This window comes from Orbicella faveolata, unplaced genomic scaffold (genome assembly GCF_042242905.1).
Source record: "Orbicella faveolata isolate gen_17 unplaced genomic scaffold, um_ofav_v1 contig_12, whole genome shotgun sequence".
Taxonomy (NCBI): Eukaryota; Metazoa; Cnidaria; class Anthozoa; order Scleractinia; family Merulinidae; genus Orbicella; species Orbicella faveolata.
Window position 1 is genome coordinate 2,407,757 of NW_028301539.1, and position 60,948 is coordinate 2,468,704.

Consider the following 60,948-nt stretch of genomic DNA (forward strand, 5'->3'; position numbering starts at 1 on the left):
TTTGAACATTTTTTGATCTACCACACCGTATTTTCATTTTTACATTGTTAAAAGTCACGTCGGCTGAACTTCGTCGAAGTTATTCTGCGATCAAAAGGGGAAATGTGACAATCTTTGTTATGACGGAGAACGATTTGGAATACAAATCCCACGACCCAGTAAAGTCTTTCGTGTAAAAACAATTCAGAACAGTTGTTTGAATATTTAAATGCACTTTATAGCTTGCTATATCTTTTCACATTGTTTAATTTTGGATATGTTATATTTGCAAGTTGGAAGTATTGAAATCTTCTGCTCCTTTTTAACTTTATATGTATTTTTTGCTCAGGAATGCTTAGCATTCAAATTTAAATACTTGTGCAATTAATTAGAGCTACAGAAATCTCTTAATATCAAACTCTGTGGCCTTGTCGACCTGTATGAGAGACATTTATCTTATCAAAGTTACAAAGTGGCCATCAACATTTTGGAAACGATTAAAACATAACGTGGGACAGAGAGATAATCACCTTTACTTGTCATTCATAACTTTTGTGATATTTCTTTTTAAGGCTCTACTGCTGCTCTACTGCTGGCTTCAAAAACGATCACTATGGCAACCAACTTATTGCACACTTCGATAGTTTTAATGATCCAGTAACCGTCCATATAAATGCGTTTTCAACGATGTGCTTTCCCGGAAAACGTTACCCCGTCCACGGTACCGTTTTTGCAACGTTTTCTCGTCCACACTAAATTGCTCGAGAATACTGCGAGAAAACAACACTACTGTCCTTTGCACATGCGCACAGAATGTGGATGACGTTAGCCTTTTTCGAATGCCCTGTCAATCTCGAGCCCAAAGTTGCTCCTAACCTCGTCCCCAGGGCCTTCTTCTCGACGAATATCAAAATGGTGGCTAGTCGAAAGAAGACCTGGCAAAGGCACGTGGTACAAAATCTCCAAAAATCTCGGAGTTTTTTATCACGTGACCTGATGAGACGATCAAAATAAAATGGTGGCAGAAGTTTAGTTCGAAATTTACCTTAAAACGCGTATAAACGTTAGGTACGAGGCAAAGATGGCGACGTAGAAAGATAACACGTTATTTTCGCTGGGTGTTGGAAAGCAGATCGCGTAGTTAAAGAATCCGGAACGTTACAGTACATGACATCATAACCATAAATGTAAGCCTGTTTATATTATACCTATTTGAGAGAAGATCATTGTTTCACCCTTCAGACGTTTTGAAAACAATTGTAAAGTTAACCCGAAATCAAACTTGATCTGGTAAATATTTTTGCCAGATCTATGTGTTGTAAGGTTTTCCTTTTTAAATGAAGTATATCAGCACGTAATCGAGAATGACATCATTTGTTTTTGTTAAATTATTGTTACTGGCATAGAATTAAAAGAAATACTTTATGACGGACGAAAGTACATGACTGATCCAACTTAGTATTGACCAGCTGTCATAATACATCATTTTGCTCTCATTTCTGATAAGTTAGTATCACTTTTATCGCCACAACAGTGATCAGCTCTTAATTATAAGAACTGTTTTGGATTGGGTGTACATGTTCAGAGTAATGCTGTTAGCACCAACTGCCAGAAGAAACATTCTCTAATAAAAAAAAGTTCTTACCCCATGCAGTAGTTCTTTTGTGTGTGTTTCTCCAAACAGGGAAAGAGCAACTTTTCCCTTGTTATGGATGAAAATATAGGAATTATGGAATTCATACTACCTTCACCTTAGAAAAAGGTCCCAAAGATCCATCGGTATTGAGTTAACAATATGGTTCACTTTGTATTAAAACTAATAGATCCATACTACAGGAATCTGTGCTGGACCTTGACTGAGCATGTGTTGTCTTACTTCCCAATTATGAGAAGATGCAGACTGATTATATGTATGAGGAAAAATAATTGTGTTTTGTTTGTTTTGAGAAATAGAATCAATTCCTCTTCACTGATTAGTTATATGTAAGACTCTTACAAACGCTTATTTTGAGACTACCTGTTCAACTTCAATGATTGTCTCATAATACAAAAGGATGCTTGCTTCTCGCAAATTTGCTCCTAAATAAAGAGGTTTTAAAGTGGTTTATCTCACTTAGCTGCCTTGGAATATCTATGACTCCTTTTCAAACCCAATAATTCATGAATTGTTGTAAAAGAAAGGAAATCATAGCTAGAAAATTTGTCCAGATATATTGGTGTTTTTAAAATACATAGTACAGAAAGTAATGGTAAATGTGAAAGTCCCCCCTTCCCTCACCTCCTCCTTTTCATTCACATCAAAACCAAAAAAGGCAGACACTATTATTGGAACATTTTTAGTGAACAAATCTGAGTGTAAACTTGCATAACATATTTAAGAAAGTTGGTGAAATATTGCTAGTACTTGTGCTCAAACAGAATCGAATGGGGTGCACTACAACAAAAGAGTGACAAATTAACCTGCCCCCTTCTAGTGAGCCGCCATCAACTGAGTTTTGTATATACCAATCAGGGGGATTAATAATGGATTTATGGTAACTGATAATCGTCTTGATAAAACGATGAACGATTTTGAATTGATCATCTATTTCTATTGTCGCTATTTGGTAAGTAATATTCTCTTGTAATGCAATCACCCATAAACCGTATTGCTAATGTAGCCCTTGAGACATACACAAAAGATATACTAACAACTTTTCGTAGCAGTTTTTATTGGCCCTTTCCAGGGCCAAAATGGTAATCAAAAGCAATTTATCCACAGCACTTTAATTGACATACATATTATATCCTCAGATCTCACTTCTCCAATGGAGAGGAGATGAGACATGAAAAAAAGGAATAAATTCAAATTTCTTACTCTACGTTTATTTGTACCTTTTCTGTAGAAACAAAAATCTTCACTGAACATTAATAAATACAAACGACCTCAGCACCAGCTGATAGTTTTGGTACATAGAGAATGAACGATAATCCCAGAATGTTCACAGTGTCGAAATTCAGACAACAATTGGCAAAACTAGAAGTTATATTTCGGCAAGAGCTATACCATCATCAGACGAGAATCTGCATAACAGGTAGCTCTTAAATACGGTGTTAATAACAATGAAGAGACGAAACAAAAAGTAATACACATGAGAAAGCAAAGTTCTCTGCTGGGTTTGAGTCCTTTGTTGAGGGAAGGCATCAGGCGTTTGATGTAATATTTGATGTAAGATTCCAATTGCTGTGGCAATCTAATACTGTGGTGTTGTTTCTGACCAAGAGATTATTAAAGTAAGAAAGCGAAACCCTCATTAAAGGCCTTATACCCGAGGTAATCCTCTGAAGTTATTTTTAGACATGGTAGCCAGTTCTTCCGCGTACCTTACTCGCGCGTTGTGTGGATGTTTTCGTGGAGGATTTGTCCATGTGTCGTTTCGTTTCAAAGCGAAGGAAAACCTCCAACGTGTGGAGATGCCTTCTTTTATATAAATATTAAGGAGCTTCTACCTTAGCTATGTTTTAATACATTTCGAAACTTTAATAGGAGTTTAAATAAGAAACTGATGCCTCCTACACAAACAATATTAAACTGATTGAACGATAGAGAAATCAGCATCCAAACGAGTGCAGAGCAAACGAACGCCCGAACACAACGCAGCTGAACAAATAGATCGTCGAAAGTGCAGACACTCGCCGCGCAAACAACAAAAGGAATTTTAAGCAACAAGGACAACAACGCCAAGAACAACGTCGATTAAAAAACGACTTTATTTTCAACCCACGAATGTCGCAAGAATTTACATTTATTAAATTTGTCTATCACTGTCAGAGACATTTTATACAGAATATGTTTGACAGCGTCAAAATTTGAAAAAGAAATTTTAAAAATTGGCAGTCGTATTTCCCGGTCTCTGCAATACGTAGAATGTGGCCTTTTCATGCGTTGTTTTGTAAAGAACGGCAAAGAAATTAACAAAGAATTATAACGCATGCGCACATAGCCATTGTACTCTTTGCCGTTGCCGTTGTACATGAGGGTTTGTTTATTTTTAAACTCCGTAAAACCGAAGAACGGCGAAAGAGTGAGAGTGCAACAAATATCTGTGTTATGAAACCTCTTTTGAAAACCAAAACACTACATTTCCCGCCATCTCGTCGCAATTAATTGGGAGAAAGCCGTTTGGGCAGTCCACGCATCGTGCGGGTAACATCCTCGGCAGAGCTGGCTACCATGTCTGAAAATAACTTATACCTTGGGTATAGAGGCCTATATGGAGGATTCACTCTCTTACCTTGGTAGTCTTTTGTTGTGACTAATAGCTCTTATTGCAGTTGAGCCTGCGGTCAAATGTTCCTTTGTTTAAAACGGCATACAAACGAGGCGAACAGGTCAACACAAAGCAAAATTGACCCTCTCGCCTCGTTTGTATGTCAAACCGCTGACAACTTCAATAACAGCTATTGTGTAAAGTATTCTTCGTTACAAGAATCAGGTGAAAGCTTCTAGTTTTGCCAATTGTCGTCTAAATTTCGACGCAATGAACATTCTCAGATTGTCAGTCATTCTCTATAAACGGTTTCCTTCACTTGTTCTCTTGTGCACTACTCAAAAAAAAATTTGAAATAAGCCCCCCTACTTGTAGAAAAACTAATACAGACGGTAAGATGTGTACGTGTTCGGACACAATAAAAGAAAGCACCATACTTCGCTACAGTACTGACGAGCATAAGTTTTTTTTAGATTTGCGTGATATCAAACATAGCTACATCCCTGCGCCGACTAGACGAAGCTGCAAATGACGGGAACCGTCACTATCATCCTACCTCAACTCACTTCATTTAACTTCATCCACCTTAATTTCCCTTTATCTGACTCCATCCACAATAATCAAACTTCATCTACCTTTATTTTTCTTCATTTGACTTCATCCACCTTCATTTCCTTTCATGTAGTTTCATTTACCTTCATCTTTTTTTATCTGACCTCACCCACAATATTCAAACTTCATTCACCTTCATTCACCTTCATCTAACTTCATTCACCTTCATCCACCTTCATCTAACTTCATCCATCTTCATTCACCTTCATCTAACTTCATCCATCTTCATTCACCTTCATCTAACTTCATCCACCTTCATTCACCTTCATCTAACTTCGACCACCTTCATTTCCCTTCATATAGCTTAATTCACCTTCATTTCCCCTTATCTGACTTCATCCACAATGATCAAACTTCATCCACCTTCATTCACCTTCATCTAACTTCATCCACCTTAATTCCCCTTCATCTAACTTCATTCACCTGCATCTAACTTCATCCACCTTCACTCACCTTCATTTAACTTCATCCACCTTCATGCTCCTTCATATAGCTTCATTAACCTTCATTCACCTTCATTTAGCTCCATCCACCTTCGTTCACCTTCATCTAACTTCGTCTACCTTCATTTCCCTTCATGAGGCTTCATTCCCCTTCATTCACCTTTATCTAACTTCACAAAACTTCATTTCCCTTCGTGTTGCTACATTCCTCTTCATTTGCCTAAAACTAACTTCATCCAACTTCAATTCCCTTCATGTTGCTTCATCCATCTTCATTTGCCTTCATTTAACTTCATCTACCTTCATTTCCCTTCATCTAACTTCATCCACCTTCATTTCCCGCCATTTTTATTGGCGAACTTTATAATCTCGAACCCTGAGATAGGAACTTCGTGTAACTTCATCCGATCCAGCTTCATCCACCCTCGTGTAACTTTATTTAACCTCATCCACATGTATCTCCAGTCACCCTCATCTAACTAAATCCTAATTCATGAAACTCCATCTCACATTATTTACCTTCGTCCAGCTTCATCTGACTTCGTTCATCATCATCCACCTGTATTGCCTTTCATCTAAGCACAGTAATACACAACAAAGCACAACTAGGCCCAACATAAACACAACTAAGCCCATGCGTTCGCATACATTCTTCTCAGAAAAAAAATACTGTTCGCTGTGGCTACATGCCCGGCAGCCGGACAGGTTTCTTAAAATACTCCGTGTCCGGCAGTGAAACTTGGAAATTTTTTTTTAAAGTAAAGCAACGTAAAATGAACGAAGTGACGTCAAAGCCAACTCGTCCCATTCTCCGCTATTCCTCGGTCGTGAACATGGAAAAGGGCCAATTTACAAACTTTAAAAATTCATAGAAAATTAACAAAAATAGCTACAGCGAGTGGTGATCAGGAGAAAAAGGCCGTTTATATTAGCGAAAAAAAAATTGGGGGTTAGTGGCACTTTAAGCTGGACGATAAGTGACGACGAAGGTACAGTATTTGATTTCTCGAGAAAAACTGGCCAACTACTGAACCTTTCTCGTCTCACTTTGCTTGGCACAAGCAACGGTCTATTGAACGCTTTCCTAATGACATCAACGTAGCTCTTGCGTCACTCATCGCAACGAGTCTATTGTCCCAGCCTACGTCACTGTACCATAAAAGAAACTAGTCGCGCCCTTTGTTCAATGATCCTGTCAAACCCAGAGATTCGGAGAAACGGTTGTTGTGTTCTTCTCCACTGAAAACATTATAGTCGACCATGGGTTTGTCTTCGTCCAAACAAACCCCGAAAGAAATTGTCAAAGTCGTAGAAAGTGATGAAAGCAAAAGAATAAGACTTCTCGGTCAGCTCGAAAAACAACTTGAGGAGCTCAAACAAGAGGTGATCACAGTCGAACCCGCCTTTAGCAGCAATGTCCATCACACTGTCTGCCAGGAGCAAGACGCGCTGTTGATGCGATACAGCCAGTTGACAGATAAAGAACAAATCACACGTGATATCCAAGGAATCTTCGGTGGTTTCCCCATTATGGGATTTCTCGTCGAGACGGCGACCAAGTTGGTGAGTACCATGGCTTCCTCTGATGACCTGAAGGAGATCCTTCGCTGGCAAGAGCGCATAATGGTGAAACGAGTCGGAGACAAAGTTTACGGGATAGAAGCCCACTACAAAGTCAAGGTATTGGAGGAGTCCAAGGGAACTGTGTTCAAAACCAAAGATACTGTGGTGTCGATTGCCTACAAGTGCATTGCACACGTAATGGATCTTAATCCAGCAGAGTTTCCGGATGACGAAGAACACAAACAGCTTACTTTCTAAGTTTTGCGAAGGTTCCTTGCGGGGATCTACAGGAAATTCTTACGGCATGTAAGATGTAACTGGTCGATTCAATAAGTAGAACTTTTCCGCCTTGATTAATGTATGTTTCTAGTTTTGTGGCTCGGATTCATGTCTTTAAAAGTTTAGCCCTTATCAATTCTGTATGCGACGCAGAGTATGCTAGATGGCCTGTACGTGGCTTTCAATCATTGCTAGCTTTGGTGTGCTCGTTCTTTATAGACAGCTTCTAATATACATGAAGAATTCTCGGCCGAAGTTTAGTTCTTACTTTAAATTTATTTCACCGAATACTATCAGGTAGATTGGGTTTGTAGATTTAGTTTCTATCTTCAAGCGTATGAAAAAAATTAGCAATCGTCTCACACTGATGTTCAGTAATGTTTGCGGAATTTGTTCTGCCATTTGTAGAATAGTATAGTGAGCTCACAAATAAACTCTCTGAGTTATTGATGGTTATTTCAATATTTACGCCCCCCAAAAAACTACGAAGGTCAATCAGATAACCATCCTCAGTCTGTTCATTTCTTAGAACTAACTGTTACGTCCTTGTAGATAACATGGCGGTTTCGCTTCCTCTCCTAGCGATAACTCGTTACAACAGCGCTGTGCACAAACACAGCACCGATAAGCCTTGTTAAAGCAATGTTTTGTTACCGCTTTTACTAAACGTCATCCTGTAACTGCATTGTCAGATGCAATGTCTCATTGCTTGAGTTCGTATGTCAATCGGTGATTAAGCTTTCTAAGAAAGTTCTCGCTCGAACTATAGCAGAGCCTGAGGGATAAAAGTCGTCTAGTATTCCTTTGTGATTACTCTTTGTGAACGAGTGGCAAATTTTATCTTGCTTTGAACTTAATTCATATTCTTTGCCAAAGAAAAGTAATCCATTTTGACACGGAAAATGGAGTTGTAGGCTTGAGGCTAATTTCACAACTTCGTCCGATACTACGCTCCTTCACTTCCTGTCAATTAATAGAAAGCGACACTTTTTGTAAATTCAGTGACCAATGCATAACGCTTAGGCATATATTGTAAATCGAGGGCGAGAAGCCGACTCAGTACTGTTTCGCTGATGTGTGGCTTTTAAAGATATAATCCTCAAGAAATATCGGGAGTCAAAATTGGACATGGAGGTCTTAAATGCGACGAAAGACCATTACGGTAGAAAATAGATTTGCAGCTAGAGTGACATGAAAGCTACATTAATACTTAAGGGTGTGTCCATGGGTGCACCAGGCAAGTCTGCTACATGCCATCTCACCGATTTCAATGAAACTTAGCCAGTATAAAGGGTCTACGCCAAAACTCAGAAAGACACATTGGTTTCGGTTTTGGATCTTTCAAGGGGGAAGTAGATCACCCCCCCCCCCCCTGGTTTTACTAGATTTTTGTCAAGAAAATTGCCTCAATATAGGCAAAATGTATGAAGCTCTCAGAACAACTGTATTCAACAGATTGCTACCAGGTTTTGTACACATATTGGTATATCTATAGTAAATGCAAGAGCCAAGTGACAGTCTATTTGATCAGCCGCTTGTCAATCAATGGACATAAATACGCGACTGTGTTTTTAGACCTGCAAATATTTGACGATTTTGAGGTCAAATATCTCCCCTTGCCAAAAAGGTATGACACTAATTTCAACGTTCCTTTGTCCATCGATCACTTATCTTTAAAAAACAGTTAAAACATCTTTGGGCACTGCCGTATTTTCGCTTCGGATGCCACTTGAAAACTGCACCTAAAACAAGCTTACTTTAACCTTATCCGTCATACAATGCTGGCAAAAGCGGCCACTAAAGAAAATAAATCGACATTTACAAGCTCGTTTAACAAGAAAACTGCACCAGAAGGGAAAGTAAGGCCAAAAGGTTTCGAGATTTTGAGAAGAAATTGAAGATTACGCGTTTTTAGAGATACGTGTCACCAAAATATCGATAGTAAAATCGCAGTGTTTGTGATTTGACGTTTGTTATTTCGAGATTTGCTCGCAAAATCAGCTGTTGGCTTTCGTACGGCATAAAACACTTTTCAGTCTTTCGTTCAGCTGTTTATTATCAAGAGGTCGTGCTGTTTATAATGCCCTGAGGAGATTTCAGGGTCACATGCCGAGTTGTTGTTGACAAGTACATCCCAGCTAGTGTGCAGCAACATAAACTTGCACAAGCTAAAAATGACATTACGAGGAAATCTTCCTTTACTGACTAAAAAGGAAATACAGTTCTAACAAATTCGTTGGTTCAACCATGCATAATTCTAGAGGAAAAGACTGCAATTGTATTATTATTGTCACTTACCACGGGTTACCACCATCGAAAATTGCCTCCGGGAAGTACTTGTAGCGTGACCTGACAACCTTTCAGAATTCCAACAAATTGTTCATCCCTTCAGTAAAGAAACGCTTTCAGAATGTTCTACAAATCTCTATAAGTACATTTATCTACTTTCTGGCCGGCATATATCCGCATTTTTTTTTAAATACATGTTGTTCTGACTAAATCTGTATCTCTCTGGATCGGCAGCGTTGAATTGCGTTACATAAAGGTTGAGCCAGCAATGTGTTGACCAGCAGATCTCCACGTGTTTCCCGCCATTTGCATCTTCAGTCGACTCTTCAGTCATATTCAGTTGTTCGCATAGGGAAAGATAGTGAATTTGAAAAAAGTTAGATTAGCAGTAAACATTTACATTTTTTCTAGCTCACTTCTATCAGTACCTTCCCACTTGTAGTCTTCCCTAGCTACGGAGGGTAGGTAGGGCTAACTTTTTTGCTTTCTTTCAACAATCCATATCAGACTGGGGGTTTGGGCGGGATTAAGTGACAACTGACAAATTGCTAAAATTTTCACTAACAACTGAAAAATCGCCTTTAAAATGTAACGGGCTACTGACATTTGTAGTCCGTTTTACTGACAACAAGAGCGGTTTTAATTGAGTATCGTAAAGTTAAAACCAAAGTAATCACTCTCGCCAATCACAAAGGACACAAACAATACAGTGAACCAATCAAAATCGAAGTAATAACATGTAACTGACGCAGAGGTAAAACAGGAGAAAGCGCGTTAGAGCGGGGCAGCATTGGTTTTGCTTTTACTTGGGACTGAATAAGAAAGTGGCGCGAGATTTTTGAGTCAATCGTGTAGCAAAGTGATGCAAAACCAATTACTTTTCGACGCTCAAATTAAAAACCACTCTAATAAAACACTTGATTGCTCTTTTAATCTAATCCTATTTGGCTAATAATTCTGCATTTTTAATTAATATTAATTATTTAAGAAGTTATTATTTTTACAAACTAGTATTGTGTTCTTATCTCTTGTGACTTTTCACCTAAATCAGTTCCGACAAAACAAAATTAAGCTAAATTAAAATCAACTGATAGATGGCACCGACCAATGATGAATAGGTCATTTTACAATTGTGTGCTTAGTTACCTGGCCTATGAATGCAAGCGAGGCTGGAGGTGACCTTGCTTTGATATAGACCTCTCTGCGGTCCTCATTGCCAACTAGTGAGCATGCGAACAACTTGATTTACACAACAAAAGCAGTGAGGTCTTTATCAAGAAAAGGTCATCTGCAGCCTCGCTGCCATTCAAAATCCGTGCAGGCCACTGAGCAGACAGCTGTAAAATGGTCTATTGTCAAAAGTTACATTTACAACTGGCATTTTTAACGTCCTATCCAGACCCTCCCTCCTACTTCTTTACAAGGTGATAATTGCACCCCTATCAAAACTAATGATCTAAAGTTCAAGTTCTCTCCTTATCTGCTGCCTTCTTCGGACAGTTTCAGCCTCAGCAGCAAGATCATCGGCATCAGCTTCCTCGTCCTCATTCATACTTACAGAGCTGGTCCTTTGTAGTTGGCCGCTCTTATTCAGGGCAGAAAGTCGGTTAAAGTATCGAGCGATCTGTTGCTCTGTCAACCAGTCGATCTTGGTGAACATTTTCTGACCAGTCTCGTCTCTTAAAGACTTCATTCTAAAAGCCACATCGGAAGCGGTTGCCTTCTTACCAGTTTCTTCTCTCATCCAGAACATATCTAACAGATAGCTCTTCGGTTTTTCCGAAAAGGCCACTGATTTCCGTGTTCTCCGAAGAACCCATCCGTGTTCCACTTGGCTAGCCAGGGCGGGGGAATTGGTCGTCAGAACTGCTGGCTGATGTCTGACCACGAACGTAGCCACCACCTACGGAATGACACACCTCCGTCCATTTCCGTTTGATCTCGTCGTACGCGGACTCCTTTGCTAGCTTCACCATGTGTTTCCCGACGTCCAGGTGTTTTTGGAGGGCGGCGAATGACTTGAACGTCTTGATGCATCCTTCTTCTTGACAGGAGAACATCTCACTTAGAACATCTCAATTGTTCGCAATGGCTGTTGTTCCCTGCCCAGTATATATATCACTAGAGTCTAATCCATAGACTCCCCCTCTTGCCTAGCTGAAATTTCGAAGGGACTACAGGATCCCCGTGTCTCGGTGGGGATCTCAGAGGGTGGCTCACCCTCTTCCATATTATCTGTATGGGCGCCTCAACAGTACCTGCATATACCTAGTAAGTGATAGGATTTATCTTTTTAAGTAAACTTCATTTGCATACCCGACTTCTTGGGAAAATTGATTTTAGATAACCGCCTAATAAGTAGATTGCTCCTCCAAACTTTTTTATTTCAAGAATAGTTTACAATCAGACTACTTTAATCAGTACAAAAAATACAGTCTAAAATTACCTGCACAAAATGGAACAACAGTGTTAAACTTTTCTTTGATTTCTTTTGCCATTTTCAGATTTATTCCCCTCTCAACCTTGCGTCTCCGATTGCCGTGAAGAGGATGCCGGCATTTTATTGAAGGTCTGAATCTCACCCCAAGTTCTGCACGATGTTTGGGGCATATTGTGAAATCGCGGCCGTCAGAATGACCAAACAAACCAGTACGAGCTAAAATGAGCACTTTCTCAGACGCAACAAATGTTTGATTTCTCTCAAATTTCCCACGCGTGATTGTTTTAGATCTGATGAGATCTAAGCTAATGATCACGACTTACGGCTGTTAAAAATCTTACCCAATTGGTTTGGATTGAACAGGCCTAATATCAACTCAGTTGAAATGAAGAAAAGCTATTTTTGAGAATTATTTACCGTAAACTTCTTTATGATGCGCTCGAGCGCTTTTGATTACACAAATGTAGACATAACGCGTGTTTATGTACTTTGACGTACTGTCACGCTCCAGGTGTGAAAAAAGGTTTTATAAAAGGTGAAGCACTTAGGCTTCTGAGAACAAACTCTTCAAAAACAAGTTTTGAAGAAAAGATCAAAAATTTCAGATCAAATTTGCGTGTTCGAGGCTATCCAGAGAAACTGGTCAACAAAGTCCTCGCAGAAATCGAATTTAAAAACAGGAAGTCGGCACTACAACAGAAACCAAAATTGCAAAAGAGATTATTGCCTTTTGTCACACAATATAATCCATCAGTGCCCAATCTTAAAAGCATCATGATTTTAATGAGCAAATAGCATTTAATCCAAGATCAACCTCTGCTTAGAGAAATATACAGAGACCCTCCTTTCATCTCCTACAGGAGAGGAAAATCTCTGAAAGACATACTTGTTAGAGCTAAACTCTAAAGGTCAAAGACCGTTTATCACGAAACAGTGGGAGTCGTGTTAGGCCTGTCAATCATTTTTTAAATCATTGCGATAATTTTTACAGCATATCGTCTGAAAGAAAGATGGGCCTACAATCTGCCACACAATAGCCCACACATTGCCGCTGAGATCACAATATTTTTATATTATTTTAGACTAGACTCCCTTAAATTTGACCGACTCTCCCCTGATAAATTAGTTTTTTCCTCATTTGTGCTTGTACAACATTGAATGTAGGAAAGGGTTGGAGTATTGTATTTCGAGGTGTGTTTGGTTTTAAAGTTCATTTTTGAGTTCGGCCTAAAAAGGTGCTTACTGAATTTTGTCGCAGATTGTACGTAGTGTCTAGGGAGTAATTCAAAAATGTTTTATTGTTGTAATGTTTTAGTAAGCAAAATATCTTGCAATTGGTGGAACAAAGCGTTTTAAATCGCCTTTATCGCTTTTAGCCTATAATGATGTGGTTCTCAGGGGCGTTACCCATCTGTTTATAAAAACCTATGACAATTTCCTATCAAGAGGAACAGCAAGATTTAATTTCACAGGCACAAGGAACCGGGCAAGCGTGTGAGAGCTTACGCGTGTGGCTTCAAGGTTAAGATTATTTAAAGTTACAGTTTCTGGTTAGCATTTATATAGTTTGTAAGATTGCGAATAAAAACTTTTGCATAATATTTAAATTTTACAATTAACATTGAAATTAAAATCAAACTCAGTCTATTGATCGGGTTGTCAATTTACCTAAAAGAACTTAATAATTAACTAGCCTCCTTTCACGAACAAAAATGGTTTCACGAACAAGTCTCGATTTTTGAATAAGTCTCGTTTCCCGAAAGAGTCTCGTTTCCCGAAAGAGTCTCTTTTTCCAAACGAGTCTCGTTTTCCAAACGAGTCTCGTTTTAACGAGTCTCGTTTTTCCGAACGAGTCTCGTTATTTCAAAAGAGTCTCGTTTTAACAAGTCTCGTTTTCCGAACACTCCGAACGAGTCTTCTTCTTTGAATAGTTTTCCGTCAAAACAAGTCTCGTTTTCCGAAAATTTCAAGAACGAGCCTGGCTTTTTAAACGAGTCACGTCTTCGTTGCATATCGAGCGCACATTATATCGAGACGATTTTTGTCGAGTCCTATTAGCCTGGTTTACCGGAAACCGTGAGTGATCCGATATTTTGATGACACGTATCTCTAAAAACGCGTAATCTCATCAATTTCTTCTCAAAATCTCGAAACCTTTTAGCCTTACTTTTCCTTCTGATGCAGCTTTCTTGTTAAACAAGTTTGTAAATGTCGATTTATTTTCTTTAGTGACCGCTTTTGCCAGCATTGTATGATGGATAGGGTTAAAGTAAGCTTGTTTTAGTGCAGTTTTCAAGTGGCATTCGAAGCGAAAATACGGCAGTGCTCAAAGATGTTTTAACTGTTTTTTAAAGATAAATGATCGATGGACAAAGGAACGTTGAAATTAGTGTCATACCTTTTTGGCAAGGGGAGATATTTGACCTTAAAAGCGTCAAATATTTGAAGGTCTAAAAACACAGTCACGTATTTATGTCCATTGATTGACAAGCGGCTGATCAAATAGAGTGTTACTTGGTTCTTGCATTCACTATAGATATACCAATATGTGTACAAAACCTGGTAGCAATCTGTTGAATACAGTTGTTCTGAGAGCTTCATACATTTTGCCTATATTGAGGCAATTTTCTTCCAGGGGGAGGGGGTGACCTACTTCCCCCCTGAAAGATCCAAAACCGAAACCAATGTGTCTTTCTGAGTTTTGGCGTAGGCCCTTTATACTGGCTAAGTTTCATTGAAATCGGTGAGATGGCATGTAGCAGACTTGCCTGGTGCACCCATGGACACGCTCTTAAACTGAACGATAAGTGATGACGAAAGTGCAGTATTTGATTTCTCGAGAAAAACTAGCCAACTACTAAATCTTTCTCGTCTGACTTTGCTCGGCACAAGCGACGGTCTATCGAACGTTTTCCTAATGACAACAACGTAGCTCTTGCGTCACTCATAGCAACGAGTCTATTGTCCCAGCCTACGTCACTGTACCATAAAAGGAACTAGTCGCGCCCTCTGTTCAATGATCCTGTCAAACCCAGAGATTCGGAGAAACAGTTGTTGTGTTCTTGTCCATTGAAAACATTTTAGTCAACCATGGGTTCGTCTTCGTCCAAACAAACCCCGAAGGAAATTGTCAAAGTCGTAGAAAGTGACGAAAGCAAAAGAATAAGACTTATCGGTCGGCTCGAAAATCAACTTGAGGAGCTCAAACAAGAGGTGATCACAGTCGAATCCGCCTTTAGCAGCAATGTCCATCACACTGTCTGCCAGGAGCAAGACGCGCTGTTGATGCGATACAGCCAGTTGACAGATAAAGAACAAATCACACGTGACATCCAAGGGATCTTCGGTGGTTTCCCCATTATGGGATTTCTCGTCGAGACGGCGACCAAGTTGGTGAGTACCATGACTTCCTCTGATGATCTTAAAGAGATCCTTCGCTGGCAAGAGCGCATAATGGTGAAACGAGTCGGAGACAAAGTTTACGGGATAGAAGCCCACTACAAAGTCAAGGTATTGGAGGAGTCCAAGGGAACTGTGTTCAAAACCAAAGATACTGTGGTGTTGATTGCCTACAAGTGTATTGCACACGTAATGGATCTTGATCCAGCAGAGTTTCCGGATGACGACGAACACAAACAACTTACTTTCTAAGTTTTGCAACGATTCCTGCCCGGGATCTACGGGAAATTCTAACGGCATGTAAGATGTATTTCAGAATAACTGGTTGATTCAATGACTAGATCTTTTCCGCGTTGATTAATGTATGTTTTTAGTTTTATGGCTCGGATTCATTTTTTTCAAAAGTTGTTAAATTAGTTCATATCAGCCCTTATCAATTCTGTATGCGACGCAGAGTATACCAGATGACCTGTACGTAGGTTTCAATCATTACTAGCTTTGGTGTGTTCGTTCTTTGTAGACAGTTGCTAATGTACATTTTTGGTTGAAAATATAGATAAATTTCGTGTTTAGTTGATATCGAAGCTTACTTACTTGCCCAGACATGTTCCGCATAAATTAAGAAGTTTCTCGCTCGCGCCACGTTATCATGCTTTGTAACGTCGTCGTATTATGTCTGCCCACTTTATGTAAATGGCTGCCCTTCAGAAAGGCTTCTATCATGCGCCCTTCACTACTGACGCTCTTAAGGCTCGTCACGCGTTCCTTCCTTTTGTGGGAGGCTAGAAATAACGAGGAATTCGAAATAACCCAGTTCGAAATAGCGGGATCCAACTGTACAGTCTTTGCTCAGGGCTATCTTGTCAGCAGTGAATCTCTAAAGTCAGTTTAACAGAGTGTGCATAGCTTTTCAATTTGTCGCAAATTCTTTCTTTCTCGTGACAGTCATGACAATAACTTTAATAATTAATCCGTAGCACATTAGATGTTATTGCCCCGACAGGGTTTTGGGCCAGAGGCCAAAACCCGAGGAGGCACCCTAGGATTTCCTGCGTGTATACATACAAGAAATTTCAAAAAAGTAAGAAATGTGTTGGTAGTTCCGAAGCGTTCCCGATTTGATGAAACTAGGCGCACGGTGGTCACGGGTAATATTTTAGCAAGCGCGCATGGTGGTGTCGGGTACATGTAATTCTTGCAACCACGAGGTCGGATTTCGCCATCTCCTAGTAGCATTGCAAGGTTCTTACAACCACGAGTTCGCGTTTTGCCATCTTCGAGCAGCATTTCTAGGTCAAAAATACACTCCAATTACAATATGGCCTGCATGACGATTTTAGTGCGATCAAATAATCCGTTTCGAAATGGCCGAGATTCTGATCTAGAACAAATAGCCCTTTTCACGGTTAGCTTTTCTCATTTGCATTGCAATATAATCTAACGTGGATGCGAGGCAATTTCGGGCTATTCTGTCGTTTTAACCCGAAATTGCCTCGCATCCACGTTAGATTACACTGTAATGCAAATGAGAAAAACTAACCGTGAAAAGGGCTATTGAAAACGATTTCAAAGATCCTGAAGACGGATTTTGGGAGAAAAACAACTCAGAAGGTATCGTAAGAAATTCTGAAGTATAATAGAAACTCGTGGCCAGTGTGGTTCAATTGCAACTAATTAGCTAAATACCCTTCCGATCGCCAGTTTTACCCTTGGTATTTCATTTATCCCCGGGGGTGGAAGCGGAATAATGAATAATGAATAACGGCTTAAAAAAATAAAATGAATGAGGAATATATAGGGTTTGGACATTCAGAATAAAGAATAATACGGTTTTCCGTAGAGAATAATGAATAATAAACCGTGTCCGACAAAGGGAACAAACGTTTAATATCAAACGTGTTGTCATCGATACCATATATGACCATATTTTCCTCATAACTGAGTTCAGTCTGCGACACCACTGTCTCCACGGTAAACATTATTTGATCTATCTTTGGCGAGCACTGTGTGGGACTGGCTAATCTTGAATACATAGTTGATGGAATTGCAACGTCGATGCGACTAAAGTTGCTCGACAAACTCGAAACGGAATCATGAATATCGAGCAAAATTGAATAAGGAATAATGAATAACTCAGAAAAAAAATGAATGGAATAATGAATTAGAGAGATCCAACTATTCCGCTTCCACCTCCGAGTTTATTCGGATCGCTTATTTGTATTGAGTAATCTTACGTGGCGTAGAGCTCATGTGACGGCTGGGTGACTTTGCGGGCATCCAAATGTAAGTGTTATGTTTTGCAGCGTTTTTGCTGCGTTTTCGCTGAGGACCGAAAGCTTAACTCTAATTTGCATATATGGTGACTGAAACGCGATGCTTCTGTTTACGCCTCGGAAAAAAATCTTGACTTCTGTTCTGCTTTCGAGATACGTTTGCTCGTATATTAAGACAAATGGTTTGTTTCAGCATCAATGTGGAATAACAGAGTAGTTTGACATAATTTTTTGTTTCGCTATAATTTTTTAAACTTTTTTCCCCATTAAGTTCTACTGAGTGAAATTTTTGTAAAAGAAACATTAGTTTGAATGAAGGCAACCTTTTTTTCAGAAAGTACTTTTTGTGTCCTTTCTAACGAGATATGGTAAACTGCTCTGCTGTAAATGCTTCGTGAGAGTATTATGTAAAGAATATCATGTGATAGAATGAATTAAGCGGAATGTGTTGGTTTAGTTAACTTGGTTGATTGTTTGGATCATATTCATGGTAAGATGCCTAAGTTACTGAAACAGTATGAGTGATATAGGTTACAAAAAAAAAAAAAATTTAATCAGCAGAAATAAAAAAAAGCGGGCGCAGCTTAAGTGATAACTATTACTAGCTGTTATTTTAGATATAGATTCGTTTCCTGTAAATAACGATAAGTTTGCATTTCATTACAGGCACTGTTCTTTATCAAGCCATTGCTTTAGAAGTAGACCGTTTGGTCACTTCTTTGCGGTTTCTTGGTTTTGCGACCTTTCGCGCTTAGACCTCCGCGACCTTTCCAAAAATCACTTGCGACTCCATGGTGCCCTTTGTTGTTTTGGTTGTCATCGCTGTCCACGTCTTCCTCAGCAGCCGTTTCACGCTTTGCAAAACTCTCTCCAGGAACAGTTTCTATGAGATACTGCCCGTAGCAGCCTCCTTGACATCGGCAGTTACAGCACCAATGCCCAGAATCTTTCCTAAACGAATGGTATTTCCTAAAAAGTGAATAATTAACAATTATTCCATAAACTTACATGTCCGTTGCACGGACGGGATAAAAAATAAACGAGGTGCATAACACTGGACATGAGAAATTTTGATAATCACCCCGTATCCAACAAGGATCCAACGAGGCGGGTGGATATTTCAATTAGATCTAACCGAAGTGATGGCACGAAAAGGCGGGAAAATTTGTTGCGCGTTGTTCACTTTTTGAATTGAATGAAACATGTCAGAAAGAAAAAATAACTTGTCAGGAAAGCAAGTGACATAGAAATTGTTTTCTTACGAAATATTTTTCATCTAATCAAACCTCCGAAGTTGTCCGCATTCTGCAGGAAAATCGGTGACAAACGACAAAAGGTTTACGAGGGGAAGATCCGAAGAAGTGGAATTGCTAAAAAAGCAATCAACTAAGAGTTTTCTTGTTTGCGCGAAGAAATCAAGAAATCCCCCCTGTTTTATACTTCATTGAACTCGATCGATTCCGAGCAACAAATGTAAAGTATCAAATTTTAATGGAGTGCTCAGCTTAATTTTATGCCGAAAACTTGTTTAACTAACTAACCGATTTTATGTCCATTTTGGAATCTTCTCATATCATTTTCTTCTTGATTCCGTCGCTTTTGCAGTTGCACATTAACAAGTCCTTTCGTCTAAATGAAGCTATCAAACTCTAAGTGGGTAGGGGTAAACGTGATGTTTTTGGCTTTTTATAGTTTCAGGGTTGACATTACCGATTATTCCCTGTATGTTTCAGCGATAAAAAGCTTACCAATGAATCGAGCTGCTTTCAGTCATTTTTTCCTTACAGAACTTTCCATATTGTCTGCGAAAAAGTTGACGTCAATTCAAGCGACACCTCAGTGCCGCGCTCATTTTCGAAATACCGTCGAACACAGGTATATTGACTGGTAACCGAGACTCAGTGAACCAACCAGAAAGCTAGAAATATATTTACCGAGGCTTAAACTGATTGTGTAAGATGCTCTTCTGCATGTTACAACTTCAAGCCATTCCTGGTTAGCCGTGGTTGAAAAATGTACTTATTTAATAGGTCTAAAACTAAGGCCAGGTTTTGGTTCGAGTGGGACGCAGAGTATAAAAACTCAAATTTTAGATTTTATCGAACCCTCAACGATTTTAACCGATCACGAATAGGACACACTAGTAAACTATTAAACATGATTGTTATGTTTTTCAGGATTATAGACTGTTTTCACGTGATGTCACGGCAGCCATTTTGGTGTCTTAAAACCCGTGCATATCCTTATCCCAAACCAATCCTTTGGGAGTTAAAGTTTTTTTCTTATGTAAACACTATCTTTTGTTCCAATGAATTTGTATGGCTGCTGGTCACGTGAGTGAGCACTCTGCAAGTGTTCTCTTTATTTTCCTCGATTTACTTGTGATAATTACCTTAACTAACCGAATCTCGATATAGCAGGTCAATTTATCTCAGTTTTCGTAATATAAATGTTTCTTAGAATCTGCAAGATTGTTTCCAAAGTTCTCTGTATCCTTTCATGGCAAACTCTTCCTTTTCGATGCAGACGTCCTAAAAATTGTAGTGTTTCCACATCTTTTTGGTGTTCTTCCAAACTTCCACATTTCGAAATTTTCTGTTGAATGGTTTTTATTTCGTTTTGCATTTTCGACAATTCTTTTGGGATATTCCGGAAACGTTCCTTGAACATTTGTGTACCTTTTGCTCCTGTTTCGAAAGTTCCAAAAGTTTATGTTGAATGGAAAGCGTCCAAGGTGTTCAGAAAGTCGTAATTTGATTCCTGTAATTGGAAACCCAGGTGATCGGGTCAATCACCAGAGAGCCAATCACAATGAATTCGTTTTTTATAGTTATGATTTCTACTTCCTTGTAATAGAGTTTGATTTCGGCCCTCGGATATTCTTTCGGGCAGGGAAAGGACCTATAATCTACTGTAACACGAACCGACACAGCACGCCATAAAGTTCCATGTGCTCAACTCTTTTTATTTTCTAACCCATAATTTTACAAATCCAATCCCCGCACGGCGGACGCCTGGGGCTTTTCTACTTAACAAAAGGTTCAGTTCAATCGCCTGTCCAGCGCTCTCAGATTATTCTAGCAATTCAAGTTCTCCTATAAACTGAGAACAAAAGAATTAGTTCCATTCTTCAAAACAGAAAAAGAAAAAAAATATTGAGGGATGATCTTGTCATTAAACTCAGTTTTAAAAAAATGTGCATGGTTTAATAATTTTACATCAATTATTTCTCTCTCGTAAGAGCCGTAACGACAACTTTATTTTCGGTGGTACGTACGTTTAGAGTTATTACAGTGTTCTGGTTCATTTCAGTATTATGGTGAGTACATTTAGTTAGATTAAGATTCGTCCCTGCAAAGGACCGATCAGTATGCATGTCTTAATAATCAAGTCATCCTTTTAGAAGTACACGGCTCATCGGCTAAGCCTCAGCCTGTTTTCGGTGGAGGATTTCGCGGTCTCTTTTTTTGGCGACCTTTCACACTAAGCTGCCAGTTGATTGTTTTGATTTTATCTCTGCTCACGTCTTCTTCAGCGGCCGTTTCGCGCTTTTTAAAGCCCTCTTCTGAAAGAGATCCCATGAAATGTCCCGTAGCATCTTCCTTGGTGCCCACAATTACATCTCCGGTGCTCAGAAACTCTTGTCCTCTGAACGGGACGGCCTAAAAAATATGATAATTACATCAGAAGCGTCCTCTTAATTTGGAACGCTTTTTTGTTATAACTGGAAGCTATTTCTGGTTAGCTGAAGTTGAAAAACGTACCAATTTCACATGTCTAAAAAGAATACCAGTTTGGGTCAAGTATGAGGCTCGTCCACACTACCCCTGAGGAATTTGAAAACGCAGGTTTATTTCTACTGTTAGGCCTACCGTCCACACTAATTCGTCACGAAAACGTTCTTCAAACCGGAGGAATTTGAAAACGCAGCTTTATTTTTACGGTTAGGCCTTTCGTTCACTTTAATCCGTCAGGAAAACGGTACTTTTCGAAAGCGCTCTTCACAAGGGAGGTATTTGAAAACGCCCATTTTGCGTTTTAGTATGCACAGAAAACATTTTGAAAACGAAGCTTTTCGAAAACGATGAGGCTACGCTTATCATGCATGATATTTTCCCGCCAGGGTTTAACTCAAACACAAATCCAAAGTGACTGGTGATTGTTGTGTTTTCAAAATTTATCCGATATTGTGTGGACGGAAAACATTTGAAGTGTTTTCAGAGTGAAACCTCCGTTTCCAAATTACTCCGGCGAAGTACGGACTCAGCCTGAAATAGAAATCACATATTTTGAACAACTGAAATGTGGTAAGGGTGTCACCCCATCAAATACGCATGACACAACGTAAGTGACAAACCTCAATACACGCTGCGAAAAGAGCAAGACAAATAGTCCACTTGTGCAGCATTTTCTGAATATGCTTTGAAGTAAAGATCGCTAGGATAAGATAATAAGGCGTTAATATTAGACATGGCATATGGCAGGGTTGCCACAAGTCAGGAAATGGTCAGGGAAAAATTATTCAAGGGCATGGAAAAGTCAGGGAATTTTCTTATGAGCTAGGGAAAATTGACATTTTGAAGAAAAGTTAGGCGAAATTGAAGTAATTTACTGCGACTTATTTAATACCATTGAAGGCTGGAAAAATCAATTGGGATCACTGTAATCTACCCGATGTTTTCATCAGTGAAGAAGGAAAATTGGTTGAGACATTATCAGTCTCAATGAACGAATGGAAAGGACGGCTGCGAGGGGAGGTTAGTAGCCGCTACTACATCTGACATTTCATATTTATTTGGTCTGGGATATTTTAATTTCATCAGGTAAAAGTCAGAGAATTTTGAAAAGGGATGTCTGTGGGAACCATGTATGTATGCAGTCAGTTCGCTGTTCTGCATTCCGATTCAAAATCATTCTTTTAGAGCGAATTGCATAATCAGTAGAATCGTTCCATATCATGTCATGTGAAAAATTGACATCCGTCTACCATATATAATGCCTTTTATTTCCTTAATTTTCTGAAGAAGGACAGTTATCAAGACAAAACGTCAATTTAAAATCATTTTTGGCCTCGGAAGAATCCCGTGAAAGCCAAAACAAGTTTTAATTGTTTAACCAGCCTGTTTATTAAATTTCCAAATGCAGTCAATATTGATACCTATTTTAAGGAGATGAAGCTTAAAATAGTTTACCTACCTTATAATTGTGATTTTCCCCTTTAGTTGCGTTGTCGCCGAGGATCAACAGAGTGAGTGAATCAAAAGTCACTCAGATTCTAAAAGCACCTAACTTGTAAATTATTTACGAATGAATATTCTTGCACCATAAACCATTGCCAGGCTTGTTGAACCGTCATTTTATAACGTGAAATTTAGCTGACTATTTGTCTGCGACTTCAAGTTATGTTGGGAAGGGCTAATTTAAACAAAATTAAAGCACTAAAATAAAATGATGCCAGCTTTGTGTTTCTCGAGTAAACATCAACTGAAAATGTCAAACCAACCCTGCTTGTTAAGGGAAGCCTTAATTCCATTAAGCCGGTCCTCTTCCATCAAGCCTTCCTTTAGCCGGGGGATATTCTTTCGGCTATCGCGCGAAATTAAAACCAACAGTCTTTAAGAACTCACATAACTGATAAAAAGAAAACTTAGATGGAGGTTAACGTTGGTTTGACGATTTCTACAACTTATTTGAGTCCAGTTTGATCTTTTTATTGAAGGAACAAAGTGGGAATGTCTATGCCTCTAATATGGAGTTATTGTGGTTAAGGTAATTAAGGTCGACCGTTCCAATTGTAGGTCAGAAACCCTGAAGGTTTGAGAACGTCTTGTTTGATTTATATAAAGCGACCAGGGATATTTTAACTGAATGACAGGATGTGATAAAAGGCACCGCTGCAGGTTGACCCCCAGCACGTCGTTAGGTTGCCCTTAGGCCTTCCTGGCACCCATTAACACGCCTGTGTTGAGCGAGACACTGTGAGAGTTTTAAGTGTCTTGCGTAACGCTTCAACAATTATCGCCCCCTCAACGACTCTACCGGAACACGAATAGGACACACTATTCGTAAGACACTTCGTCTCCTACCTTGTCTTATAAATTTCGGTTAGGACCCTGAATAGGTAAACAATCCTACCCTCAACAGGGTAGCAAATTTCAAATCCATGTAGCCCTCCTCTAGTGACAGATTCTGATACAATTCACCACAACAGGCTATAATTCAGTAACCTAGCTCAGGCACTTTTTCAGGTTGCCCTCACAGAAAAGTGATTTAACTTATATGGACATCCTAAGAGGCTTTACGCCATGACATTCATTCTATGCAACCTCGTTTCCTTCCTGCCGCTCCCGTGTGCCGTGATTTGACGCGTGTTGGTCGTGTGAAGGCAACAACTTTTTGAAGTTTGCCAAAAAATAGTTCGCCAATTTTAATTTGCCGCATGAAGGCCGATTAAGGGGACTCGCGCCCCTTGATCACCCTACTGGCTAGGAGAATGGCCAGTCACTCATCTATTTAACATCGGTCTCCAACAGGGTCCTCTCTCAACGCAGAACCCTCTAGCAATTTTTAACAGTCACAATCACCCTTTTTTAGCATTCAAAACTTTGTGTCCTACTTAGTGAATTAGTGTCTAACTTAGCAAAGGTGTCACAAAAAGACACGCTCTCCCTCTGTGAGCTTTTGACAACTGCCCGCCGGCAAACCACCATCAGATAGGCCAGTACTCCTTCAATTTAAAGTGGCAAACTGGGTTTAGACTCGGGCTTCGTTCAAATCCAAGGGAAAACATGACGGGCATCTGATGATTTGCGAAAGTGCTCAGATTTGTTTCCCTGTAAATGCACCTAAATTGTTTGCTGGATATCAAAATGATATGTATTAACTCTCTTGATTATGTGTGCGATTCCTAGATGAATTTGAATTTGAGTGCAGAACAGTCAACTGATTTAGTATGTCACGTCAAGTATTAACGTAATGTGTTATTCTATTCTCTCAGCGTTTGAACTGAAGCGTTTCCATAAAATAGTGCACAAACCGATCATTTGGCTTTCTCTTTTCGCAGTGTGTTTTCAGGTTTGCCACTTACATTGTATTCTACGAAATTCATGGGTTTATAAACCTATTTCACTCCAAGATATATGATTTTTAATACCCTTTTTTCCCTCTCAACCGAGAAATTGATACTCCCTTTAGACCCACTAAATTAGTCATTTAAAATCTCCAGGCAATAATATCTGAAGAAGAAAAGTCCCTCAGCAATGAAGCCATAACTGCAGATGGCAAGGGTGGTTTGACCAAGGTCTTCACTGGAACAAACACTGGAGACAGTTTCACGAAGCGCGAAACAGCTGCAGACCAAGATGCAAGTCCTAATCAAAAGAAAAAAGCAAAAGGGCGCAAAAAGGCAACAAAGCTTCCTTCAGCGGGGCTGTTTGGTTGATTAAAATAACAGTTGTAGTAGTCCTGTTCTGTTTTAATTGCTTGGCAAAGACAACTCAGTTAACATACCAACATATTTAGTCCGATGTTATTCTGAGGAGTAAATATCTAATGTGTTACAGGTTGTTATCAGTCGATGCATTTTTTCTTCCTTTTCACTGGGCGAGACCCCACCACGTGACTTGCAAATAAATGCCTACAAATAAAGATCTGCTCATGCGTAGTACCGTCTAAATGTGTTTTTCTGCAAATAATATTCTGCTCGTGCGTAATTGTAACCGCGCTCTTGTGTGAAAAATGGCAGATCGCTTCCTTGAGCTATCAGAAAGTGATTTAAATATGAAAGCAAACTTGGTGATCGATTGATAAAACAATTATTGATCTCAGTTGTGGCAAAATATCGTGTTTTGTCAGTGTTTCGCAGATGAATTATTTTCCTCGTCTTTCGTTCGGTTTTGGCAAATAACTGATCTACTCGCCATTGACAAACCACAGTATTTTACTCAAACTCATCCAGTAGTTATTAATTATTCTTCTGCCTAGGTGAATAAAGCGAACACAATGTAAGTCACACTCGATAGCTGAACGTTTTTGTCAAGGGAGGCGGGGCAGATGGCACAACAAGACACCCGTTGAAATGTAACTCAATTCATTTTAATGCCTGCTTCATGTAAGACACATATAACTAGAAAGCACATGCTCAGTCCAAAATATGGCAAGGCAAGCCATATAAGTAACAGGGGGCATCGAATCGAATGCGAAATCGTTATGTTTTGGTTTGTTTCTAATGTAAGAACTCTCAATTCGCGACGCCGCGTGTTGCCAAGATCCACACTCGAACGCATTGTCAAACATTGAAAATTAAGGAAACTAAAACAAAACCCAACCAATCTAAACGCATTCAATAAACTCACCTCCATATTAAAAACAAAAATAAAACAGCTGCTAGGTGCAGACGTTTTTCCTGATAAATCGCTCGTATTTTTGCTGGTGACTAAAATTCAATCAATATCTACTAGCTACTAGACAAACAAGTTTAGGATAAAGATCTATCCATCAAGTAACTGGAATCTGAAAATAAGGCTTAATTGGTAAGTTCTATTTCAGTCGTGTCAAATGTTTACTTGTTCGACTCTCAGAAAAGTAATTGAAATTGCTTTCAAGCAGCGCAGTGCCATCAGAACCGGCAAAATAGAACATGTTGTTTCTATAGTCGCTCAATAAAGTAATACCACTGAGATCTGTGGGGCTAGCGCTAAAATTACAGTCAGCGACATTCACAAATTGGTCCTAAGATTTAATATTCGAAAACTTGAAAGGAAAACATCATCACCCAATGTGGAGCCTTCAACAATTTTTGAACCTTTGCACTGAATTTTTGAGTGTAGAGGTAAAAGAGAGGATTAAAGACAATTTAAGAGCCATCACATTCAATCAGTTTTAAAACCTGCAGTTTGCCAAAAGAAAACTAGTCACTTCATTAATTTTTAATTTTCTGATCAGCCTGGCAAGACCGTTGTCGCCTTCTGTATGCTCTGTCAATTTTGTGTAAATTATCGATAGAAATTCACACGTCATTCTTATGACATGGAAACGTCGTCCAAAGTAACACTTAAAAACAAGTAGTTTTATCAATGGCAAACATACTTTTATTCTTTTTTTTTCTCTCATACGAAAATTTAAATAAAAAGAAACACAATGTTACTAATGAACAGGCAGTTTTCAATGTATGATAGTAAGTCCGTCGAAGAAAAGTTAGGAAGCAGATAAAATTTTCATCATATAAAATATTATTCACATATTATTCATCATTCTGGTACTTTCTGACTTTCGATTCCCACAACTTTCTTTAAATGAACGCGAAAATAAGGGTAACTACGCATAGTGATGAATGCCGATTTTGCCTCTGGTCATGTACACTTTCGAAAACGCTCTTCAATTCAAACCGGTGGAATTCGAAAACGTCGGCTTTGCGTTTTAGCCCTGGACGTAGAACATTTTAGAAAACTTAACAGAGCCGTTTTGGAAAAAGATGACATCACGATAATCACGTGATTTCTCTGCCCGAGTTTTCCTCAAACACAGATCCAAAATGACCCGGTGATCGTCGCGTTTCAAAATTCCTCCGGCGTAGTGTGAACAGAAAACATTTGATTCGTTTTCAGATTGAAACCTCCGCTTTCAAATTTCTCCGGCGACATTTAAAGAGCTTGTAAAACTTAGTAACTGGCGAAATTTTTGGCTCTTTGGGTGTAATATTCGAGGAGAAATTGGCTTTGCAAAATTTCTGGGTGGCAAAATCGCCAATGACCTCACATATTCTTTGTAAAAATTGAGTTTTTAGACCTGCATCGCACAAGACGTGTTCAATACATCGGCCTGAAAATCCTTAATTGGGACAATGAATCAAGCTGTGCTCTGTCAATATTCAGAACTAATGTTTCTGTAGCTCTATCAGAAACTGTATCGCTTATGCTAATGAGGCAAATATTGAAAATACGTTTAACGAGGGGAATGTTTTTAAAAATAGCGTGCAATTAATCTTCTTTCGGAAGGTTGGCGCTAAAAGTTAAGGCATTCCGGTTAGCTTAAATGGCACAGTGTCGTAAACGGATAGCTCTCGATAATTGTGAAGTGTAAGTAGCCCTTTCAATTGCGCTCACAATGTAGGTTCGTCCAAATGCTATTTACATTCATGTAGGCTAGCCAGGGTGCTGTTCAAGCTTACCAAGCCAAAACGATCTTCTAACGCCGATTACGGTGTTGGTAACATATTAAGTTTTGGCGTTTTACTAAGTCGAACGAATATTCAGGGGTCTCATTTAAGCATTAGTCGCCGAAAGCGAAGTGAACATTGAAAGTCGCTAAAAGTGCAGAAAAGTTTGACTGGGAGTCCGTACATCAAAGGCGTTTTTAAAAAGACATGTTTAAATTACTCCCGTTTACATGGCACATGAAACCGTATCGTTTTGAAAACGCTCCACTTTTGACAGCGTTTTCAAAAAGACGCGGTTTTATTATTTCTTCCATCGTCGCCATGTAAACGGAAGGCGTAACCGCATCGAAAAATATGCGGTTACAACTGAAAACGCGTCCGTGTAAACGGACGCGTTTTCCACCCACACTAATGGCGTGTGGGTGGAAATCACCTTGAATACGGAACTTTTCGAAAACAATGAAGTCACGATAATGATGTGATTTAACTGCCCGTGTTTCCCCAAAACACAAATCCAAAATGACCGGTGATTGTTACGTTTTCAAAATTCTCCGGCGTAGTGTGGACGGAAAACATTTGATGCGTTTTCAAAGCAAAAGCCTCGTTTTCAAATTTCTCCGCTGTAGTGTGGTGAGAGCCTCAATTTGAAGAAAAATAAATTTCGGGAACTCGTTCCGACCTGCTGGCGATCAATCTGCGATCAATGAAACTACTGTGTTTACGATTCTAAAATGCCTGGAATACGAGTTCTTGAAATCATCAAGTGACCCAAGGACGACAGTAGTCACTTTAAAAATTCCCCATACTTTCAAATATCCTGGACTTGAAGCGATGTCTTTCGAATAAATGAAAATTTCATTTATCAACTGTCTACCATGTTTATTTGCCAAAACTGCAAAGGTGGCAAGCTTAGTAACCAAGGTTAGAAATATTATTTTCAACGTGAATATAATGTCATAAGCCGAACTTTTCTACCAATCAGAATGTTCAATTCAAATATTCACCTCTAGATATTGCGCTAATACCATAAACCCTAGTATCAGCCACAGCAGCTTTTATGAGCTAATATGTTTGTGGTGTTTATATTTCAAAAATCAATGCCATTTTTTTAAAGGAATAATGCGTCGTTTCTCACAAGATGTGTTAGAGTAATTACATATTTTTAAGAAAGGCGAAAAATTGCAACTCGCTGGTTCGATCCAACAAAAAGTCGCATAGAACTCAGATTAAAAGTGAAGCTAGGGTAATATATGCTTCATTACAATCTTTGGCAAAGCCATCATCCCAAATAAAGTCTCTCCGTAACCAGAAGGGCCTTGGAGCGCGGTTTTGCGGAATTACAGAAGCAAGCTCAAGAAATACTGCAAAGTGTTCAGCAATGAATTGGCCTCCGTTTTACGAGTGAGAAGCTAATCAATTCATGCCATGAAAAAGGGAATTAACCGGAGGCTCCGAAGAATTGAGCATCCGGGTTGTTTAATGTGTATTACTGAATAGCTATTTCCAGTTCGTTTGCTTTCAATAACGTCTGAACGAACAATGAACTGAACAAACCTTGCTGATTTGGTCCTTGCTTCTAAAAGTGTAAATCTCTCCTAAAACGAAACTCCTTAACTAAACTTATTAATTCAATTTAAAAGACCAAAATGTTCGGCCCTGACTAAACAATTTCTTTATATATAAATTAACTTTATGAGACGAATATCGATGTTCCATTTAAAGAAGGGTAGCCACTTTTCTCTCGTGAGAATGCACAGCGCTAAATGGCACCAGAATAAAAAGTTATTGATGTCATAAATTATTGGGGATGTCAAAAGATTAGTTCATTGAGGTAGAAAATTCTCATGAGAAAAAAAATTTCGCGTATAAAAATTAGTACAAAGAATTGTTTCATTTAAATTCATGAGCTAACGTACAAAGACAACATTAACGCAACGTAACGTAACGCATCAGACGAAACATTTCACACGTTTTTTTCGCACTGGTACTGTGGGGATAAGTTTAGTCTGAATTTGACAAGTTCATTTTTTAAGCTTCTTCTGGGTCAAATATAAAATTGAACGCTTTAGTCAAAATGTTCCATTATGTTTTGTCAATTCTTACAACATGCATCTGCTCCATGTGATCATGTTTCTCACGATACTGAAGAATACGAATTTTTTTTTACATTTTCGTGCGAGTAATTACATGCAGGTGAAACTCCATGGTTCTTGTAGGTGTTAATTGTTAAAGAGAAGATGAGCGGGATTAAAGAAATTTCTTTTAGTGTTCATTGACTTGTCTACTCATGAATGTCTTGCGCCATTTCTTTACATTAGAAAACGTATCTGGAGGGGTCATTTTCAAGATTTATTTAAGTCCTGGAGAAGTGCCGTCATTTTATTGCCTAATCCAAGAAAGAACAGGCCTAATTACTTTCTTTTTAAACTTTTCGTGAAAGAGGAAATTCTAAGAGAGCTTTTATTTACCAAGTAGTGCTATTTTAGCGGTTAAAGTCACGGCTTCTTTTTTTACGCGCGTGATTTATATATTTCGACAAGCAAGGAAGACATCGTGAATGAACTTTATTTGAGGAAATACTTCTGAATAACGCTGTATTCTTGTTCTAGCAGAAAAGTCTGAATTTTATTATATATACGCAGCTCTTGAGTGAAAATAACAATTTGAAGTCCTTTCCCATAGCATGAGCGATCATTTATCATCACAGACGTGGATTTCACAACAAAAGTATGAGATATCTTTCTTGCATGAATATTTTATGTTTTGTAAATTTAGGATCGGAAAGGACCGGAAAGGCTCAGACTGCACTCGAGAAAACATCCCGTTCTCCATCTTTTTTCCCTTCTCAAAACACACACATTGCAGAATTGTTAGACTTATAGTGCCTCTTTTTGTGTCGTCAAAACTTATTTTACAGTTCTTCTTGTTCAATGTAAGTGACATCCGTTTGGATCGCCAAGAGAGGTTTTGAGTTGCTCAAGTAGGATTTTTTAAGAACGTCTTGTTAAATTTCATGAAATCAAAGTAATATGTTTCTATCTATAGTCAATTACAAATGGAAGCAATTTACATTGTTTGATAATATAATCCACGAGGTTTTGCTTTTCTGGTCATGGAAAATTCAGTCGGTGTCCAAGATAATTCAACACAACACCAGACAAAACCGACAGAAGTCCACCATCTACCATCTGGTCCAGTCCAGTTGGATCGGATCCTAATTTTACGAAGACGTCATTAAATTTTGATAATTTATCTTAAGATCAGTTAAAATGTTCAGCGAATTGCTTTCTGATATCAGTTTTCAACAAAGCTGTCGGAGAAGTTGCTTCCATCGCCAGGGTGAGCTAGCTAGAGTTACAATTAAGATCAAGAGCCAAGGGAGAATATTTAATTTTGTCACACGGAAACGTACGCAAAACATTTCAGGAAGGTAAGTTAAACTTTTTGTGCGTCGCTTTATTGATTGGCTTCGTGGCGGAAGAGGTCTTCTTGAAGAAACGTGTGTGTTTTTTTTTTTGTTTTTTTGTTTGCTTTCATTTTTTAGTCTAAGCACAAGATAAACGTCGATTTTAGACGCTTAATAAATATGTGTGTTTGTCGCGAAAAACGGCTTGCTTTTACTTGTCAAGCAAAACAAACCAGGAAGCTAAACATGAAGACTTTAAAAATTTGAAAGAATTTTGCAACTGGTGAAAGCCTAAATTCGACCGGACACCGCAGTGAGTAAAGTGTTTAATAATTTACTTTTCACTAAATTAGAGGAAAAGAAAAGAAAATATCTTTTTTTGGAGGCCATAGTATTGCGGGGCTCTCCAAAATGATGACAGACAGACACAAGAGATACGCACTGCCGACCAATGAATTCATAAAGATAACTTACAAAGGTGCTCAATTTACATTATTCCTTAATATTCAGCGATTCCATTGACAACCAAAAGCGACATAGCTTAAAATTGAAAACCAGAATAAACATATGTACGTACTTGCTCAATATTTACTTTCATTTTCATTTTCAATGGAACGCGGTTATCTGGAAGTCGCTCTTGCACGATAGTTAACCTCAAATATTCCTTCATTTTCATTCCTAGTTGCCGTACAGTCACGTTATTATACCATCGGCAACTTCAAAATTTGATGAGCTTTTTAGCCACGAGTTCTTCTAAAATACAGCTAGTCCAAAGTGTCCATGAAATGTTTGATTTGAAGTAAAATATATCCATACTAAAGTCCTTCCAAAACGGTGCACACGGTAATTTAGCAACCTGTTTTTTTTCATCTTTTGTTCAATTACATTGACAGTAAAACTACAACGGTGTCTTCCTTCAAAGATAGAAAGATACAAAACAACACGATATGTCTGAAAGAAAATCGTGAAAACTGCTAGCATGAAAACCCTCAATGTTTCCGCTATTATCGGTTTAAATGAACTTTGCGGGAGGTTTTCAAAACCAAATATTATCGGTTCCCCGCCGATCCATTCCAGACTTATTCGAAGATAAATTATCTAGTGTTTTCCGAAGGCTAGTGTCTGCCGAATATTCCATTTGACGCGGTTTTTGTATGGATTCGTCGTTTATTCTCATTGCATTTAATTAGTTATTAAAAAATGAAATTAAAAAAAAATAAAAAAAAAACAGGCAAACTGCTGTGCTTTCTTCCGCTATATTCCAGCAGAGTTTTCAAAGACAAGTGTCTGCCGAATCCGTTAACGCGGTAATTACAGGGAATTGGTCATTCAATTTTGTTGAATATACATTTAAGTCCTGTTTTTCGAAAAGATTTGCGTAAACTGTTTTACTTTCATCCGCTATACTACAGTAACCGAAAATAGTTTACCCAAATATAGATAGAAACATTTTTTTTGTGCTCTATTAGAATATGTACATAAATTGTAACACTCCCTTAATATCCTGGCGATACTTACTGCTACAAAACAAATTTAAAATTACTCTTTCGCTTTTGGGAGTCATGTTACTTGATTTTACGGCTAGCAATATTTGCTCGCCTGTAAATAAGACTTGTGGGCTTCTTGTGCACTGCAATCAAATTGTTTTTAAATGTATTGTTTTTCTTGGCGTTGTCGGATGTCGAAACATATATAAATGTTGAGAAAATCATCAAGATTGTTATTCCGCGCATCTTTCTTGTTGAGAAATTATCGGAAAAAGGTCTGGCAGCCGGACCACAAGCTCGGAGCAGATTTTCACGTAAAATCTTAGTTGATCTTTTTGATCACATCTAAGATAAAAGCAAAATTTGCGGCGTTGATGGAAAAGAATAAATCATTTAGTCGAGATCTTTATTTACCTGTACATAAGCAGATACACATAAATACGGTTCACTTGTCAAATGTATTTCAATTTTGCCCAATGGAGGACTGTTGAAGCACTCGATAATAAAGTGTGGGGGGACCTTTATAATTTCATTAACGCACATTTCTTTTGTGGTACAACATTTAGTGAAAACTTCGACCATATGCGGTTTTTAATAACGTAAAGCTATTATTGCAGATGTCCAGTGAAGTGAAATATAGATCAAATCTTTTTATGGAGCAAACATGTGACGCAAGTCTTTGCTGTAATCCCTCCAAAATGTCTACCTAATTGCAGGCTAATTGCGAAATCTTGTCTTTCCACTGAAGCTCTGTTAAGTCGACTACGGGACTCAGACTACCCAATATATCAGAATATATCCCTGAGAGGGATTTCCTTCTGTTTCTGCTCGGTGGGAAACGAGATCATCAGAACTTCTGCTCGCAACCGCTCGATTTCCTACCGTGCATGCGCGAACCACGTCAGCATGTCGCTTGTGTCGTGCTTTGTCATGAGTACCGTTTACACGCAATTAATTTTTTAGTTATTTTGGATTCAATTGTGGCGAGTTACTTGAATTCCGATTTTTTTCACCGTTTATTTATTAGAGAAACTACAGAAATTTCGTTAAGGTCTACGAAGCATCGGCGAAAACGAAAGAAGGCGCCGAGTTAAACCAAAATTGGTTTCATTCAACCAGGCTGCAGCCCAGCGCGTGCTTCGAAAGCTGCAAGCTAAAAAAAACCCTAAGTTTCATAACCAGCCCATTAACCTTCACATCATGCTCCTTTGATAGCGAATAGCTTGTTAAGATGAAGCTATAGTTCCCATTATGCTTATGCTTGTGCTTATGTCCAAATGAAAAGCAGGCTTTACAGCCAAGTAGTTTTGAACAGCTACAATTAAAATATACGAATCAAAATATAAACAAATAAACAAGCAAACAAGCAAAAACAATAACAAAACAACAACTTACAAAAAGCAAACAAACAAAAGAATCGAAACCAAGTTTAGCGGAACCCGCTATTCGCTCGTTCCTTTAGTAGAAAATGACGACAGCAACACACCGATCAAAACTGTGCATAAAACCCTGGCCAAACGGACTTGCAAGTAGACGGGAGTGGAAAACTTGGGTCTACTTGCGACTCCGTTTGGCCAGGCCTTGCGTGCACTTGCGTTAACTTTGAACGATGAATTGCGCTGACTTTGGTGAAGATCAAATTCCAGCTGAAATTTGCTCGCAAGTCGACGCAAGTTTTTCACCGTTCGGCCACCCAACCCAAGTCAACGCAGGTTGAGTGACGTCCATTCGTTGTTAACGTCCAATAAAATACAGGACATGTATATAGCCCGTTGCTTTGAGAATTGAGAATGGTTTTTTCTGCGACTAGTGTGTGCTTGCGAGGAAACCTTGCGAGTCCGTTTGACCACCCAACGCAAGTCTCTACGCAAGTTCAACTTGCGTCTACTTGCGACTACATGAGAGCCCGTTTGGCCAGGACTTAAGGCTTTTTTGAGAGGTGCAGTTTTTGGCAGCCTGTGATATATATTTTTTTATTATTTATTTATATATTTTATTTTATCCTTTTTTTGGGAGTAGTGCAGTGTTCTGGAAATATTCTCTTTCTTCTCTTTTTGTCTCTCGAAATGAACAGATGCCCGGGATTGCGTAACGTTTAAAACTCTGAATGTGACTACGACTAGTTTTACTATAACCTTACTGTGATCACGTCGTTCAGATAAGTCTTTCCTGTGAAAGGTAAAAGATAACGGATAATTAAATGAAGTATTTTGAAAATGATTCACCTGCATTTTTATTTATCCTTCTGTTAATCAAAACAAAATCTTCATTTTGTGTGTGACGAAAAAAGTCAAAAATTTACCAAGTGAGCAAAGCGGACTTGAAAGACCAGGGATGCATTAATTACTTTGGCAACCCTTAAGACAATGAAAGCTTTTAACATGTCAAAGTGAACTGTTTAAATTTGAGTTTGACTCCCGCTCTCTGTGTGTTTTTTACAGCGATTAACAATGTCATTTTTGTTCAAGACAAAGCATATAAATCCCCCGACAAAGGCTACTTTGGAATTAAAAGCTCCTCAACGGTTATGCCATATTGTTCCCTCAACATTTGGACTTGACTTCTACCGCTGCTCTCGACCCTAGAATAAAAAAAGGTAGACTCCAGCTTTTGGAGGCTGATTAGTTGGCTAGAAACATAAATTTTGGCCTGAAGAAAATCTCGCGCCTATCTACCTAAGATGCATGCTGTTTTGGCAGGCCGTAGGGTTTGAGGTCGGCGCGGTGACTTTGCCGGCGTGAAAAATCACTTTTGCTGCGCTGCCTCTCAAATGTACATAAAAGAAGGATTAGACGAGATTTAGAAGAACAAACAAACAACAAGCTTAAAAAAATCGGCTAAATCATGTAGATCGATCATCCGTTGATGTTCAATTTGTTCTTTACAAAGAGGCACTACAGTAATGTAACAAAATTGCACACTTTTGGACTCGTTTTCAACTGAGAATGTTTTTAAAACCTTCTCAGTAACTTTACTAAATTAAAATTCAGCACAGGTGTACTTTTTATTGTGATTTAAACGGCTGCAAATTATGTTAGACCAGCCTCAAGGAAAAATGTGACAAGAGCAATCACGTTCTTCCTTACATCTTGTAGGAAGTAATTAAGGACTACAATCATATTAAAAAATAATAGCAAATATAAGTGAAGAGATTTTTAAAGATATGACACTTACAACATGATATTAGTTCTTGGCAACTTTTAACTCATAATGTTATTTTACGGCCCGCTTTGGTTGAAAGGGATTTATTGTTTCGTATGGTAAAGGAGTAATTAATTCGAGCAAATACGATGTAATTCAAGACTGCTTGTCAAGAGTTTTGCTATTGTGTTTACACTCTGAAAGGAAATAAAAGCTGAAAAGTCTTAGCTCCCGATTTTATATCTCTCTGACTTAAGATGCAATTAAAGTAAAATGTCAACATCAGCTTTATATTCAACTAAATAGATCCGTCAGGTCACGTTTATAACTTTGTCAACCATGATCGTGATGTGCCGGAGATAAAAAGGATTAAGCTTTCCAATATTACACAATTATAAATTCAAAACAACGCGAGAACACTAATTTACATTTGACACACGTCGCCTCTTTAATGCTACAACTGGCTTCGTTAGCACTAAACCGTGAAATGACTGTGTTTGCATCTCATTGATGATTTTTTTCGTTTTCTTGTTGTATCGCAGAATAAGTATGAACAATTCCTCACTTCCCCAAAGACGACTACCGACTACCCTCTCCAGCGTCCAAGCTGCGTTCTGGGGTACGTCTTACGGTATTGTGGCCATCTTGATAATTTTCGCCAACACGGTGTCCATTGCTGCGTTTATGAAGACAAAACCACGTCGAAAACATACCCACTACTTCCTGATCAACCTGTCCATTGCTGACTTCATGGTCGGAGCCGTGTCCGTGCCTCTGTTTATCTCCTACCTGGTGCATCCACAGATGTGGAGCCAGAGTCTTGTGTTGCCGATGATTCATTCAACAGTGGATATCCTGTCTGGACTTGCGTCCGTGTTCACGCTGGCGATTGTGTCCCTAGAGAGGCTCCTGGCTGTCTCGATTCCATTCAAATACAGGATGATACCCAGAAAGGTTTACTTCTGTTGTGTTGCGGCGACGTGGTGTCTCGCTGGATGCGTTGCAGCCATTAGCATTGCTTTTTATTTGCGGATTGTGAGAGAAGCCTTCTACACAGCCGTGATTTTCTCTCTGTCCTTGCCGTTGACTGTTGCCTGTTTTGCTTACATAGCCATCATTTTTAAAATCAACCAGAAAAATAACAGTGCAAAAGATCAGAAAGATTTAACGGTTGAACGTCGGTTGAGCATAACCTTGCTGTGTGTCACGGCTATTTTTGTCCTTTCATGGCTTCCGTTTCAACTCATCTTCATTTTAGTCCACTTTTGTAAGACATGCGTCTTTTCTATGAACACTGTTTTCTTTATAAAGCTGTTACACTACAGTAACTCTTTCATGAACGCCGCGGTGTACACGTTTAGGATTCCAGAGTTTAAGGAAGCAATATTGGTGTCAATTCGTCGTCCAAAACCCCGCAGTGAGGGTCGAGATGTGCTGCTGCAAGATATTACCTACGACAGTAGCACGTCAATGACTCGCGTCCCTTCACACAGTCCATTGGTTAGTCCTTATAACACTGCACGGGCAGCTTCGCTTAAACCCGCCGGAATTCCCTTGATAGACGCCCGGGAAGCAAAAACATGCAGCCAGATTTAAGAGACTGTCGTTTTAAATTTTAATGTACACTGATGTATGTGCTCATAAGAGCTTGTGACACTGTTCTTGCAGAATAAAGTTACCTCAACAGGTTGTTATCGAATATGTCTCTCATTGACAGTTGTGGTACATGTGTTTTTACTCCAGTAACCCGTGCGCTGTACCATTTTAAGACTTAAAAAAGGTTCTTCATTATCCCAAAAATATTTAGGCTACTCGATAATAATGAAAATGTACATGGATAGAGGAGGCAGCGTGGCCGAGTGGTCAGCGTGTCGGACTCGCAATCCAGCGGTCCCGGGTTCGAGTCCCGCTCTGACCACTACCGGGATTTGTTTTTCGGTAGCCCCAAGTTCAAATCCTCTGCCATGTTTGTAAATAGCCAACCGGTTTGCCTCCGGCCAGTTGGGATTCTTAACAATGTTATGTTCAATTTGAATTATTTGCTTCAGTTGTTTGCTCGGCCCCACTAGCACTTGTGCTATAACACTGCCGAGGGTAAATAAAGGTTATATATAGCAATGTTGTCCAGCTTTTAATGAACTGTCTCGATTTCATATTGTAATAACTACTGTTATTTCCACGCTTCTTCCATTTTATTTACAAGTTTTGTTCATATAAATATATTGAAAAATCAAGCCGAGAACGTATCAGGGGCAACACTTTGCTTCCTAATTAAATAAGCCTGTTAAAATTCATTAAGGTTACCGTATACCTTCAGGGGTGTCGATGTAGCTCATCCTGTTTAAACTGTATATACCTCAATAAACCCCACTTAAAATCGGACTTTTCTACAGCAAATTCAATAGCAGAAGGCGAGGAAATCCGTGAAGTTTATTCTCTCAAATATAGCAACGACCAGACACTCGACTGACATTGACTTATTTTTTACTTAAAATTGTACGGCGAGAGAAACAGAGAGTTGTAGGCCCCATTACAGCGACGAGCTACCGCTGACCAATTGCTCGTTTTCGATTGGATCGCGGGCTCATGTCGACTTAACTTGTTACTTGGGCGTATCCCAAAGGGAGCCCAAGTTTAAAATTGCCCTTCATTTTTGTTTGCGTTCAGTCACAAATCGCCGTCTGGGCCTTACAACGCATGCGTCCCTTTGCGTCCCTGCTTGTTATCTCTGCGCATGCGCACGTATGCACATCAGCACATGGTAAAAAATGGTGGATTTATCTCAAGCGTCGTCCTTAGAAGGAAGCACGAACACTATGATTTCTTCTACGCTCAAACCACATACAAATGCACACACCGTTTGCGGTAGACCCATACTAAACGTTTTTGAGCGTTTTTTGAAAGGGTCGCTCCGCGGACTTTACGAGAGATCAATTTACGAGCGAAGATTTCTGAGTGAACCTATCGAGAACCATGCTAGATGTATATCAAATGAGCTATCCAATGTTAATCATGCAAAGAACAAGCTTCACAAGCATTATCGTGTATTTAGACGTGATCGTGAACCCAGCAGAATACCAATACGAACTCTGGAACGATTGAGGAACAAGAACAGAAAGGTTAGAGAATTTCTTTATAAAGGTATTCGTTCATGCACACCGAAGTCCTCCAAAGTGCATTGTTATGTAACAGTTATAAAACAACGAAATAAAACGAAGTTTTTGTTCAAAGGATCTGGGACAATCCATGAAAGTCTATTAGAGTTGAGAAAGAGAGCTAGTCGGTATTTGTCATTGTTTTCTCCAAATAGACTGTGTCTTTACAAGAGTCAGGCCCATGCAGCGAATTATTGTAAATTTAAATTGATTTCAGACATAGAAAAGAACCCTGGTCCTACCCCAATGCTTGTCGACTCCAGCAAAACAATTGCAGCACCATATAGCCAAGGTAATGGTTTAGTATTTGGGCAAATGCCGGGCAACAATGTGTAGCAATGAGTTTATGTTCTTTGATTTACAATACCAGACAAAGCATTAGTTCTGCTCAAGATCTCATCAACATAATGAATTTTGGAAGTCAATTGTTTCAAGTTTGTCTCAATTAGCAAGACAGTCCTGTTTAATGCAGACAGAATTGCCAACTATGTTAAATGTGTTTCAGGATGACTATCAATTAGAATACAGTGAAAGCTATTCTGGCACTGTGCATCGAGAGACAATAATAGAAGGATATCAGTACTGTACCTCTTTACAAAGAGCCTTTGAATCACTCATATCTGATGGTCACACTAATTTTATATTAACAGTAGGGGTTATTAGTGTTGCTATCTACTGTAATGGTAATATGGGGTTTAAAATATTTGATTCTCATGCAAGGGATTTGTATGGCAGAGGGCATCCTCAAGGTACATGTGTACTGCTTGAAATACCATCACTGATTAGCTTGGTACATTATTTTCAGAGTATACATGAAAATGAAATACTTGAAATAAAAGGGGTACACATTAATCAAGCTCAAAATAGCACACTTTCTCAAACAATTCTTTTGGAATGCAAAACTTCAATCTTAGTTGTGCAGTAGCTATCTACTCTCTCTACTACTCTTTAATAAAATCATGTAGTTATTGGAATTCAAACACTTTAGCAGAAATTGTGGACAATGGAAAAAGATTATGTGACAATCTAAGTTTAAATGGGAATTTTTCACCAGCTCATTTGCCAAAGACTGTTGAAATTTTTAGATCTGAAGTAAATCTATCGACAAAAGACAACTAAGACTTCACCATGTCGATTTCCTGGCGTTTACAGCTCGATATGCCAGGAAAGACGCCCAAGTTTACGCAGATATGTGTCTTGTTGTAATCAGGGCCGGGTTGCTCGGAAGGCGGTTAACACTAACCCAAGATTAAAAGTTAACCGAAGAAATAAATTTTTCTTATATAACAGTGTTTTTCACTGCTTTCACGGTTTAGTCTGAGATTATTCAAACTCAAAACAGAAAGCCAAACAAGATAAAGAAAACCTCACCGCAAAGTTACAAAACTCCAATCAAAATTATCCCTTACCCTGGGTTAGCTTTATTGGGCTTTGAACAACCCGACCTAGGAGCTCCGCTTTTAGGCTTGGCTAAATCTATATATCATTTTAGCGGGGCATCATGCATATTCTTATCAAGACGAGAAAAGCAGTGGGCATCGCAGATGAAAATCCGTACGTGTTTGCAATAATCTATGTAACTTAATGTCTGCCCATTCTTTTTAGCCCTTATGGTTATTTTGGGCAGGCAGTACTCTATACTAATTTAATGTTTATTGTAATTATTTTATAAATTGTGAGTACAAATAAATGGTTGTTGTTGTTGTCATATGGAAGTGGTAACCTATGGATGGCAAAAGCTTTGCCTATGACGTCACCGTACGTACTTATATAACTCATATCATTATCATTTCAGTGTCTTTACGAGGTGCACAGACAAGTAGACAAGAAAAGAATAAGGTTTTATGACAAGAGACAAGCTTGTTACTATTGTGGCACTTTGTTTTCTAAAATTGCAAGGCATTATAAGCTAAAGCACCAAGTCTGGAAGAGAAGTTGCCATTGCCCCCTCGCAACTATGAAAACTGATGAAATTTCAGTAATCGCCAGAAATGACGAGCTCATCAGAGATGTTGGAGTGATGCTTCTCGAGAAGAGAAAAGCAAAACAACCTGGTTTCTCAAAAAATGAGGGAGCTCGCTCTGCTCGCGCTGTATATAGCTTCGTAAAACCGATTTCCGACCTGATGCTCAGCCCTCTGATTTCATGAAACCTGACAAGTTTGATGTCGTTAGTGCTGTAAAAAAGGTTTTAAAGTTTCATTTTCAAGGAGGCGTCCAGATTGTGGCTACTCCCTCTCTGTCTTTAAAGCTGAGTCATTCCCTTAAAAAGTGTGTTCACATTCTTCGGGGTCAAGCGTTGTGCAGGAAAGATAAGGACTTGCAAGAGGATGCAGACAATTTTGAAAAACTTTTGGAATCTGAGTGGAGTCATTGTGTATCTCACCGTTCTCTTAACTCTCTCAGTGCAAGCAAATTCAACAAAGTGAAGCTGTTGCCTCTCGCAGATGAGCTTGATAAACTACGGAAGTTTGTCCTCGTCAAGGTGTCCTCTAGTGTAAAACTTCTGGAAGAACAGCCTGAGCTACAAGCGTGAAGTGATTTAGCCCAAGCAACTCTAGCAAGGCTGGTCATATTTAACAAACGAAGAGAGGGATGAAGATACTTCTGAACAGTTACCAGAACAGACCAGACTGGACAAAATTGAACAATCTTGAAAGAATGTCAGCATTTAGCAGCTTTGAAAGAGAATTATCCAGAAGGCAAGTGAAGATACGGAACTATTACTCAGAGTGTCCGTGAAGTTAAATGTCTTAGGCTTTTGCAACTGCATTGGTCAAAGATATATTATAAGTATGGGTAATCAAATAGCGACGAGTACAGTAAGAAAATAAACGCGCGTTTTGTCAAATTTCTAATACTTTTCCAAGCCTTTAGGCCAGAGAAAGAACGTTTCGACATCTTCAAGCTTTCACTGTCAAGTTTTAAACTCATTATAGGTCAGTGAAATAATTATTTAAATATGTGCATAAATGTACGTTAACATGCTGAAAATAAGCTAGACTGCCTGATATAATGCTGCTGTATATCATTCAGGAAACTTTAATTAACTCTTGATTTTCAGTTAGACTAGCTAAAGGCGAAAATGGTTATCTAAGTATGTCACTTTATAAATGTATTTTTCGCTTCGCTCTTTGTTTAGATGGTTGGTTGACCAACCCCTATTTTGCGCTTTCATTAAGAAGAACTCCATTTTTTCGAAAGAGTGGACTTTGCACAAATGAAGACAGTTATCTTCTATTATTTTATTTAGACTAGACATGGTGGAGATTCGTAGCCTGTTCCAGGCTCTCGGTAGTTGGGGACGAGCGAAAAAAAGGGCGAGCGAGAGAAACAATGAGGAAGGACTCGCCTTAGTCCTCCCTCGTTTTTTCTCTCGCTCGTTTTCGCTCGTCCCCAACTACCGAGAGCCCAGCTACCGAGAGCTTGGAACAGGCTAGAAGATTCGCGGCAAGAGAGGCAGAAAGGTTCCAGTCATTTTGACTCCTGAGATGATCAACGGCATTGATATTCTTATCAAAAGGAGAAAAACAGTGGGCATCGCAGATGAAAATCCGTACGTGTTTGCAAGACCAAATTGAGAGTCGTTAGAGCCCATGCATGCCGGAATTATCTCAAGATATTAAGCACAAATTGTGAACCACCTTTGTCAAACCTTACAAATATCACCAGTACCAGGCTGAGGAAGTACAGTGAAACTGTTTTGCTAGTATTGTCTCTGAAAGAAACAGAAGTCGACTGGCTTGCAAGACACCTTGGCAATGATATTCGAGTACTCTTGGTAAGTACAAGAGATCTTTTCATGCTAATTTAAGGAAGAATTTTCTGATACGAAAATCATTTAAGATTTTGCTCACGAATTCTTTAACGCTGCAAAGGTTATCAATGTCTTCGTCATGTTTAACAGTGCCATTACTGTCCTTTTTTCATAGAATCTACTCTCATAAACTCGATAAACTTGCTTTCCCTCCCTTCCTTTTAGTATCTTTTTGTTTTTGAAAATGGAATAAGAGTAATTCGTCTTCTTGCGGATGAAATAGAATACGCCGAAATAGCTAACAATAACTACTTATTAACCGCGAGTGAGGTCTTTACGAAAAAATCTCAAACCTGGACCGTGTCGTTTTGATACAGCTAGGTGGAGGTTTGAGAACGTTCCAGGTTAATACGTTGTTTAACACATGGCGTTTTGCTTTGTCTTTGCAGGCCCATAATCGGCCCGTGGGCATAACGGGAGAATAATGTCTTACAGATAGGAAATAAGAGCGCGCGTAACATCGGCTTCAAACACAAGCCATATAAGGGCCGATTTACACGGTACGACTTTGACGCATGCGAAAAGCTTACGACAGGCCTACTACATGACTTAGGACCATTTACACGCGCACGACATTTTCACTTACAAAATTAAATATGCAAAGGTTTGCACCGGGATTTACGGAGCGAAAGTTCTAACAAACGGTAAACAAATATTTCAGCTGTCCTGCGCTTTGAAAAAACTTTCTAACGAGTTGTTTTTCGTTTTAATCTGTTCAGTGCTTTTCGAGAAACGACTTCATGTGAATCAGTCAAGAACAACTTCGTCCGCCATTTTGACGCAAGAAAACTTCTCCTTCGTCCCCTACTCAGTAGAAATTTGTCACAAAACACGTCATTTTCTATCGATTTCGGCTACGATTGTCGCGGCGCTTTAAAACACGTTTAAAATCCTACACGAAACAATTCATGTCGTAGGCCTGTCGTCAACTTGTCGCATGCGACAAAGTCGTATCCTGTAAATCGGCCCTAACAGTTCCCTGTACTATCAAAGTCAACTCTGATGTAGTTTATTAAACACGAAGGACTGTATTTCACCACAATTTAAAACCCCAAGAGTTAAAAGCACGACGCATTTTTGTTTTGACAAACTTGGAGGTGTTTGGAAACGTGTTAAAACACGATCTTTCGTGTTGGATAGTCTCTGATATATCTTTTCAATCGAAACTTAAACTGGGGAGAAAACGGAGAAATAAAATCGTAATTAAGACCAGATATCCAAACACCGTCACGGTCATTACTTCCTTTTTAAAATTTTGATGAATTATTAATGAACTGACATGTAACAAGAGGAAAACAAAAAGCCTTCCCTGGGTTTGGTTCATTTAATGACCAACGCCGCTATCATCAAGCGTTGTTAGAATGTCCGCCTTCGGACATCACACTGCCTCGGCGCCTAATTAAATAATACAAAATGATTCAAAGAGATTAGAGTGGTTTTCAATTGAGTGTCGTAAGATCATTTATTTAAACACGATGAGATCAAAATGCATTTCATGCTCGAGGGGTCGAAAAACCAAAACCTAACCAATTACTCACCAATTAGACTACTCAGCCAATCTCAAACCCAAGTAAAGCCAAAACTAAAACCAAAGTAATTGTCTGCTTACTCTCCGGCGACACTCAATTGAAAACCGCTCTTTGACAGATAATCGATACAAATTAAATATTATTAAATACTGATGATGTAATAAAGATCTTTGCATATGATACAACCAAGTTATGACATCGTCGTTGTCACAGCGGATTTGGACTCCCTTATAAACAAACTATTTTTTCCTATCCTGCTGCCATTAGATTCAGTTCTGTATTCTGTTTGGAAAAAAAAGGAACTTTTTGGGAGTATTGAGCTAAATTTGCGGTGTGGAAAAAATTTGGAGATGATAAGTTTAGACACAGATTTGTGTATGCAACAAACAACAGCTAATTCTTGGAAGGGTGGGGAGGGCAAGGAGCAAACTGAACTACGTTATTGCAGACTTACACAGTGTTCCACATGAGAAACGGATCACAGATCAAAACCTTGCAGTTTGGCTCACTGCTCCAACAGATTTTTTTCACTGCGTTCTTTAAATTTACATTTAAAACTTATCTCGAACACTGCTCACAGACTATCACTTTGCGAGAGAAAAGACAATTTTTGGTAATTCAAATAGCATTACTGAGCAACAAATAAAGTGAAAGCACGCACTGCATGATAATGTAAGTATGACACTTTGCCTGACAGAAGAAAACTGTACGACAGAGCAAATCGTTGATAAACGGATACGAGAAGTTCGACAAGTTCCAATTCGTACGGTCCAATCAGAACAAAGTACGAGTGCTCTGAATAAAGCACGACCGTTGCCGTCACGTTACAGAGTAACGAAACGCGCACGACCGTTTGCCGTCACGTTACGTAGTTACGAAACCCGCAGGCTCGTTTGCTGTCACGTTACAATGTAACGAAATCCGCTTGACCGTTTACAGTCACGTAGCAAAGTAGCGAGGCCCACAGCCTCATTTTGGAGACACGCTTAGTAACAGTCCTCGCGATATGTTACCAAAGATATAAATGACAAAATTAACAGCAGTGTTTCACGCTCTGAGGGAGATAATCTCAGTATGTCAAGTCGAATACTTATATCTATAGGATAATTCCTCGGCACTATATGACTAAAGTTCATTATATTAGGCTTATCTTCTAATCACTGCATACTGCTTGGTATCAGCAGTTATATTAATAAATATTTCTTGTTCTTCATGCACTAAGGATTATTTATACCTGACCTATATATACAACTAAAAACAACATTAAGTAAGCTTATTATTAAATGCTACAGAAGTGAACGTACGAAACAGAAATTTCACACACAAACACCACACATTACAGGAGCTAAGTCACGGTTTGCGCATCTTGAAAAGTTTAGCCTAAATTTTTCACGTTCGTCGTTTGTAATCCGTGTTAATCTCCTCCATCCTTAACCATCCTTGTTTCTTGATGGTTTATTATTATCTCTTTGGTGTTTTTCTATCTTAGTAAACTACTATTTTCAGGTTTCCTTCAATTTAAAATTAATTTTGTACCTGGCCAAAATAACCCAAAAAAAAAAAAGAAAACGTGACTAAGCTCCTTTAACAAGACACCAAGGCAATGAGAAGATTGAGAATTCTAAATCTTCGCGCCACTCAATATCAATATCAATATCACCTCAAGCGCGTGTCACTTTACAAAAGAAGAGAAAATCTGACTGAATTCCTCCAGCAGTGGTCGAACCTGTGACCTGCTATTTCAATAGTAGAACTATGCCCTACCAGAGCGAGAAGACTCCAAAAAAGCTACGAGGTATAAACTCACAATAAGAGCCAGTTAGAGGCGGACCATTATGTTTTTGAGGAGGGGCGGGGTAGTTAATTTTCTGGGGTATAAAATTATTTCACACCTTTAGGTCGCGCATGATTATTTTTGGTGTCCAATAGCTTGTGCAATATAAATATTTTTTAATATCAAAAATCAAGATTATGGTAGTAGAAAGCAAAAGCTCGATTTTTTGGAAATTGCCCCCACAAAATAATGATTCGTTCCTGACGTAAAAAAACTCATGGTCACGTGTTAAAAGCTAAGGCATGTGATAAGTCAACATGAGGACCACGTGATACACACTGGAATAAATTTTCCCATCAAGTAATGGGTAAACTAGGGACAGAAGCGAAGCATTAATTACGAGTAGAATTCACGCATAAATAAGCAACAGCAGTACTACGCAAGATTCGCGCCGACCACTTTTCTAGTATAAATTACTTAATAAATTATCAATAAAGTATTCATCTGTAACGAAGATGATTGGAGCTCGACATAGTCTAATAAGTTATTGATTATCTGAAGCTCCGTTGACACTATGCCGGACGAATTTGAAAACGGAGGTTTCACTCTAAAAACGCATCAAATGTTTCCCGTCCACACTACACCGGAGGAATTTGAAAACGCAACAATCACCGGTGTGTTTGAGAAAATTCGGTCTGGAAATTCACATGACTACTGTGGCCACATCGTTTGCTAAAAGCCTCGTTTTCAAAATGTTTTGTCCCCACGAAAACGCAAAGCCGGTGTTTTTTAATTCCTCCGGTTTGAAGAGCGTCTTCGCAAAGCTCCGTTTTAGTGAAGGATTAGTGTGGACGGTAGGCCTAACCGTAGAAATAAAGCTGCGTTTTCAAATTCCTCCGGCGTAAGTGAGGACGGGGCCTCAGGGTTTTCCAGGAGCCTAAATCTCAGTATTGACTTGAATGGATTTGGCAATACAGTGGAACCTCAATTTAACGAAGTCGCTGGGAACCGGCCAAATTTGTTCGTTAAATCGAGGGTTCGTTATATCGAAAACTTCGATATAACGTATTTGAGGGGAAACGACCAAAATGTTCGTTACATCGAGGTCATAGTTAATGATTGATTTGTGACTTCTGTCACGCAGGTGACTTCTGTCACGCAATTCAATGCAATTTTCGTCACCCAGAAGTGCCGCGTTTTGAGATGTAGTTCATTAAGCATGGTGGCTTTCCGTATCAGTTATTTTCACTTTTGAGCAGACGCGCAGCTTTTGTTTACAAAAGTGCGACACTTTCAGAGTAGCGATTTAAAAATGTGGCAACATAGAGGTTATACAGAAAATTGTCTATGTAAACAAGGAAACATTGTAATTCGTTATATCGAGGTAGATTTTACGTTTGGGCTTCCGGATTATGTTCGTTATATCGAAGAATTCGTTTCATCGAGGTTCGTTATATCGAAGTTCTATTCCATAAATTTTACTGTAACTTTGGCCGGGACATAGAATATCGTTCGTTATATCGAGGTAGATTTTACGTTTGGGCTTCCGGATTATGTTCGTTATATCGAAGAATTCGTTTCATCGAGGTTCGTTATATCGAAGTTCTATTCCATAAATTTTACTGTAACTTTGGCCGGGACATAGAATATCGTTCGTTATATCGAGGTAGATTTTACGTTTGGGCTTCCGGATTATGTTCGTTATATCGAAGAATTCGTTTCATCGAGGTTCGTTATATCGAAGTTCTATTCCATAAATTTTACTGTAACTTTGGCCGGGACATAGAATATCGTTCGTTATATCGAGGTAGATTTTACGTTTGGGCTTCCGGATTATGTTCGTTATATCGAAGAATTCGTTTCATCGAGGTTCGTTATATCGAAGTTCTATTCCATAAATTTTACTGTAACTTTGGCCGGGACATAGAATATCGTTCGTTATATCGAGGTAGATTTTACGTTTGGGCTTCCGGATTATGTTCGTTATATCGAAGAATTCGTTTCATCGAGGTTCGTTATATCGAAGTTCTATTCCATAAATTTTACTGTAACTTTGGCCGGGACATAGAATATCGTTCGTTATATCGAGGTAGATTTTACGTTTGGGCTTCCGGATTATGTTCGTTATATCGAAGAATTCGTTTCATCGAGGTTCGTTATATCGAAGTTCTATTCCATAAATTTTACTGTAACTTTGGCCGGGACATAGAATATCGTTCGTTATATCGAGGTAGATTTTACGTTTGGGCTTCCGGATTATGTTCGTTATATCGAAGAATTCGTTTCATCGAGGTTCGTTATATCGAAGTTCTATTCCATAAATTTTACTGTAACTTTGGCCGGGACATAGAATATCGTTCGTTATATCGAGAACTTCGTTAAATAGAGGTTTGTTATATCGAGGTTCCACTGTAGCATTCAAATTCATCGTTACAACACCAGATGTTGTCAGCTGGCTTTCACCATGGTGCAAATTTGACAAGTGGCCCAAAATGAAATAATATTCAGCGGATCTGCTTTAAAGGATGACCTTAGCAGAGATGCGGCAGGCGTGAGGAAAACCAAGCTTATACGTACGATATGTTGTTGCATTTGGCTTCACGTGTTGTCTTTGGATCTGAAACAGATAAAGCAAAAAACTTTTGAGCTGTTTTACTCCAACTTGACTAAAAGCTTAAAATTCCAAAATGTACTTCTCTACATTTCCATTGCATTTGGCGATAGCATTCACATTCATCGTTACAGTACCTAAAATTGTACTTCACATGGAAAGAAACGTGAAAATAAGAAGCTCTAAATGATGGTAAAGATCGGGAAAGGGTGAGGCAGACTGCAGAGTAAATTCCCAACTAACTTGACAAATTTTAGCAAGGACAAGCAGAGAACAAATTACTGTAGAAGCTTCAGCCTCTATCAGTCTTATCGAGCGCCATAGAGACAGACAGAGAGACACCGACAGACGGGCAGACAGACAGACAGACAGACAGACAGACAGACAGAAAAGACAGACAGACCGACCGACAGAAAACTATGTTATATGCACTTCCAGCCTGCTCTGTTATTACCTATTGGAGGCTTTTTGCATGTAGCGTGCTTCTTGTCTCTTGCTGAGTCTCTCTTCTCGTCGTCTCTGTGATGAGCGCCGCCTCTCTCTGTAACTTCTGAAGCTATTCTGAATGATGGCTGCCGCTCTCCTGCTTTTCTTGAATCTCTCGTGTTCTCGGTACGTGCGATACTGACTCTGGATGATCAAGGCTGCACGAGTCATTTTCTTGAATGAAATGTACTGTTTTGTTTAAAAAAAATACCACAAAAACGACATCAGTCGCTGGGTAATAGCGGCACTGAGTTCACACTGACACGGTGGTTTTCTAATTCACGCCCTGTATCAAGACCTTGTGCATCTATAGCCGTCACCAATCACAGCACAGATCTTTTCTTATACAATGTAATGTGGATTTCACGATTTTCCCGCGCTAGCCAAATGTCATCTGCCTTCCCGCGCCTGTCGCTGGCAACACGTTTTCTAGCGCCTGCCACTGGTTACACGTTTTCCAGCGCCTGTCGCTGGTTACACATTTTCTAGCGCCTGTCGCTGGTTACATGTTTTCTAGCGCTTGTCGCTGGTTACACGTTTTCCAGCGCCTGTCGGGGGTTACACGGTTTCTAGCGCCTGTCGCTGGTTACACGTTTTCCCGCGCCTTTCGCTGGTTACGCGTTTTTTAGCGCCTGTCGCTGGTTACACGCTGGTTACACGTTTCCCGCCAATGACACATTTCCGGCGCGTCCTGCCACAGATTTTTCCTATTGGTTCGTTACACACACTGCTATTGGCTCTGCGATTTAATTATATCATTCTGAATCCTGATTGAAAGCCTGCCCATGAGTCGCGCAGACCGGACGACGCCAAGGTCGCCCTACAATGGACTGTACAAGCACGTAGCCACTCACCTCTTTGTATCTGCGATACTGATGTTGGATCAAGATGGCGGCCTCTATCTCCTGTTGCTGTTGATGGCGTCTTGTCTGTTAACGCAAAGAAAGTAAACAAAAGTTAACAGGGAACAAACACAACAAGGGATTAGAGAAAAACACCAAGAACGTGGGGGTATTTTTCACCTTGTAATTTCTGTAAGCATTCTGGATAATCTTAGCTGCTTCATAAAGCTCCCACTGCTCTCGATCTGTAAATAATTCAAAGAAAACAATTCAGGACAAGTGTTCCTTTGCTACGTAACCTTGGTTACTCGCTGTCTCAAGCCGACATTTCCTGTAGAAACCACTGAATGTTTTAATCGGTATAAGTCACATGGTTTAAAATTTTCAAGAACTCTGGAGTTTCATACAGAACACAAACCTGAAAAAGGTCAGCTCACCTGTCAACATAAGATCAGAGAAATCTCTTTCTAACAGCTTACGAGAGCTCGAGATAAACTCCTGAAATTCGGTGGTGTCTGGTCCAGCGGGAGAGGAATGAGGCGAGTTTAGGAAGCCGGGAGAACCTGGAGAGAGGGAAGACTTGGACGAGCAAGGCGTGAGAGGGGAGGACTGAGACGAGGCCGAGCTAAAGGTACGCAGCCTCATTGCGGCGCCCCAAACCCCGGATGTAACGAGTTCAGAATTCTCGTGTAGAGGGGATAAATGCCCGGATAATCGGTGATTTAGTTCTGCTTCCTGTTCGGCTGCATTGATCATAGAATGTATCTGCACCAGGGTTTTTGCCAAAGTATTAGCTGGTTTTCTGCTCAGTTGAGGTTCTTCTTCCTCATCGTCGTCCACGAACATCGGCGAACTAGCTCGGTCAGCCATGTTTGCATCCACAGGGGCCGGTAACAAAGGGCAAGTGTTAGGGGCCGCGGAAGATGGTTGAGGAGAGTCCTCGCACGATGAGGCCATTGGAGATGGTGTACCATCCGAATCATGGTCCACTCCGATGATCAAACGACTGCAGGGAAATGGAAAGAGGAAAACTTCAATAAATTTTGGTTATAAATGTAGGCAAATAAGTTTAAATACTGTTTTCTAACTTGACCCAACTGATTTAAGTCGACCACACCCGTGTCCTTAACTCCAAATTTTTGGAACAGTCCACTATTGGAATTAAACACTCCAAGAAGCCTAACTTAAATATAGCCGACTCGCATAAAAAAGAAAAAAATCCTGCAGTGATATTCTTTCAAGTCAAGCTGGGAAGCATTCAAGGCAAAGGAGCCACGTGCTGGTAAATCGAAGAGTGATTGTTGGCTCTCAAAGATCCTTAGAAAGTTTAAAAAGCCATGAAAAATGAAACCCACCTGTATGGAGAAGACATGACGAAGTCTTCAATAACATCGACCACGTCTAGAAAGCCCCTATCTCTTGCCAACTGCAGGGGCATGCGCCCGCGAGCATCAGGCTCCAACAAGGCCTTGGGTTCAGTCTCCAGCAGCACCAGAGCAGTGTCTGTCTGACCCAGTGCGCATGCCCAGGTCAGCGGCGTACAGGAAAATTCGTCCTTCCTGAGCGGGTTCATTTCCTCTCTGACAAGTGAGCTGTCACTGTTCCGCCATAACTTCAACAGCGCACAGACCAATCGCTTGAAACCCAGTGCCGAGGACAGGTGAAGCAGCGTCATTCCTCGAAATGGTTTATCGCCCTTTGAGGCGTTTCTGACCGAGCTCGTAGTTCGTTGGAAGATTTCACAAGCCGCGATGAGCCGGTCTTCAAAAGTCATACATTGTTTGCCGTGCGTGTTGTTCACGGAATGGTTCGTTTGGTCCGAGTTAAGCCTGGATTCTAATCTCTCCAGGCGATCAAGAATAGCCAGTTTAAACCGGTCATTATCAGTGGCAAGCCACTCATGACAGCTAGCGCCCGCCACGGGCGAATCACGTGCACGATACTCGAACACGCATGCGTTGCTGACAATAAACCCATTGCAGGCGACTTGCAGTGTAACCAGGCCTGGGTCGTGTGGAGGACAAAAACATCGCAAAACACCTGATTGATACAAGATCGCGGGCACGCTACAGCCATCGAACAAACACGTGTACGAGCCTTGCTCCATCTTCCACTCGCCAGTAATGAGTACTTTCGCTCCACCCTCGGGATAAGACCATTCAGGCGAGTAGTCGGTGATGCGCGCCGACACTGGAACCACGTGGTTTCCTGGATGTAGCGAACAAGCGTCAGCGGTTTTTCCTGCAGTGAGTGCGCGAGAAGAATTGTTGTTTAAGTCGCTTGGCAAGGGTGCTGGCGCTTGCTGGTGGAAATTTTGCGCCGTCGAAGGAACAAGGCAAACTTGGTTTGAGGTTGACTGTGCAATTGTCCGAGTAACGGACAAATCTGTCACGTCTCGCCCGCCACCGTCTGAAGTCTGGGTACTAGACTCGCTGACGGATGTCTCGCATGGTGACGCAAGCGTGTTCTTAGTGACGTTGACAAAACAGGACGTCACCACTGCGCTTCTCACTGGGCTGACAGGCTTTACAAACACGTAAGACGTAGTTGACGACCTACCGGAAGTTGTTGCCTGAGAAAGCTGCGCTTGGCTGGCGGAAGTGAAAGGGTTGAGCGGAATAGAGGATGGCGGAGTTGTGCACGTAGTTGTATAGTTCGATTCAAGGTTAGCACTCGTTGTTGTCACGTCTCTGTCACTTGGTTTAGGCGGTGAGGTCAAGCAATCAGTGAAGCATTCTGGAATGACATGACTTAGATCACAGTCGAACATGTCATCAAACTCGAGCGAGTCCAGATGAGCTAAGTCAGTCATATCAACCGCTACATCACTGTTGCTAGATTGTGAAGTTCCCGTACTACAGTCGGTCAGCGGCCACGCTCCTTGTCTGCGCTGAGCCAACCCTTCATCGCATTTTACTGAATCGCCAAAATTTTGCTGCGAGTCCCGGTTCACGGGAAGCGGGACGCGAAACGGGCCGTCAAACACTCCACGGTCCGAGTCGGAGATATTTTGTGCGGGAAATCCCCCACTCATGGAATCTGAGCCTGAGAAGCTAAGTCGAGTGCCTGCATCAGACATGTAACTTCCATAGTCGCTTGACGGGCTGCTACCCAGCTCCGCCACGCGGGGATTCACAAAAACCGAATTCCACTGGATTCCAGTGTTCTGGTTAGTCTCTCTAGAGAGCTGATTGACCGAAATCGCATTCGACAGATGATTTTCTGGAAGAAAATGAGAATTAGATGTCGGAGTGACATTTGTAGCGCTGCACTCTTTGTTTCCGTGCGAATTCTGTACCTGATACGATAGAGCGGACATTGACGGATGCGTTACAATGGGGACAACAGAGAGTATAGAAATGTCTCTTGGAGACTGATGTTGTGAGAAGCTTTGCGGACTGGTGACGAACACGTGGTTATCACGTGAAGTGACCGCTGGCTGGCACGTGCTCTGGCAGGGTTCATCCACAGTGATGCAATCGTTCCCTTCGTGCGATGAATTGTCCTCTTCTAAAGAAGGCGAGCCCTCTCTATGTCCCGTCACTGTCAATCCTCCTTGATCGTTTTTCGTTACTTTGATGACTTTTATGTTCAGTTTTCCTGCGCGAGCTTTAGCTTGGAAGCTCTTGTTTGGAGAAATCGAGATTTTATAGACCGCTTTGTTTCTGTTCTGGTTTCGCTTGCCTTTAGACGTTGAATTTTCGCCTTCCTCGGAGGAGGAAGGTGATCCGGGGGGACTTTCCTCTGAGACCTGAAAATTTCAATTTGAATGACAGATGTTAAAAGATCCCAGAATCACTACAAATGAGCAAACTCGTGGGAGTCGGAACATACCGATGTGTCCAATTTCACACACGATATTAAGTGTTAAAAAAAAGAAACCGTGAATAGCTAACATACTTGGCGTTATTTAGCCTGTGAACAGGCTCTGGCTGGAAGGGTCTGACCGCGGCTGGACAGGTCGAGAAAGAACTGGCTGAGAGTGAAGTGGCCGAGGAGGGCTTGGGGTGGGGGATGGGGCAGCCCCTCTTCTCTCTTCCCTCCTCTTTCTTTCCGCTCTCTTTTCACCCATCTTCAACTTGAGAGCCTGTTCACAAGCTAGGCGTGATTGGGCACCTTACGTTTAGACCCACTGAAGGTGGGTGTGGTTGAAAAGTCTAACCATTACTGTTGACCAGAAATGAATTTGGTTAACGGACACGTTCTATTCAGAAAAATTCTCTTTTACTTACCGTAACTTCAGGCTTGACATCTTGTGAAACACCAGAATCTAGGAAACAGCAAATGAATTTTCTTATAAGAATATCAGTTGAGTAGAGCAGCGAATACTGTTGAAATAATATCACTTGACTTTTCTTGTCAAAGAACACAGCACATGGCTCCTGCCAGCAATCAAATCCAGAATCTTATTCTACGACCATCAGTAAGCACCTTAGGTCTTTTAACAAAAGCATGTTTGATAAAAGTAAAGCATATTCTTACAGATGGCTTCCAGTTGATGTGAAATATCGTCACGACTGTCAGGTGATGTGTACACTGATACTGTAATGGGCTTGTTGCATTCTTCCACCAAATTCAAGTAATGAACCAATACTAGCTGAGGATTCTAAGCACATCAACTACTGTGAGTAAATAGCTTGAAAATGTACAGTTCAGTGGACTGTTACTATGACATATGCGTCACTTATTCCATGCAGTAGTGCACGATCCACTTACTTCAATCTACTATAACATAGTACAGGAGGGGTAAGGAGGAGTAGAGTAGAGTAGAGTGGGTGGGTTTGGGTTGAGGTAGGGTAGGGTAGGGTAGGGTAGGGTAGGGTAGGGTCGGGTAGGGAAGGGAAGGGTCGGGTAGGGTAGGGTAGGGCAGGGCAGGGCAGGGCAGGGCAGGGCAGGGCAGGGTAGAGCAGGGCAGGGCAGGGCAGGGTAGGGTAGAGTAGAGTAGAGTACGGTACAGTAGAGCAGAGCAGAGCAGAGCAGAGCAGAGTAGAGTAGATTAGGGTAGGTAGGTTGGGTAGGGTAGGGTAGTGAAGAGTACAGTAGAGTAAAGTAGAGCAGTCTGAAAGTAAAACATTGTGCTAAAAGTAATCATAATTAACAGTATCACAGAACAAGTGAGAAATACCTGCAGCATCCAGTAACAGCGACGATGAAATGTTGGCACAAGGGCAGAATGAGTATACAACACACTTAAACACTGAGAGACAAAATGAAAACAAAAACATTGTTACCGTCAACCTCTGACAATCTGTACTGTACATGTTCTTACAAGAAACTAGTATGTTCTAATCCAAAGGAGATCAAAAAAGGCACTCTTTGATTACCAGAACTGGCACTTAGTTCAGGTTTCAGTAGCATGAGGTACTAGTAAGTACAAACAGGTGCATTGCACCCCCCCCCCCCCAACCCCCAGAATGAGACGCTAGTGGATCACAGTATCCCGGCCAGCTCCATCTTCTGTCCATATTTGCCAATTCCCTGTGAGACTGAGATGTCTTTCCAAAGAACACAACACAAAGACAACAAGACTCTCAACCTCTCAGTAGATCTCAAATCTGATGAATCAACTTTTAGGGTATAGTGCATTCTTCACCACACTTGGAACAACCTTGGAACAATCCTATTTAAGGTCCATACTTTACCTCAATTCCGTCAACTTTCAGTCTGGTGTGATCTTCTCTAATTGTATTTCCTGATCGTCTCTTCTTCCATGTGTAACCATCCTTACGATAATTCTTGACCTGGAAAACAACACAGAGAAAGGTGAACACCACAGGGAATCGTAAAATGCGTGGTCAAGAAGGTGAACTACATGTCTTGACTGTATGCACAACAACTAGCAGTGACTGATTACTACACTTCAGCACCTTCACATCAACTCCTTCATACAGCTGTAGGTGAGATCTTCATCTTCAATTAACATAAGGAAAGGTTTTTAATTTCTGACAAAGCCATGATTAAACACGTACAGTAGTCACACATTAAAATAAACAGTCAAACATACCTTGCTGCGATCGAAAAGAAACATGGATCCATTTTCAGGCCTACAAGGAAAAAGAGAAGAAATATACTGTACTTTTCAAAAGGAATAAAGGCCACATGAACTTGCTGTTGTGTAACTGAGTTTTTACACTGAAGGACCAAAGCTTTGAGAGGAAGTCTAATAATTACCAAACATTGAATCAAACACTTCATCAAGACATGTTTCAAATACCAAACAAAATGAAAACAGCTTACCAAGTAACAGAGGTGGTATGACAATGGAAAGCGAAATTTTTGGTCAAAGGGCAATGTAGTATAAGCAAGAAATTTACTAGTGAATGTGTGATTTAAAATTATGTCTAGTTAAATTTTAATCTACTTGAGAGTGTAATGCACTGTATTACCTGTCTGGTACCACTCTTGTTACCCAGGTTTCATGGTTGCTAAAACTTGTCAGCAAAGAAAGAACCTCCTTAAAAATGAAAAAAACAAAATAAAAATAAAAATTAAATAAAAATTAAAATACTGAGTACAAAGATGTAGAACTTTGTATGTAGACTTATTTATTACTAATTTACTTTTTATTAATTCTAGGTATTTAATGGTTTATTGATTTATTCTGCTTACTTATTTATTGTTATTTTTTTCCTTTGTTTTCTCCTTATTTTGTCTCCTTACTGCTCTCTCCCCGCCCCCACTCCCATTTGAGCTTTACTGCCAACCAACTTCTTCATATAAAATTTATTATAATTTCACTCAGCTCTCTGAGCTTTTAAGTTATTCTGGACTTCGGTCTCAATTATCTTTCTTTTTGTAACTAAAAGTTTTCCTATTTTGGTAATAAAGTGTGTGTGTTGACAATAGAATTATGAATGTCACTATCACTGAGAGTCTGAAAGTCTCCCATCAAAGTTACCACCAGTTTTATATGAACAACCGTAGTAAAAAAAAAAACTGCTAGCACATGAAGCTGTAAATAATATTGACATAACGTATAAGAAGAACTTTAGAGGAAATATGAATACCTTTTAGACTATGATGCATAATTAATTCACATGGAAACATACATGGTTCTGCTATTTTATGAATCTTGTGTACAGACAGGAAGAGCTAACGGAAGACACTTAGCCCTTAGTTTGCCATTTAAGACACAAAATGCAGATAGCCTTTCTTAAGTTAGTACATTATCTGTCTTGAATTACCATGCAGACACCTAATCCATCAGATGCAGGTCTGTATATACACAGACAGATTACCTGTATTAAATAGCCAATTTATTCAAAGCACACATAATCTGTCTGAGTTGGTTTTTACTTTAAAGCACACATAAACTAGTAGATGCCTTGATAAAAATTTTGCAACTCTCACCCTTATAGATAGTAGCTTTCTAGTATAAAAACTGTCCATTAATGTTACTCTCAAACTCATTAACAATTTGACAGTGTTTGGATATCTGATCTTAGTTGGCACAGGCTTTCAGCATTTTACATCCCTGTTTTTGCTTTTTATTTTTAGTGTCAATTACGGAATCTTAAACACGAAAATATTATACCAGACATGACCCAAAGCCAAATTCGAACCAAGGCCACATTGGTGGGATGCAAGCGCTCTCACCACTGTGCCAACCCTGCTCCCTCAAAACTTTGATACCTCAAAATGCCATGGCAAATAAAACTTGTCAGAAACAAAAGTGAATGTGTAGATATGATTGATCATCACAGTTATACACAACTTAAGCATTTGTGAAATTAAAGTCTGAAAAATATTCAGGCCTGAACGGGATAGTCCAACTGTAAAATGTAGATTTTATTAAGAAATAAAATGATGAATGATGATGATGATTCAAACCCATAACCTCTATGATACCAGTGCAGTGCTCAGTATCACAGAGGTAATGGGTTCAAATCCCGTTAGGGCCTGAATTTTGCTTAAGTTGTGTATAACTGTGATGATCAATCATGTCTCAATATCGTTCTCTGCAGTTCAAATATATGATCTTTCATATATTCACTTGCAAAAGTGAATTTATTTGAACCAGTTCACAACATACATGTAGGGAAACTGCGAGACTTGTTACATTTCATTATGATTAAGTCATTTCCAAAACTGATCTGTGGAAATTTCTACTGAAAGTGATGCTCAATATTCTATATTCTATAGGAATATTCTATAGGAAAATTTATTACCTGATGAGGGAATTCCACATTCAATTTCCTGCGAAACACCGATATCGCACAAATCGCAAAGCAAGGAGGCAATATTGGTTTTTCAAGTGAAATTTAATGTGGAATTCACGAGTCAGGTTATGAATTTTCTTTAAATCGTAAAGCCCCCTTCATTTAGGTCTGTGTGAATGTAGCAATACTCAACATGCCTCGCTTTCAAGAGGCAGTCGCAATTCCATGCTGAATACCTCACCTAGGTAACAAATCAGGGTGTGAGAATTCTCTGAGCTATGCGATTCTACTTAAAATGCTCTCTCTACTACTGACTAGTACAACATATTTGCAACAAATTTTAATGATTAACTTCATAAAATGGGAAACTGAATTGGACCAACCATACAACAGAACTATAACCCATTACCTGATGCAAGTTGTACAGTAAACACAATAATTGTTATTTTTTTTTACTATGACTGATTCAGAAGACAATTATGGTCTTCTGAATCAGTCATAGTGATAAGAAACAAGTTTGAAACAAAAGGGAAACAGCTTTTAAACATTTCAATGAATAACCTTACTTCGTACATTTGAAAATGAATAAGTTAATGTTAAACTTAAACACAAATGATAAGGTGAGTACTAGCATTTTTTGGTCAATGTGATGTTCTACAGTAATAATTGCTTTCAACTGAGATTTCTTCTACTCAATGCAGGAAATGAAATATTAAGAGATATTGGCATGAAGTAAAACAATAGCATTGGGACAAACATTATCATTCAAATATCTCAATATAACCCAAAATTGTAAGGTGGTATGCAAATAATTGGGCCGTTCCTCATTAAGAGTATAAATTGAAAAAAATTTGCAAAGAAGCCACACATGCTCAAAACATCGCATTCAATAAAGACACAAAAATACTGCATTCAAACAAATGTTCAGCTCAAAACACCTCCAAAGCTTTACAATAACAAAGGAACAATTAAGACAAACACTTTGCATAAAAGATGCCGGCAAACACATAATTTGCTAATGTTTTTTGGTTTTCACAGGAGGGCATAAATTATAGAGGTTGAAAACCAGAAACCATTCTACATGTATAGGCACAACTTGACAAATGAAATTATGTGTAAAATACCAATAAAGGACACAAATTGTCAAGACATTTATTACTTTCATAAATAATAAATTCCAGGGCTGCTTGCCAGGAAAAATAAAAATAAGTTCGATTGGCAAGTCGTAGGGTTGTTATCTGCTCTCAAGGCATTAAACAGTATCTCAGAGGTTCCATAAACACGACAGCTGCAATCCTAAAAACAATGTTAATCCCTTTACTCACAATAAAGATTTGCCCGAAAAATAACAAAACAAATTCTAGCAATTTCAGTTTAGGCATAATTGACCAAGTGGGCGGTTTTTGGGGCTAGCAAAGGAGTGAAAGATTTCCAATAAAATATTCATCTATACAGAAAATTCTGAATAGACAGCGTTAAATTTGCATGTCGAACTTTAAAAACGTCTACCAGAGACAAGTGGCGCAGTTTCCTCCATTTAAGTTGACAAGAGATCGAATGTAAACAAGAAGTTCGCAGAAGACTTGTAAAATCTATTCTTTCAAACGCAAACTAAACCAATACTGGGAACAAAAACATTCGATGGTCAAACAAATTGTTTTTCTAAGTTGGCAGATCAAACTAACTGTTGTTCTTTAAATACCACTACTGTTTTTATCTTAACATGAATTTTTCTCAAGTTTTTCGAGTTACGAGCGCGAAGATCGTTTCTGAGGTCAAGCTATAATACAAGCTTAAGCTTAAAATTAGATTTCGCGATGGGCTATTTCTGTGAACCCCAATGTCTCGGCTTTATTTGATCCAACTGTTTGCTCAAACGTTACCCTTATCAGTTAAAAATATTACCTTCACGAAAACTGCCAGAAAAACAAATACACGATGTAAAAACTTGAGTTACCTGTCATCGTGTCACGTACGACGGCCAAGGAGCCGATATAAAATTATTTAATTTACTTTATGGATAATTTTATCGAAGATTTTAGATCGTCAGCAATTACCGGACAAGTCCAAAAACGAAAGCACCAAGAAGCTTAGCATCGTGGAAATTCATATGCCAAAGACTTTAAATCTCCTGTTGACACTAACTGGAAACCAGAGAAGACATTTTGGCATGATTACAAACTAGCGATAAGCTTAACTTATCATAAACTCAGCAATAGCATTATTTCTACGCTACCTCATTACTGTTCCATTTGTACTTTACAGTCGCAAAGTCATCAGCTTTCTTGATTTTCGCTAATTTGGCGGGAAGAGCGATTTCAGACGCGTTAGACTGTTGTCTACAGTCGTGCTCGGCTGTCATTCCAAGATTTCCAGGGAAACTTCACCGCTGAATTTATAACCCCGCACGACAGTGCAAAGATGGCATCCCAACGCAGACTGTAATCCCGCAACCAATTTGTGCTCATGCTAGTTGATGGTTCATCGAAATTAATAAGGCCAAGATTATTGGACGATAACCAGGAGTCATGGAGGAAATCACTTCTTTACTCCACAGCACTCAACACACCTGCCGCCATCACTCTGTTCCTGTTTTTCATGCAGCAATGCGCTACTTGAGCCTGCGAAAATACTTGTCTCGGTAATACATCAATTCGTCTGTTACTGTATGTACCGTTCTTGAAGTGTATTTATATAGACAGGTGCCTGATCCTTGTCCACGTCCTCGTGCCCACGTTATTTCCACTATATTTTTAACCACAACGGTGGGAATATCTTTACCTTCGAAATATAATGGCACGTGAAAAAAAGCGCTGAATACTTTACCTTACAAAGAATTTTTTTTCATTAGTGGTAGCA

At 39.5% G+C, this 60,948-nt stretch overlaps 3 protein-coding genes and 1 long non-coding RNA gene across 5 annotated transcripts; 2 read left to right on the forward strand and 2 right to left on the reverse strand.

Moving 5' to 3' along the window:
• Nucleotides 1–20,471: 20,471 nt before the first annotated feature.
• LOC110055005 (uncharacterized) lies at nucleotides 20,472–22,801 on the reverse strand. 2 transcript variants are annotated; one of them, XM_089278423.1, is made up of 3 exons: nucleotides 22,724–22,801; nucleotides 21,885–21,964; nucleotides 20,472–21,189 (listed from the first exon to the last, which is right to left on the reverse strand). In XM_089278423.1, the coding sequence occupies exons 2-3, from the start codon at nucleotides 21,933–21,935 to the stop codon at nucleotides 20,956–20,958; spliced, it is 285 nt and encodes a 94-aa protein (XP_089134549.1). In that variant the 5' UTR covers nucleotides 21,936–21,964; nucleotides 22,724–22,801; the 3' UTR covers nucleotides 20,472–20,955. The 2 variants fall into 2 exon arrangements, with proteins under 2 accessions (XP_089134549.1, XP_089134545.1); XM_089278419.1 differs by lacking the exon at nucleotides 22,724–22,801 and having other exon boundaries at nucleotides 21,885–22,004.
• A 1,589-nt stretch (nucleotides 22,802–24,390) lies between these two features.
• LOC149116096 (uncharacterized) lies at nucleotides 24,391–25,190 on the forward strand. The gene is made up of 2 exons (XR_016203904.1): nucleotides 24,391–24,601; nucleotides 24,753–25,190. It is a non-coding gene; the product is annotated as an uncharacterized LOC149116096 (long non-coding RNA).
• A 5,764-nt stretch (nucleotides 25,191–30,954) lies between these two features.
• On the forward strand, nucleotides 30,955–37,416 carry LOC149116097 (adenosine receptor A1-like). The gene is made up of 2 exons (XM_089282008.1): nucleotides 30,955–31,113; nucleotides 36,260–37,416. Exon 2 carries the CDS (start codon nucleotides 36,267–36,269, stop codon nucleotides 37,311–37,313), a length of 1,047 nt encoding a protein of 348 aa, XP_089138134.1. The 5' UTR covers nucleotides 30,955–31,113; nucleotides 36,260–36,266; the 3' UTR covers nucleotides 37,314–37,416.
• A 6,577-nt stretch (nucleotides 37,417–43,993) lies between these two features.
• LOC110054946 (calmodulin-binding transcription activator 1-like) lies at nucleotides 43,994–60,720 on the reverse strand. The gene is made up of 13 exons (XM_089282009.1): nucleotides 60,326–60,720; nucleotides 56,317–56,384; nucleotides 55,935–55,974; nucleotides 55,573–55,671; nucleotides 55,056–55,127; nucleotides 54,413–54,536; nucleotides 54,163–54,200; nucleotides 51,286–53,681; nucleotides 50,368–50,936; nucleotides 50,111–50,175; nucleotides 49,943–50,017; nucleotides 49,057–49,277; nucleotides 43,994–48,608 (listed from the first exon to the last, which is right to left on the reverse strand). Exons 1-13 carry the CDS (start codon nucleotides 60,449–60,451, stop codon nucleotides 48,590–48,592), a joined length of 3,912 nt encoding a protein of 1,303 aa, XP_089138135.1. The 5' UTR covers nucleotides 60,452–60,720; the 3' UTR covers nucleotides 43,994–48,589.
• Nucleotides 60,721–60,948: the final 228 nt, after the last annotated feature.

What these genes read in the sequence shown, in the direction of transcription:
- LOC110055005 (XM_089278419.1), bottom strand. Translation starts at nt 22,004, where the DNA reads ATGCCATGTCTAATATTAACGCCTTATTATCTTATCCTAGCGATCTTT. An exon ending in TTTTCGCAGCGTGTATTGAG is followed by an intron (nt 21,190 to 21,884) that starts GTTTGTCACTTA and finishes CATATTTTTTAG; the next exon opens with GCCGTCCCGTTCAGAGGACA.
- LOC149116097 (XM_089282008.1), top strand. Translation starts at nt 36,267, where the DNA reads ATGAACAATTCCTCACTTCCCCAAAGACGACTACCGACTACCCTCTCC.
- LOC110054946 (XM_089282009.1), bottom strand. Translation starts at nt 60,451, where the DNA reads ATGACAGCCGAGCACGACTGTAGACAACAGTCTAACGCGTCTGAAATC. An exon ending in GCTGTTACTGGATGCTGCAG is followed by an intron (nt 54,537 to 55,055) that starts GTATTTCTCACT and finishes TGATGTGCTTAG; the next exon opens with AATCCTCAGCTAGTATTGGT. An exon ending in AGTATCGCAGATACAAAGAG is followed by an intron (nt 49,278 to 49,942) that starts GTGAGTGGCTAC and finishes TAAACAAAACAG; the next exon opens with TACATTTCATTCAAGAAAAT.